Here is a 60948-nt window from a genome sequence, read left to right as displayed (position 1 = left end):
AACCAAGTAAGTTACTCAATTGTTCTGTGCCTTGGTTTCCCCATCTGTAGAGTAGGACTAAGGATGGCATCTCCCCCGCCACCCGCTTTTTGGCAGTACTGGAGTTTGAACTCACGGCTTCAGGCTTCCTAGGCTCTACTGCTTGAGCCTCGCCTCCAGCCCTGTCTGAGGGGTTCTGTGAGCACGGAATGATTTTCCGTGTGCTAGAAGAGTGAGTGCCTGGTGCACTGAAGTCTCCAGCTGTGTTTGCCGTTGTTCCTTACAAAACAGCCAAATGGAACTCTCTCCTGCCCCATCACCACAGAGCCTGCCCAAGCCACCATCTTCGCGCCCTGGAAGTGTCACGGTCTACTCACAGGCACCCCGTGTCCCTCCCCACTCTCACACTGGGGCAGGCAGGTGTTTTGAAACTGCAGATCGATTGATCGATCGTTACCTCTTTGCTTAAAACCCTCCAATGACCCCCAAATAAAGTCTGCAGTCATCACACCTGCCTTAGGATCCGACTTTCCTCCCCACCTCCTTTCTCCACCCGCTGAGTTCGCTGCCTGGCTCCCTTTGGCACTCCGGAACACTCCTGCTCTGACCCCCCCACCCCCAGCAGCTTCTCTCTGCCTGTTTCTTCCTTTGCCAGAGGTTGAACTGACTGAGTGGCTGAGCAAGTGTCACTCAGCTCTTCACAGAGGCCTTCCAGAGCCGAGCTGCCTTTGATCACTCACTTAGTTCATACGTACTTATTCTCTCTGGGTTTTCTTGGTTTTGTTTGTGTAGGATTTGTTGTTTGTTTTTGCTTTGGATTTTCCCCAAAGCAGAGACCAAGACAAAGATTTTGGAAGTAATATTTGAAAGATGTTTCCATCAGGAAAGGGGCTAAGTCAGTGGGGGGGGGGGGTCATCAGTGTCACTGCTATGCTCCTGGACCTGCATCCCAGCAGGACCTCTGAGGAACACACAGAACCTCCCCAGGATGGGAGGTCAAGGCCTCTTCCTCACTTGTCAGAACCCCCTCCCCGCAGTGGTCCAGGGCTGCCTCTGGGGCTTTGATCCCCAAAATTCCAGGCTGTGCTTGTCTAAGTTCCAGCTGCATTGCTGCACTGGAGAAGGTTCTGGAAGCCGGAGGGGACTCAGAATTCAGAGGCGTGTGACAAGTACCTGTGGGGCTGCTGCCCAATCCATTTCCTCACTAGAGTGCACGAGGTGGTTCTGTGTGGGTTCCGCTCACTGAGAGCCTAGTACAGTGCCTGACACACACTAGGGACCAATGACTACTAGTTGAGTGAGCCTGGCCCCCTCATCAATGCTCAGCTTGACTTTTCACTCCTCTGTTTTAGGTTTTTATTTTATTGGCGGTACTGGGGTTTGAACTTAGGGGTTTGCACTGTGAAGCAGGTGCTCTCCGTTTGGAGCCACACCTCCAGCTCTTTTTGCTCTGGTTATTTAGGAGAACAGGGTCTCAATTTTTAGCCAGGTTGGCCTGGACTACAACCCTCCTATTTTATACTTCTTGCTTTCCCTGAGATAACACCTGAGTGCCACCACACCCAGCTTTGGTCGAGACTGGAGTCTTGCAAACTTATTGTGCAGGCTGGCCTTGAACCACGATCCTCCCAATCTCCACCTTCCAAGTAGCTAGGATTATAGGCTTAAGCCACTGTGCCCAGTTTTTGTTTTTCCAGATGGGATCTCACTATGTAGCCCAGGCTGGCTTTGAAATTATGATCTTCCTGCCTTAGCCTTTCCAAGTGCTGGAAGTGCAGCCATGGATTTTTTTTTTAAGAGATTGCCTTGTTTACATGGTATAATAGTTTTGGTGATGTATTAGGGTGTAATATGGAGGATTAGTCGGAGTAAAAAAAACTCCAATGGTTCAAAGGCCTTGAGAGACAGAGTAAATGCTTTCAATTGGCCAGGTGTGACATGGGTGGGAGCAGGGTGCCTGCAGCATGACCCCATTTAAAGGGTACCTCTACCTGCCCACAGCTGTGCAGGCTCAGGAAACCTTTATGTAAAGGGATACATGGTAAACAGGCTTCCCAGGCCACATAATCCCTATCACACAACTGCTCACCTCTGCCAGGAGCAGGAAAGCAGCCAGTGAGACTATAAAAACAGATGAACACGGCTGTGTTCCAATAAAACTTTATTAAACAGGGGCCAGGTCAGATGTGGCTTTCGGGCTGCCTTTATGTCTGTAGCTAGATCTTCTGGTCTTTTTAGAAAAGATGGAAATCTAGACTTTAATGCAAAATTTTCCAACTCTGAAAATACAATAGGGGCTGCTACTTTGGGCTCCTTACTTTAGAGGCCTGCCATGTTGCCAGGGAGGTAAAATATGAATATCAGCAGCCATTTACCCTAGCAGGTGAAAAGTGCTGTAGTTCAAAGAGAAAACTCCCCTGAACCTGGGAGTAGGGAAGAAAGGCTTTATGGATGCTTAGCTAGGATTCAATAGCTAAGGAGGGCTTTTCCATGTGACATTGGGGTGCGGGGACATTCCCAGCAAAGGCAATGGCCCCAGAAAAACCTTTTGGGGATCCACAATCTTGGTTTTGACATCAAGCAGCAGGTGATAAGGTTGGAACAGCCGGGGCAGACACAAGGATGCCTGATGCCAGAGAGCTGTAGCCTGGCGTACAGCTTATTGGCAGACCCTGAGCACCTGCTTAGAGCTGCACTGTAGGAAGGCTGAGTCAGTGGTCCCATAAAACTGGGGCAATAGCCCAGTGCCATGGTTCTCGTCTATAGTATTAGTTACTTGGGAGGTTGAGATTGGGAGGATCACGATTCGAGGCCAGCCAAGGCGAAGAGTTCTTGAGACACTATCTCCAGAAAAACCAGAGCAAAATGGGCTAGAGGTGTGGCTCAAGTGGTAGAGTGCCTGCTTTGCAAGTGGGAAGCCCTGAGTTCAAACCCAAGAGACTGTCGTAATAGGCAACAGCTCTTTCTTGAAATAAGTGCTGAGCTCCCGGCCAACAAGTCCAGTTTAGGCTCTCTGGAGTCACAGAATGCCAGAGCTGGGAGGAAGCTCAGAGGTCAACCAACTCCTCCTCCAGACAGATAGGGGAGTGCATTCTGAGAGGTGTCTCGGACCCAAGGCTGCACAGCAAGGGAAGGCAGGCTCCTACGAGTATGCTTGCCAGTGGACTCTGGAAATGTACTGTCAGAGTGCAAAATCAGGTTTGGCTGCAGTGTCTTGGAGGTCACAGCAATCCAACATATGACACAAAGACAGCAAGAAAAACACTGTTGACTTTTTTCTTTTTAGGTGGTACTGGGGTTTGAACTCAGGGCCCTGAGCTTACTAGGAAAGCACTCTACCATGTCTGGAGACCTTGTTGCCAACTTCAGACTGAGATCCCTCTCCCTACATCTCCCCCTTTGCTGGGATTGCACCACCACACCCAGCTTGTTTGTTGAGATGGGGTCTCACTAATGTTTTTTTTTTTTTTGGCCTGGGCAGGCCTGGATCCAGAATCCTGATCTTCATCTCCTGAGTAGCTGGGATTGTAGACATATGCTACCACACCTAGCCAAGGCTTAACTTTAATTCTTAACTCTTCACCCTAGCAAAATTCTAATCCTCCCATAGAGGGATGGGTAAAGGAGTTTGTAGAAGAAATACAAATAATGGCTAGTCATGTTTTTAATGCTGTAGTCTTGTTGGAGAGCAAAGGAGTGGGAACAAAAACAGTGTACTTAACTTCATAATCAATTTGAGGAAAAGTTGAAATATATGTGTGTGTGTGTGTACATATATGTTTATTTAATGGCAACTTAGTCTTGGTGAAGGTCCAACTTTCTAACATGTTGTTGGTGGGATGTGTTTTAGTACAACTCTCCTGGAGGTCAGTTTATAATCTGTCTCAGAAGTCTTAAAACTGTTTATATCCTTTGTGTAAGTCAGGGGTCTCTAGAGACTCAGAATCAATAGGAGATTGATTAACTGATTAATTATAAGCTTACATTTATGAAGCTGACAAGCTCCAAGTTCCACAGTGAGCAAACTGGAGACCCAGGAGAACTGATGTCTGAGGCAAGAAAAAGTGATGTCCCAACTCAAAGGAAGCCAGGCAAAGAGAGAATTCTCTCCTGCCCAGACTTTTGATTCTAGTCAGACATCAACTGACTAGACGAGACCCACCCACAATAGGGAGGACATCTGCTTCCCTTGGTAAACTGTTAGCCTTCCAGAAATTCTCACAACCATACCAGATGGGTGTCTGACTCAATACATGGATACCCTGTTGCCTGATCAAGCTGACACACAAAATCACCCATCACATCCTGTGTCACAGCAATTTTATTTCTAGGAATGTATCCTCAGGATATAATTTTAGAATCATAAAACCATCATTTTTAAGATTTTCATCTTGGTGTTTACAACACAGAGAGAAAGCTCAGAAACAAAGTAAGAATTACTGATAGCTCTCAGTCATATCTTAAAATATTCAACAATAAGAGTGATTAAATAAATAAATCACATGATACATTATGCAGCCATTAAAATATTTTTGAAAGACATTTTTAAGATAACTCATGAAAACTGCTCATGAAGGGCTGCAGAGTGGCTCAAGTGGTAGAGTGCCTGCCTGGCAAGTGCAAGGCCCTGAGTTCAAACCCCAGGACCTCAACAAAAAAGAAAGAAAAATAGCCAGGCACCAGTGGCTCACACCTGTAACCCTAGCTACTTGGGAGGCTGAGATTAGGAGGATTACAATTTGAGGCCATCTGACGAGACCCCCATCTCCAAAATAACCAGAGCAAAACGGACTGGAGGTGTGGCTCAAACACAGTACCTGCTTTGCAAGAGCGAAGCAATCCCACCCCCCAAAAAAAATGAAAGAAAGAAAAAAAGTTCATGAAATAATTTTGTACTTAAAAATAGTAGGTTCGGAACTGTGTATGCAACTTAATGACTTCACAGCAATTTTGACCTATGCTTTTCCCACCCTCTCCACACCCGACATCATTAGCATTATCTGTATAGGACCCTATACAGATTATAACCTGGGGTTAACTGACTTGCCTGACATCATCGTTGGGAAAGAATCAAAGCCAAGCGTGAAGTCTGGGGCGGACTCACCAAGCCTTAGCTCTAACCTCTGAGCTGCTGGAAGGTGGGCTGCGCAGGGTGCTACAGCCCGGCCAGGGCAGTGGGCCACCCATCAGAATGTCCTGGGAGGTGGCACTAAGTTCCCAGCAGCTGGGGACCTCACCTTCAGGTGCTCAGGGCTAAACCTGTGGTCATCCCACTTCCTTCTTTCCCTGACAGCCCATATCTACCGCATCAGCAGATCCCATCAGCCTTTTGTTCACCTCGGTTCTGATGTGTCCCCTTCTTGCCTCCTCCTCCACTTTCACCTGGTCTCAGCCACCGCCTTCTCTCTACAGTAGTCTCCGGCTGTTTGCCTAGCCAAGGACGTCACAGCGATTGCCTGCTGCTGGGAAATGGAATTCAAGATCTTCATAATATTTTAATCATGCTTTAATAGTGCTATAAGGAGAGTGGTACTTGTGTAAGAGTAAACATTGTAATAGTGGCTGGGGAGTGGCTCAAGTGGTAGAGCACCTGCCTTGAAAGTGTGAGGCCCTGAGTTCAAACCTCAGTACTGCCAAAAAACATGGTACTGGATAACTGGGTATATAAAAGTGTGTGTGTGTGTGTGTGTGTGTGTGTGTGTGTGTGTGTGTGTGTGTGTGAGAGAGAGAGAGAGAGAAAGAATGAGAGACAGAGAGAGACAGAGAGAGAAAGAATGAGAGACAGAGAGAAAGAGAGAGAGAGAGAGAGAGAGAGACTATGCTAGAGATACATACAGTATGACAGATACGGAATAAAAAGATTTTTTAAATAGTAATAAATTTGCCAGAACCTTCCTCCACCCCAGCCTGTCCCCTGAGTTGGACTTCTGCTCCTTTGACTTCTGGTCTCTGCACACCTGGAAGCTTTGCAGCCACTGACAGAGGTGATTTTGAGACATCCTGGTGGCCCAAAGAAAGGAATGCCTTGCTGCCAGGAGTTAGGGTCTTCCCAGCTCGAGGGTCCCACAGGCAGGCTCATCTGGTCACTTTTCACTGTCCAGTCTCCACCTCCTTCCTGTTCATTGTCTGTCAGAGGAGGGGGGCCTGGCAGGCGCAGGGGCTTTGAAGTTAATGGCTCCTTTTATTTCCTCCTGCCACAGTCTGGGAAGTTCTTGGCGCCTTGCTCTGTCGCTCCCCACAGGACCCTGGTGGGCTGCAGGGCTCCTACTGCAACCTCTCCAGGGCTCCAGGGTGGCTGTGTGTGGCCCACACTGAGTTTAAAAGATAATCATAAATCCAGTATTTTATAATCTGGGGAGATGTCACTCAAGTGCTCTGGGGAGTTAGTGCAGAGCTTGCTTCAGTTTCTGAAGAGCAGTGTCATAGACAGTTCTAGAAAGTTTTGTTATTATGATGAAGGACTAAAAACATTAGAGAGCAGTGTGTACATCCACTCGTGTGTCTTCTTTACATCATCACCACAATTCTTTAAGGAAATAACAGTTCCTTCATTTCAATAATATGATGAAAGGGCCAAAGAGCATGAGTGGCTTGTGTAAGGTCATACAACCCTATGGGTCTCTCTACCTTCTGTGACTCCAAAAGGGCCACCCTCTACCCATTGGTTCTGTCATCCATAGGCTCATTGCTTATCATTTCAGTAGCCACCTCTTTTACTTCGGGGACTGTGCTAGAAGCCAGGGACACAAATCTGAAAAAGATCCAGCCCTTGTCTTGGAGAAGACTGACCTGTGTGAGGGTAAATAGAGGGGATGGGGAGAACCAGAGGAAAGGGGATGGATGGAAAACTCTTTGGGAACTTGAGATGTCTGCTACACATTCCACAATGGTAGATTTTCTCCTATTTATTGACAAACATACTAAAATTTGCTACAGCTATTAAATAATAAATTTTAAATAATAAGGGGGAAATTTTGCCCCAGTGATTACCCATGGTGGGGAGTGGGTAAGTTCAGATTAAGAGCAATATATACAGCACAGATTATCTTTGGAAGGAAATATAAATGGATTTCCTGTGGGATGGAGTTTGGGGGAGATGAGACAGAATGGGAACAACATTGGATACATGATTCGTGGAACACATCACAAAATAAAATAAAAATGTAGGGACCTTTGTTCAAGAGGTAGGGAAAAATGCTGTTAAATGTCCTCAAATATAAGCTTTTTTTCTTTCTCTTTCCCATCTCTCTTCACTTCTCTCTCTCTCTCTCTCTCTCTCTCTCTCTCTCTCTCTCTCTCTCCAGTGTTACTGGAGTTTAAACTCAGAGCTTCATGCTTGCCAGACAGGCCTCTACCACTTGAATCACACCTTCAGATCCCCCACCACCATCTTTTAAAAGAAACAATATGCTATTTAAATATTCTGAGTAAACGAAAATTTAAAGTCAAAACTGTTAGCATGGGTTTTTATCATTAATCTTTATATTGTGAACTGCTTTTTTTTTTTTTTTTTTTTTTGGCGAGACTAGGGTTTGAACTCAGGGCTTCGACCTCGAATCTCGATTCTCCTGATCTCAGGCTCTCAAGTAGCTAGGATTACAGGCATGAGCTGCTGGTGCCTGGCTGGAATACCCATGTTAAGTGCAGAAATAAAGACATTTAACTCTCATGCAGAATCACTGAAATTACATAGCCTCTGTTTTGTAGCTGGGATGTGCATATATGTATTTAGTTCCTACAATAACTGTGGAAACACCACACAAAACCAACTTTTTGTTTCACTTCTTGATACGTGCACATCCAATCAATACTTCTACATTAGGCTTACTGATGAGTTAAGAAGAGCTGAAAGAAAAGGAACCGTAGGTTATCCTCTTGCTCCCTTTCCTCTCTGTGATAGTACCCAGAAGGACGGCATTCGTGTTTGTTAGGATGATATAGCTCCTTCTGTTGTGGGGCAAAATTGTGTCGTTCCCCCCAGTCTCTCAGTATTCTTAGTAGCTCAGAAGGTAGCCTTATTTGGGAATAGGGTCGATGTAGGTGTCATTAGTTAAAATGAGGCCATCTGAGGGAGAGTGACCCCTTAGGATCCAATATAGACTAAGCATCCTTATAAGAAGACCAGGTGACCATGAGACCGTGAAGGTGGAGACAGTCTAGTGTCAGTAGTTAGATCCCTGGCCACCACCAGACATGAGGAAGTAGGCAAAAGAGACTCTTCCTTAGTCTTCACAGGGAGCAGGGCCCTGTCGACACCTGATTTCAGACTTGTGGCCTACAGAACAGAGAGAACACATTTCTGTGGTTTTAAGACATCGCCATCATGGTCCTTTGTTATGGCAGTTCTAGAACTGAACACTTTCTTTCCGTGTTCAAAGTAAGTTCTAACTCAAATGGAACACGTGTCCTCTTAAAATTGTCATATCCCCACCCTGCCACTCCCATACCCACTGATAGTCATAGTCTACCGCTCTCTACTCCCTTTGAGACTCAATGGACTCAATGCATAGTGGCATGTAGATCCACCAAGATTCTGCACTCATGAAGCATGGGGGATGTGACATTGTGAGTGGGTCCCCAGAGGAGCACAACCTACCACACATATGTGTACTCCTCCCCTCACACTCCATTGTGCCAATGGGCTGCATTTACAGAACCAGGTTCAAAGATAAATTCTTAAGAATTCCAAGGGGCCACTGGGGGTATGGCTCAGTGGTAGAGTGCTAGCCTAGCATGTGCAACTAGCCTAGCATGTGCAAGACCCTGGGTTCAATCCCCAGTACTGCACAAATAAGCAGGCAAATAATGAATTTCAAGATGGACGCCTTTGAGCATGGGAGACTACACAATTGCACAGGTCATATGGGCGTGTGATGCTGGCCCTGGGGGAGATTTTTTTATTTTTTCCTTTCGTACGTTTTCGATCTTATACCTTTTTCTTTTTACTTAAAAAAGGAAACATGGGCCAACTTTATAAATGTCCTAGATTTTTGAGTTCTGTTTACAAAATGCCGCTTTTTATTCTTTCTGCCCAATTCTTGGACCTAATCTGAAGAATTATATCTCAAGCATTCCTATGCAAGAATCACAGAGTGTTTGGCAAATGTTTTCTTAGCTAGGGAGAGCACAGCTTGAAAGGGTTAGCTTGATTTTGGATTAAAGATCAAGGTAGTAATAAGGCAGATATCTCCCTTCTGGCCCTGTGTAAATCAAGCCAGGAGCAATGCAAATCCATTAAGACCCAAAGGAAACATTACTGAACATACATGCTTCAACTTTCCCTACAAAGCTGTGTTGAAGGAATTTATGTCTCAGACCCACCCGCCTAGAACACTCACTGCAGTGTGACTATGGTAGCAAAAAGCTACTGGAAAGAACTGCAATGTGTGGTAAGAGAAAACTGGTTACATACATCAAGATGGATTCATCCTATGGGACAATGGGTACCACACAGCTCTGCAGATGCTGCCGTGGAATAACCGAGTGGAAGAATAAGGGGCAGAGGACGTCCGTAGCATGCTGCAATAGGTGCAAAAGGAAAGAAGGCCAGAAGGTCTGCGGTCACTTTTGAAGGAGACATAGGCAATGGTTATCACTGGAGAAGAGAGCGAGGCCTGGGACCAGAGTCAGAGCAAGGACTTCTCACTGTATATGAGAGTGGGAAAAATAGTAATAACACCATGCTGGAAATATTAGCCTGATTTATTTCTATTCAAGACTGGAATAAGCAAGAGAGTCCTCTCCCCACCCTGCACTTTATACATAGGAAATTTGAAGACAGATAGAATGCATTGATTTTTATCTGTGGTTCCCAATCCATGAGTTTCAGAGGTTGAGTGGAGGAATGGTAATTGATCCATAGGAAGCACTTAATTAAAGTTCAGTTTTTGAATGAATCTATGAATGAACACTTCTTCTTGGCTTGGTTGGGGATGGAAGCAGACGGGAGAAGTTAAGCCCAGTTTCTGGCCAGCACAGGAAGTCCTTCTCTGCTAAGGTCCCCTGTAGACAGTGACTCACCACCAAAACCATCAGTTTATTGGTGCAATGTATTTTTACTCTTCAGAGATTCTGGGAAAATGAGGGACTCCTGGTTACCAGAATGAGTATGTTTAGAACCCTCTTAAAATAGCCCTGAGAGAAAAAACTCAAAGTGTCTGTTTCCCTGTCTGTTATCAGCACACCTGATAACTGATAACTGAAGCTTAGGAAGGGGAACCAAAACTTAGTGAGTAATCAAGGCCTTTCTTCTTTCTATGTACCCAGAATAAAAAGATTATTGAAAAAGAAATAATAGTGCTAAGTAAAGCAAAGCAAAAGCAAAACACCAACACATGTTGTTGTTTGGTGGAAGGCCTCTCCATAAATATATTGTATTTGAAAATAACATTCATTCTTTTCTTTTTTCCGGTGATGAAAGTAATGTATGTTTCCTGAAGAAAATTTGGAAAATACAGATATGCTAGGTAAAAACAGTAAATTAAATTTTCTGATAATCCTATCATTGATTATAGTCAATATTTTTACGAAGGTTCTTCAGTTTCTTGTGTGTGTGTGTGTGAACATGTGTGAATTAGTAACACGGGGCTCACACTCTAGTCTCATTGATTTAATGTATTCTGAACACTTTTCAATTAATTTGCACTCTTTAGAAGATGATTGAAAGAGTGTTTTTAACCAGTTGTGCATTATAACAGTTCACTGTAACAAAAAAAGAATTTTGATGGAACTCCTTTTAAACAAATCTTATACTCATCTGCTTGTATTTCCTGACATAAAATAGACAGGTCAAATAACACACTTTAAAACTTTTTGATTTGTTTTCAAGGGGGGGAAAGTCATCTGTCTTCCTAACAACACTGTATATTTACCAACCTTTAAGATTTGGTCTAAAACAGGTTTATCTCCCTATTTTTAAATATGAATCTCGTTGCTTTTCTCACAGATGCCCTTCTTTGAATGCTAGATAACTGCACTCCTCACTTCCCAGAGCCATTAGAATTTTATTAGAGTAATTCAGGTAAAGGCGGTATTTTTACCTCCCTCTGTTTCTTCAAGTCTTATTTTGTCCCATCCTTTGTAATCTCTTCATGAAGAGCCTGCACATTTATTCAGTTTATTCCTGGGTGTTTTATATGTCTACAAGGGCTCGTAATTTTTTAATGTTAAAACTGCTTGAAGGTTCCATTGAAGTGTATCAAAGTTAAAATTCTTTTTTCCCAAGTGGGTCTTTACTTGTAGAAAACCAGGCAGAAACAAAAGCCTCTTTACAGAGGTTATTTACCTGGCGGTGCCTTTATACTGGGCACCGTGATTATGACAACGTGTCTTCAGCAGGTTGGTGCAACTTGTACTGCCATTTTACCTGATCCTAGGCTCGGAGAGTTGGATGAATTGGGGGAAAAAAAAATCACCTGAGTGGTAGGTGGATCTCATTCCAAGTGTGTGAATCTCCAAAGATGTCACCAAAATCAGAACCCAGAGCCGTGCCATCCCACGGCTGCTTCAAGAACCTGCCTTTCTAAAAACAATCGGCTGGATTAAAAGGCCGCAGCTTTCCATCCGCGTTACCTTCCGAGAAGGCTGGTTTCCCTCCGGGGTTGGGCAGGGAGTCATCCTTTGCAGGAGCACAATAAAGACGGGGTCACTTACTGCGCCCCCTTTACAACGTCCTGGATACCCAAGACTGGCTTCTCTAGCTCTTTTGCGGGAACTGTCGTTTGGAAATCTACCTCCCCACCACCCGACACGTTTAAAAGTTAAAAAGAAAGAGGGCAAAAGCAGACGGCCCCGCGCAGGTTGGCCGGAGCAGCGCACGTGGGCGGGAGAACTTTCTGGGGGCGTCCGCGCGTTCCACGCGTGGTGCGCGCAGGTGGCGCCGCGTCCCCGCGCCTGATCGCGGGGTGCCCAGCCACACACCCCCAGCAAGTTTGGGTGAAGGCGAAAGGAAGCACCCGGCGCAGGCGAGGGAGAGGAGCGAGCAGGAAGCACCGCGAGCGCTGGGGGAAAGAAAGACTCCAATTCCCAGCCCCCAGCCCCGCGGGGCGCAGGGCGCGGGCGGCGCATGCGCGAGGCCCGGCCCCCAATTCCCCCAGCGAGGGAGGGAGGCCCCCGGCGGACCGGAGCTGCAAGCCGCGGCGGGACCCGAGCGCACGCAGGGGTGCGGCGGCGGCCGGGCCAGCCGGGCAGCGGAGGCGACAGTGGGGGACACCGAGCGCCGGGGGCGGGGGGGGGCGGCTGGGGGGACCGAGGGTCCAGCCGCGTGCGAACACCACCCGGGGAAGGCCCTGCCATCCGTGGCCCCCCACGCCCGGAGAGGGATGCGTGAGTTTCGGGCCGGCTCGAGGGCAGGATGTGGGAGCAGGACAAAGGCTGGGCGGCGGGGGAGGAGTTGGGGACAGCGAGCTGGTGGCCGCCGCCGCCGCCGGAGCCTCAGCCTCGGGCGAGCTAGCAACTTTTCGCTGTAACTTTTGCAAAAGGGAAGATGATCATTCTGCAAGTTGTTGCTCAGCTCCGGGTCGCCGCGGGTCCGGCGCGCAGAGGGGAGGGCGCATCGCGGGCTTCCCAGGACGGGAGGCGACCGCCAGCTCCTCCGAGCGAACGAGGCTGGAGGGGGCGCCCGGCCCTGGACGGGGAGGGAGCGAGGATTGGGGTGCCGGGGGCGGGGGTGCCGGGGCGCTCCTGCCACTAAAGTTGCCCCGTGTCCCCGCAGGGTGCGCCCTGAGAGCCCGGTAGCCTCGGATCGCGGCGCTGCGGTGGCGAGGATGGACGAGCCGTGGTGGGAAGGGCGCGTCGCCTCGGACGTCCACTGCACCCTGCGCGAGAAGGTCAGTCCCTCCCCGCCAGTGTCACCCGCAAGGCCGGGTGTGTAAAAGCCTCTTTCGCCCTAGATTCCGTGTCCTCACGCCGCCCCGCGTGGGAACTTGGAACTCCCGGTGCCTTTCTTTGCTCCTGTCCTTTAGCGTCAAGTGTATGTGGGGGTGGGGGAGCGTCCGGGGGGAGAGGGGAGAGGTTGGAGAACTTGAACTCGGTTTCTCTAATTAGGAGCCCAGACCTCCCGCCGCCTGCTAACGGAGCTGGTCACCATATTGTACGGCCAAGGCAGTATTTCCCGTGGTACTGCCACCCGAGATTGCTTGAATCGGCCTTTAAAAAATAATTGCATTTCAGTGTGCAATTCAGACCTGTATGTGTATTCATAGCAAGTTCTGCATAAATGATGCTGGTTTCCCGTTTATCGTGATAATGACGTAACAGTTCCTTTTAAAATAAGCTTATTAGATTGGGGGTGTGGCTCAGTGGTAGAGCAGGTGCCTAGAATAAACCTGTTTATGTAAAAGTAGTAACTTGTGAAGAAAAGTTAGGTTCCTGGGAGTAGTTGAGGGTGCCGAATGCGTCCGTACATACGCACGCGTATATTTAATGGAACTGAATGATCAAAATGTAAGAAACACCAATGTAATTGACAGAGGCTGCAAACTGGAGGGCTGAGGAGAAAACAAAAACTCCCCTGCCAGTTTGCCTCCTGTGGCAGAAGGTGGGGACAGCTGAAATGGATCCCTGCTCTCCTCCCCTGGGGGAAATTGCTGATGGGCAGGTGAAGCAGGGGAAGAGCCCAGGTGACTAGGCTGTGTGTCTTTCTTCCTGTGCCTGGGCAGAGGCTGGAAAGGGTGGTTTGAGGAACCACTGTGGAATAGAGAGGGTGGGTGTCCTGGGGTGGCCATGACAATGTACCACAAGCTGGAGGGCTCCAAGCAGGGAAATATATTCCCTTGTAGCTCTGGGAGTTAAAGGTTCAAGATCGAGGTGTTGGCTGGAGCAGCTCTCTCTGAAGGCCCCAGAGTCTTTCTCTGTTTGGTTTTGTTTGCTTTTGGTTTTTATTTTATTTAATTTTGGGCCATACTGGGGTTTGAACTCAGGGCCTCATGCTTACTTGGCAGGTGCTCTACCACTTGAGCCACTCCACCTCTGAGGGAGACCTGTTAGTCCCTGTTTTAAAGATTAAAAACAGAACTCGCTCAGGTATTGATAACCAGGGCCCCCGCTGACTTGAGGTTGGTCTTATTAGGGCAAATCTCAGTTCCTTTGATTATAACATCTATCTCCTCAGATACTGCTGGTTGTTTTTCTCCTGTGTTTCCTTTCCCTTTTCAAAGAAGGAGGGATTTCCTAAGAAAATCTGGCTTAATCAGGAGTTTTCGGAGAAGTGCTGAGGAGAGGGAACCCAGGGACCCCTTAGCGTTTCCAGACAGGGTAATGTTTCATTGAACGTCTGCTCTGATGATGCATTTCTGTCACTGCAGAACCTTACAGGGCCCGGCACACGGTCACTCAGCTGCTGAGTGCTGCCAGCAAGCGCAAAGCATGGTTCCATCCATGCTGTGTAACTGGGATGCTGTTAGAACCACGTCCTCAGATGACCAATGCAGGAGGCAAAGCTGAGATTGGGGAGGCAGGGGGAGCCCCACTTTGTCAGATGTCAGTCTAGGCAGGCCCCCGAATACAGTGTGTAACATGCAAATGAATGTAAAGTATAAAGGCTGTGAAACCCTGAGGCACCGACTTAACTTTTCTAACTCTGGCTCCTGTGGTCTACACCTCCTGAAATGTCCAGCATTTAGATTGTGTCACTTCCTTGCTTAAAGACTTTCCGTGACATCCTGTTACACTTAACAGTAAATTCCTAGTCCACACCACTGCCTGGAATACCAGGCACAATCTGGCCCTTGTCCCCTCCCCACACTTCATTGCTCTTGAGCCACACCAACCTCCTTGCTGCTTAGGTTGAGCTTGTTTGTACCTCAGGGCCTTTGCACCAGCTTTTCTGTTTGGAGTCTGTGCTTCTCAGTCTGCAGCATAGTTGCCCTAAAGTCTGTTACTTACCCCTCCATATCACTCTGTCAAATCACTGTGTTTTTTTCAAATAGAATTTATCAGCAACTGAAATTATTTGCTTTTAAGTTGCTGTCTTCCCCTAACCCGCCCCCCCCCCCCCCCCCCCCCGCCACACACACACACAGTAGAATATTTGCTCTTTGAGAATAGATCTGTGTCTTTGTTGTTCAGTTCTGGGGCCTCAGTGCCTAGAGCAGAAGCTCCCCCCAAATATATGGAATGACAAGAAGAATGAATAAGCCAGGCACCAGTGGCTCACGCCTGTAATCCTAGCTACTCAGGAAGCAGAGATCAGGAGGATCATGGCTTGAAGCCAGCCTGGGAAAATAGTTAGTGAGACTCTTATCGATCTTAAAAAAAAACCATCACAAAAAAGAGCTGATGGAGTGGCTCAAGGTGAAGGCCCTGAGTTCAAACTCCAGTGCTGCAAAACAAAACAAACAGACAAAAAAAGCAGAGTGACTAAGTCAGTCTTGACTGTCTTCTGTGAACTGGGAGTGATGTCTTACAGGAACAGAAAAATGGAGAGGGAGCACCGTAAGGACTGGGAGAGTGTCGTGGTAGGTGTGTGGCAGGTGTCCTGCCTTTCCACTGTGTGAACCCCTTTACATAGTGTGCACTCAGGGTAAGGCTTGGGTTTATGACCACTCGCCATGGGACAAGGTCCACAGATGCAATGGGTGATCCTTGTAAGAAGGGCACTGTCACCTCATGGTTACCAGTGGACCGGCCATGGGTGAGCCCAGAAAGACACATGGCAGCTTGCCAGAGTGTAGTCCAAATGGCTCTAGAGCAACCTCTGCCTTCGCTTTTTCCAGGCCACACTTATCCCATGCCAGGCTCTTCAATTTCCCCTTTTCTTGTCCTTCCTGGCCCTGTGGCTGCTGTAGAAGGTCACCTAGAGCCTGCCTCCCTTTGACTCCACCCCTCGTGACCTTCTGTGGAGAGGGGGCACCGGCTGGTACAAAGGAGTCGTGTTTCTCACTTGCTACCCCACTGCCCTTGACCTTCTACCCTGAATGGGAGACAGTAGTGCACATGGACACGGAGGGACTATGACTGACGTTTTTCTGATAACCAAGTGTGTGCCACCTTGAATATCCAGGTTAAAACGCAAAGCCAACTTTTTTCCAGAAAGATGCATCCACTTAAGTTTAAAATTAATGCAGAGTTTTAAATCCACGAATCACAAGTTCAGGCAACTTTGGGGTGCTTGGGATGGAGTCCATGAAAAGGCAGCACTCAGCCTGAGGGTCACCTTCCCTGTCCTTCAAGCTTCTGTCCTCCCAGCCATGTGTCCTGGTCCTGGCAACTTTGCACTTTCTTCTTTCACAGTCTTTGCCACTTGTCTAGCAACTCGTCCTGCCCCCTAGACTGTGTTAGGCACACTGTGGCTTGTACCTTGGCATTCACAGGCCAGGGTCTGTACAGAAGGACCTCGGGATCCCAGAGTGTCACCTGATGCAGGCCTAGACACACAGCGAGCCCAGAGGGAGGACCCAGGCCCAGACTGGTCTCTCTGGGGGCATGTCTAGTGGTCGTGCAGAAATGGTTCCCGGGGACCTGACATTGGCCCTCAGTATCTTCCAGAGGTCCCTCCTGGCTGAGCCAGGGTAGTCCACGATGTTGGCTGTTGTGCCAGGCCAGGTGGAGGATGCCTACCCAGGTTCCTAGACACCTGTGTATTCGCCTCTCAGGTAATACTGGGCGGAGGCTTAGGAAAACAATTACCCCCAAGGACAAGGGCGGGTTCCCTTCATGGAACAAAGTACAGTGCAGGAACTTAGGAAAATAAAGATAGGTTGAGCCCAGGTAACAGAAACCCAAGCAATCCCACCCAGGCCCCTGTCCGGAAGTTCAACTTTCTTCCCGAATTTTGTGTACTCAAAATTCTGTCTGCTCATTTTCGTAGTCTGCACTCTCCAGCTAGGAGGAAGAATGACGTTGTGAAGCAAAGACGAGGTTAAGGCCCTCACCACTGTGATGTAAGCCTGCCTGGGTGGATGGGAGGCTTTCTGATTGTAGGGATTTGGGGAGGACTGGGAGAGGAGCAGGATACCAAGAGCTGTGTGGACGTGGACAAGCCCTGCTTGACTTGACCTGGTAGCTTTGTCTTCCTGGGCTTTGGGGAGCCTGCGGGCTAGAGTCTCCTCCTCTTCCTGGGTGCCAGGTGCTCACTGTCTTCAGGGCTGGGAGTCACGTGATGCCTTAGGGTTTGAGATCTGCAGATCAGCCAGCCATCTGATACATTCCTCCCACTTCCTGAAGCTTTTGCATGGCCCCCTGAGCAGGGTGATACCGTGTTTCTTGAACCAGGGACTGATAAAGTCTCACCAATGACTGCACTTACACAAGTATCTTCCAAAACAGCAATAAGGAAAATTTCATTAGTGATAGTAATGTTTGTGGTGGCAGTTTTTATTTCACACAGTGTGCCCGCATCGTACCATATATTACCTCATTTGTTCCCCATCCTTGCCCCAGTGCTGGAATTCAGCCCATTTTACAGGTGGGGAACTACGAGGCACAGAGTATAACTGTCTTGATATCAAACGTGATTGTATCCAAGCTTGGATATGAATTCATTTGGAAAAACATTTTAAAGACGTACAAGACAGGGAAAAGTTGAAGCTTAGTCACCCATGACTCCATAGGCTTTTGGGTTTCAGTTTGTTTTACAGTGATCTCCCAGAGGTATGCTGCCCTGGGACAGTTAGCAGCTGTGGATGCTGGCTTGGCACTGGGCACTAGAAAGGGCTGTTGCCAGACCACAACCTCCCTGTTTGGTCCTGGCGGTGCCTGGGGCCTCACCTGTGTGTGCAGGGGGTGCATCTCACCTTGAAGTGAGTTGGCCTCTGCCATTGCCTGTTCTTGGGTTGGATGTAGTGGGCTGTCCTCATTTGTCAGGGAAGGGGACACCTTGGGGCCTCCTTCTCTTCCCTTATTTTTTATTTTTGGTGGCACTGGGATTTGAACTTGGGGCTACATGACTTGAGCCATGTCCTACTTCTTCCCTGAACTCTTGACAGCTGAGTGATCGCTCCATCTTGGCCCCAAGTTAAAACTGTCATTTTCTAGTGACTACTGAAGCCCACACATTTTTTTTTTTTTCAGTACTGAGGTTTGACCTCAGGGTCTACACCAGCCCTTTTTTTGTGATGGATTTTTTTGAGGGAGGGGCTCATGAACTATTTGCCCAGTTGTCTTCAAACCTTTATCCTCCTGATCGCTGCCTCCTGAGTAGCTAGGATTACAGGCGTGAGCCACAGGAGTCTGGCATCCACACACCCTTTTATTTCTCTCGTTCCACATGGATATTTTTTCTCACCCTTTCTCTTCAGTTCCTCTCTTTTCCCAACTGCAGCCCAAGCACCTGTCTCCTTAGAAAGATATGACCCCAGTCCATGCTCAGAAATTTGCCAAGTCCCCCAGATGGTTTTTCATTGTCTTTCCCGCACCCACACTGTGAGACACCCCCAAATCTGTCAACCAGAAGACATCCCAAACACGGTTGATGGGATGCGTCTGTCAGCTTAGATCCGGTGTGTGTACTTCAGCCTTTCAAACCCAAGTGTTGGTCTTGACAACACTTCAATTAAGACCCTTCCTGGAGGTGAAGGGCAAGGCAGGAGTTCCTGCGGTCCAGACTGCTCAGGTGTCGGGAACTGCCCCAGGCAGTGTGGACAGGATTGAGGATGGACCTAGAAGTATGATGGAAAACTGCACATGGGGCTGGGGGTGGGGTGGGGAGAGCAGGGCTGGGTAAGATGGCTTGCAAAATGGTGTCCGGCTTTGGGGCTCCCTGACTGCAAAACCTCACTTGTATTTTAAATGAGGATATTGCACAACCGAACCAGTTGTCACTTGAGTCCTTCAGGTCTTAGCGTGTGCACAGTACTAGGGTGTGCACACAGAGTGGAAACCCATCTCAGGGCACCTTCTGTGTGGGAGCCAGAGACTCATCTTTGAAGGTGTCCTTCCATCTGTAGCACCTGCCTCCCCCAGGTGCCCTGGAGAAAATGAGGATGTGGACACTTTGTCACCCTCCGGGCCTCCCGAGCGTGGGATGGGGAGGGGAAGGACTTGGCTGGGGAAGCCTGTGCCCTCTAAGTGAGAGGAGGGCATTTAAGGCTGGGAGCTGGCCCCGTGCCTTTGCTCTTGACTCGTTCTTTGTCTTCCTGAATCACTCAGCCCCTTGGGTAAAGGGAGTGCAGCCCGTGATTCTCTAGTGTGTGTGAGCACCTGGCAGAAGGGGTGACAGTGTGTGTCACCTCACACACGTGTGCATACACATATGCACACCCGCACACACAACACATGGACTGCGCACACATGCACACATCACACAACACATGCACGTGTGTGCACATCACACAACACATGCACACACACATCACACACATCACACAACGCATGCACTGTACACACACACACACATCGCACAACACATGTACACGTGTGCACACATCACACAACACATACACATGTGAACACATGCACATGCATCACCTACAACACATGCACTGCGCACACACATCACACACAACACATGCACTGCGCACACACATCACACACAACACATGCACTGTGCACACATCACACAACATACACATGTGCACACATGTCACTGCACACACGTCACACACAACACACACACAGTATTTTCTCTTTAGGAAAGTGCAAAGAATAAATAGAAGCAAACAGAAGAAAGTCACTTCCCTCACCACTTGGGTGTCATCTTTATGGACCTTTGGTAAATGTTCTTAGTTCCTTTGTAAGTGTGTCATCGCAAGGCACTTTTATGTTAGAATTATTTTTAGTAAAAATAGGAACTATTCTAAAACATTTTGTTCTTTCCCATATACAGCTGTCCACATCATTGGATGCTAGCAAAAAATTAGATAATTGATTGTATTTATTTAGGATAAATAATTCATGAACATGGTAAGAAAAGGCCACGCTGTGTAAAAGGGTACCTGATGAAAAGACTTCCTTCTGTCCCTGGCCCCACGTTCCCTCCCCCACAGGCACAACTGATCGTAACTTCTGTTCTCTGCATAGGGCTGGCAAAGTGGCTCAAGTGGGAGAGCACCAGCCTAGCAAGCGTGAGGCCCTGAGTTCAAATCCCAGTACTGTTAACAACAAAAAGAAAACACCAAAAAAATCCAAGAGTTATTCTCTGCATAAATTGTGTCCTGCTCCTCCTGCAGGACAAGGCCATCTGCATGTCATATCTAATGGTGCCACCACACTTTAGCGTACAGATGGACCACAGTGTGACAGTGCCCTTCTGATGGGCACTAAACTTCCCAACTTTGCCTTAGAATGTCTGAATGTCCAATTCCTAATGGTGTAATTTGCAAACTTTATCATTTAATTATTGTAGTGTGTGCATTTTAATAAACTGGTTTTTATTGGAGGGGCTTCCCACTTTCAGAGCAGGCGCTCTCCCGCTTGAGTCACACCTCCAGTCCATTTTTTGCTCTGGTTATTTTGGAGATAGGTGCTCACTAACTATTTGCCAGGGCTGGCCTCCAACAAACCTCGATCCTCCTGATCTCAGCCTCCCAAGTAGCTAGGATTACAGGTGTGAGCCACTGGTACTCGGCTCTAAGTGTATGAAACCACAAAACCTGAGTTCCATGAGCAGAAAATATGTTTTGGTCTCTGTTCGTTGGAACAGTAATAGTAGGTAGTAAACACTCTGTAAATTTGTATCTGTGTTGAGTAAATGAATAGAATATTTTTGGTTAATTTTTATCCAAATAGCTACATTTTATTATTTTCTGTAATTAAAATTATTTCCTTTTTTCCCCCATGGAAGTCTTTTTTTATTATAAAATTTTTTATTAGGATATATTCATTATAAATTTATTTCCTTAATTGCATGTGCTATGTAGCTTTCTATGTCCTTAACTTTCTCTCTCTCTGTCTCTCTTTTACTTTGAGACAAGTTCTCAAGAAAAGTTCGAGACTGGCCTGAACTCTCAGTCCTCCTGCTTCAAGTGCTGGAATTACAGGTGTGTACCACCACACCTGGCCTGAGTCCTCAAGTGTTGTCCAACTTCATGCACAACATTTTATTTCATGGAGGCCCCATGATTGGACTAGCTCATATCCTTGTTGTATGTTTAGGTGGAACGGTTTATTCATTTTTTAAAAAAATTACAGTGTAATTTGCATGTAGTGTAATGTACAGATCAAGTGTGCATACAGTTCACAGTGTACAGTGAGTTTTGACAAATGTATAGTCATGTCACTACCACCATGATCAAGATAGATCAACCTGGAAAGCTCCCTGTCCCCTCCTCACTCACCCTGTCCTGCCTTCCCCCCGCCACTGATCTTTGGCTGTCCATTAAGCATGTCTCATCTAGTGTGTGACATACATGGAGTTATCCGTGTGTGTCCCTTTCCACAGTTCTGGAGCTTGACCTCAGGGCCTCACGTTTACTAGGCAAGTGCTCTACCGCGTGAACCACACCCAGTCCAGGTCTGTACCCCTTCGCACCTGCCTTTTTTGTTGTGTTTTGTTTTGTTTTAACGTAACATAATGCTTTTGAGACTCATCCATGCTGTTCGGTCTCGCAGCAGTCTTCGGATTCTGACTGCATGTGCCTAACACAATTTGTTCACCTATTCCCGATCGAATGCCTGATGGACGGTTTCTTTGTACCAGTTGATTTTACATAGATAGCACTGTGCTGGTGATCCTGTCTTTCTGTCTGTCTGTGGGAATAAATTCCTAACATGGAATTGCTGCTCACATAGTATTGATTTTAAGAACCTTGCGTGTCACCACTTAATAAATTCCCTGGAGGCATGGCAGAATTCCCACTGCTCTTGCGAACCTGGATGCAATCTTTTAAAAAATAGGGCGACTGAAGCTGGGCACTGGTGGCTCGTGTCTGCAATCTTAGCCACTTAGGAGACAGAGATCAGAAGGAGTGCAGTTCGAGGCCAGACTGAACAGCTTAAGGGACATGCATCTCCAAAGTAGCCAGAGGAAAATGGACTGGAGGTGTGGCTCAAGCAGTAGAACACCCCCTTTTCAAACGCAAAGCCCTGAGTTCAAACCCCAGTCCCACCAAAAAAAGAAAGAAAAAAAATGGAGCCATTTGGATTGGCTAAAAGCCCTGCCTCATTGACTGTGATTTAAAAGACCAGAAACACAGAGGGGGGATGGAAAGGCAAGGGAAGGGGTGCTCTCCAAGCTTTCTCCATAGTGGACCCCTGTCTGAGACCCTTGCCGGACTGAATGAATCCTGCCGAGGGGACCTGCTTAGAAACCTCCTCTTAACCTCAGCTTGGTAGTCACTTGGTGACTGAATCCACTGGAGGCACAATCTGAATTGTCCTTCTGTAGAGGGTTCCTTGCAGGTGGTTCCAGAGCGTGGACATTGTGTGATAGGGACATCTTAACTACACTGCCAGCTACTTAGTCTGGAAGTGGTCATCGGATGACTTGGATGGCCGGGCTAGGGGCAGTCAAGGAGGGAAGGGCGTCCTACAGAACAGAAGGATCGGAATTGGACATTCAGACATTCCAAGGCAAAGTTGGGAAGAAGTTTAGTGCCCATCAGAAGGGCATCGTCACACTGTGGTCCATCTGTACACTGAAGTGTGGTGGCACCGTTAGATATGACATGCAGATGGCCTTGTCCTGCAGGATGGCACTAAAAACTCCCAACAGTTCAGAGCACCTCTGACTCTTTGGGGATAACGAGTGACTTTCTCTTAACTTTTTTACATAGTGTAGAGGTTAAGCAGAGACAGGGAATGGTGGCATGATCCCCTCTTTGCCCACCACTCGCCTTTAGTGTCTGTCTGTCTGCTCTGCAGACAGAGTGTCATTCTACCCAGAAATGTCTGCTAACGGATAAAGGCTCTTTAGAAAGCGTAACTGTGCCACTGTATCACACCTAACAGAATTACCAGTAATTCACTAATATCTTCTGTTGCCCATTCTAGGCGCCAGTAGCTCAAACCTGTAACCCCAGCTACTCAGGAGGCAGAGATCAGGAGGATCGAGGTTTGAAGCCAGGTCAGGAAAATAGTTCTTGAGACCCTACCTCAAAAAAAAACCCATCACAAAAACAGGGCTGACTGAGTGGCTCAAGTGATAGAGCACCTGCCTAGCAAGTGTGAGGCCCTGAGTTCAAACCCCAGTGCCCCCCCAAAATACATACATAAAGTTCTTTTTTTTTTTTTTTAATGGTAATAGGCCTCACACCTGCTAGGCAGGTGTTCTTACCACTTGAGTCACAGCGTCAGCCCTATTTTGTGTTGGATATTGTGAAATAGGGGGCTCGAGAACTATTTACCCGTGGCTGGCTTCAAAACCGCAGTCCTCCTGATCTTTGCATCTGGAGTAGCTAGGATTACAGGCGTGAGCCACCAGCGCCCAGCCCCTTAAAATCTTCTTTCTTGCCATTGTATTTCAGAGAAGCCGGTACATTTCTCCTGATAAGTGTCCTGTGTTCTCTCTTGCCCTGTTCCTTCCTCCTTGGGCTCATTAACGTGGGTTTTCTGTAATCAGTTTGGTTTATACATCTACTCCCAAGAGACTGTAATGTGCTTTACTGACTTGTTCTCTGGCTTTAGACACAAAGTCACTTCCTCAGCAAGCTGTCCCTGGTCCTTGGCCCTCCAAGGTCAAGGGTGAGCCCTCAGTCTGCCCTCCCGTTCCTTCAGCCCGTGGCACATCTGTCCTAACACACCTACTTCTTTCTACCGTTTCCCATGTGGCTTTGGCTCCCTCTCTAGCTATTGAGCCTGGGAAGGCAGGTGCTTCATCCTCCCCTGTTCTGAACAGAGTCAAGTTTGCACAAGGCCCCCCATCACAACAGTGCAGTGCAATCTGTGCATCGCAGCCCACACATCCCCTTCCTGGACTTCCCTGTTGCAGACCTGCTCGGACAGGTAGCACAGCTAGCCATAACTGCCTCATGCTGGGAGAGAAACAGCCTGCAAGGGCTTAAGTATATAGCCCTGCTGCCTATGGCGTGGAAAATCGGAGCCTCCAGACCTTGCCATCTGCTGTCCCCAGAGTCTTGCCTTAGTCAACACACACGAAGCCGAGGGATTGCAGTGCCACCTGGAAGTGGTGGTGTAACCTGGACTCCCCCAGCCAGCTGGCACGGGGCAGCCACCGAGTGACGCGAGGGGGTGGGGTTAGCGGTGCAAAGCTGCCAGCTCGGAGTTGCAATCAGCCTCTCCATTCCTGCTGACTTTCGGTGTTGACACCATTTCAGACTTAGAGAAGAGTTGCAAGCCTAGTGCGTAATTTCATGAACATTTACATCATTTGCTTTATTACCATGCTCCCCCTTTTTTTTTTTGTATTTACACATTTTTTTTCCTGAACCAAGTTGTAGAAATAACACCACATTATCCCTTAAGACTTCAGAGTTTATTTCTCATGAGGTTTTTGTTGTTTGTGTTTTGTTGAAGGGACAGGATCCCTCTTTCTTAGGTTGACCTTGAATTTGCAGTCCTCCTGTCTCAGCCCCCGCCAAGTGCACCACCATGCCAGGCTCTCATGGTGACTTTTAAGATTGGCTGTGAAGGCTGTGTGCTGGTGGCTCACGCCTGTAATCCCAGCTGCTCAGGAGGCAGAGATCAGGAGGATCGCGGTTCTGAGTCAGCCCAGGCAAATAGTTCTTGAGTCCCTGTCTCAAAAAAACCCATCACAAAAAAGGGGGCTGGTGGAGTGGCTCAAGGTGAAGGCCCTGAGTTCAAACCCCGATACTGAAAAACAAAAAACAAAAAAAAAGATTGGCTGTGAAGTCAGGCGTATTGGAGCCATTCTTCCCAGGTGTCAGGGGCCTCCCTGGAGGCTTGCTTCTGGAAGGGGAGGGAGAGTCAGCATTCTGGTCAAGAGGAAGGAGGTCAAGCAGCCCTAGTAAGCTCTGCTGCTAGCTTTGAGTCAGGAAAGCAGAGTTCTAGGTGATTCCCTTGGTCCATCTGGGCTTGGCTGGCTCTTACCACCCGCCACAGAACTTCATCTGCAGTTGTTTGATGCAGCCCCAGGAGAAACCATGACCCAAACCTGGCCCTGGGACTGTCACGTACAACCATTACAACCATTTATTAATAGTCACAATAGCCAGTGATGGCGGTCTGCCTTGGCATGCATCTTTGCCATGTGCTAAGAGCCGGCGTTCCCGTCCGTGAGCTAAATCCTCAGGCATCTCCTTCTCGAGGGTCCATTCATTATCCCCATTTTACAGATGGGGCATGCCAAAATAAGAGAGTTGAAAGACCTACCCAAGACCACACAGCTAGTAGGCAGCCTGACCCCACAGCTGAAACCAATAGTCACTACCGAACTGCTGAGATCTGTTACCTGGGAATTCTGAAGCTTTAAGGAGGACACAAGTTTGAGGGATGTGTGGAGGCTGATAAGGGAGGAGAGGAAGTTTGCCTACCAAGGCCAAGTGCAGCCTGGGACAGCCAGGTGACAGTATGTGAGCACTGCCAGGGCTAGCCTGGAGAGTCCAGGGGCGGGGCAGGGAGATGGACTGGACTGTTGGCATTGGGGACACTGAGCTCCTGGAAGTTTTTAGCTTATCCAGAGAGTGTGTGCAGAGCTGCAGGACGTGGAGAAGGGGCCCGCTCCAAATGGACCCTGGTTAGCAGGGCAGTGGGGTCTCAACCAGCCCAGGAAGGAAGGGTGGGGACTTGAAGTAACTTTGTAGCTAGGATATCAGCATTTTTCACAAGGAGCATCATTCTTGGAGAACCCAGAAGGAAACTGTTAGTACCTAGCACTGTGGAAGGACACACTGCCCACTAACTGACAGGAGTTGTGTTGATTGGAGGTGCCGGAAACTTCTGAATGCCTTGTGCACATTATCTCATTTGATTTGAAAGCTGCTTTGCAAAGAAAAAGGACCAATGACAAGTACTGACGAGGCCTCACAGCCGCAGAATATCAGTGCCGTTCATTCTGTCACATGGGGCTTTTGTCTTAGCAGCCATCTGTACGCCAAGCATTGTGGGAACCATCACGGGTTGTTTGTTTTGTTTTTTGCGGTACTGGGGTTTGAACTCAGGACTTTGCACTTGCTAGGCAGGTGCTCTACCACTTGAGCCACTCCACCAGCCCTTTTCTTAGGATCTCACTTTTTTTTGCACAGGGCCAGCCTTGGACTGGGATCCTCCTACCTACACCTTTCTTGTAGCTGGGATGAAAGGTGTGTATCACTACTCTCAGCTTGTTGGTTGAGGTTGGGTCTTAGTGATTTTTTGTCTGGGCTGGCCTCAATCTGAGATCCTCCCAGTCTTGGCCTCCCAAGTAGCTGGACAGGTGTGAACCACTACACCCAGTCATCATGGTTTTTTGGTTTTGTTTTTGCTTGTTTGTTTGTTTGTGGTACTGGAGTTTGAACTCAGGGCCTATACCTTGAGCCACTCCACCAGCCCTTTTTTGTCATGGGTGTTTTCAAGATAGGGTCTCATGAACTGTTTGCCTGGACTGGCTTCAAACTGCGATCCTCCTGATCTCTGCCTCCTGAGTGGCAAGGATTACAGGTGTGTGCTACTGGTACTAGCTGTTTTGAACAAAGTAGTCCTTTACTTTTGTAGAGCTGGTCACTGGGCATCAGACTCATACTTTCAAAGCCTAGGAAGAGCACAGCTTCTTCCCAGGAAGTCTCATTGAGTGAATCAGGAACTGGGGGTACACGAGAGTCCTAGGGCTGCTGTAACAAAACACTGCCAACTAGGGGGCTTGAAACAGCAGGAATGTGTTCCCTTGTGGTTCTAGAGGCTAAAAGATGAAGGCATCAGCAGGCCGTGCTCCCTCACCTCCCCTAGCTTCAGGGGGCTGCCCATGGTCCATGGGCTCCCTGGCATCACTGCCATCCCTCCCTGCAGGTTCACAAGGCCTTCTCCTCCAGCTCTCTCTGGACCTTGTTTTCCCTCTGCATCTGTGTCCCTCTATTCTCTTCTTTTTAGGGACACCTGTCATTGTCTTGGGGCCTATCATAGCCATTGTGACTTTATTATTACTTGATTGTGTCTGTAAAGACCCTCTTTCCAAATAGGCTACATTCTGAAGTTCCGGGTAGACATGGATTTTGAGGGGACGTTATTTCACCTGTAAAGGGAGAAGCCTCTATTTTTAAAGCAGTCTCCAAGAGATTCTGATGCATGGGATCAACTGGTCACCATTTGGGAAACCGTGGACTGTAGATGGGAGGGGGAGCTGAGCCTCAGCTGGGAGGAGGGACAGAGGTTACCCCACTGACCCATTTGGGGCTTCATGTTAGGGTCAAGGTACCTAGGAGAAGCCACAAGAGGGTCTCTGGAGATGGGACAGGAGCTGGAAGTGGACAGTGAGTGCTTGGGAGGCCACAGTTTAAGAGTGGTACACTGGGCTGGGGTGGTAGAGCCTTGCTGTGCACATGCAAGACCTTGGATTCAGTCACTAGCTCCATGACAGAAGGGGGAGAGAGAGAGAAGGAAGGAAGGAGGGAGAGAGGGAAGAAGAAAGAAACAGCCAAGAATGGTAACCCAGGGAGAAAAGAGACAAAAACCAGCAGGGAAGTAGGAGCACAGCACGACCTGCCCCCTGGATAACAAGGGCATGGGAGAATGAGGGGTGTCCCCTGTCCAGGAGGTATGAGAGGGATCAGGAAAACAGCTGAAGTGGAGAAATGGGGTGGGGAGGACATAAAATTCTGAGTGTTGTCCGTGGGGTATTTGGAGGCTCGGAGGCATGGGTGGGGACCAGCGAGGGGTGAGGGGTCATTGTTGGATGCCATGGCTGTACCTGAGCCTGGTGCAGCTCTGCTCTGGCTCCCAGGCATGAGGAGGTGTGTGGAGCTGACCCGTGTTTGCTGAGGCCTCTGACGGGCCAGTGACAGATGTGCCCTCTCACTCTGCTGCGAGGAAGCTTAGGCCCAACTTCAGCAGCAGGGGATCTTGCTGGCCTGGTTAGCTTTGAAATGTTGAAACAGTGTCTGGCAAAGGAGCTCAGCTTTACCGAAAATGCCTCCTCAAGCTTTATGAAGCAATCAGTGGAGCAGGGTGTGTGTGGGGGAGGGGGCGGGGGCTGGGCCTCCTAGGCCACCACTGTCCAGTCCTGAGGCCTCTGAAGAGCCCCTCCCCCTCCCCTTTCTTGTTCTCTTGAGATTGCAAGTCTCTACTTCCTGTCGGTCACCTTGGTTGCCATGGTGTCTCTTCACATCTTGCTATGGTAAATGCATAAGCCTTCACATGATATATTTTTAAGTCTCGATCTGGATGGATGTGGACATATCTGTATGTCTCTGAAGGCTGTATAAAATTATCTGTCATCATAAGTAATCCCAAATGCATATGAAGCCCTGGAGGAAGTACAGAGAAGGAGAAGGCTTGGTGCTTCCTTTTTTAGGGTGGCACATGCCTCAGTTTACCGGGCAGCCACAGAGAGTTTCTGCTAGGGAAGCTGGTCTGTGCTTACAGAGGGCTAGGAGATGCAAAAAGGTCTTTTTGTTGTTGGTTTTTTGAAATACTGGAGTTTGAACTCAGGGCCTTGTGCCTGTTAGGCAGGTGCTCTACCACTTGAGCCACACCGGCCAGCCCCCTGCCAAAAGTTTAGTGCATACAGTACATATGTTACATGTGAGATGGGGACCAGTCCCTGCCCTGTCCACGGCTCTAGGCCAGGCACCCAGCCCTCAGCTATCCCGGCTCCCCCGCTGGCTTCTGTAGCCTCTGTGGGCTTCTCCTAGGTTCCTTATGTCCTGGCAGGGGAAATTATTACCAGGGGAGTTTGGCAGGTGGAAGCTTCGGTTTTTAATCTCAGTGATCTTTTCTGGAAGTCTCTGGGCTTAGAATCATCAAATTACTAGGCCCCAAGCCAAGGATTTTTACCAGTCTCGCCTCACAGCTGCCCTGGAGTTCCCCCACCCACCCCACCCCAGCGTGCAGTGCCTGGCAGCCAGGACCCCAAAGCACTGTTCTCCAGAACAAGCTTTCTGGGATGTTACTCTGCCCCCCCAAAAGGAGGCGGGGTGACCCTGTGAGTAAATAAATTTAACCCATTATTTCCCAAATCTGTGTAAGGTTTTTGCTGAACAAATGTCCCAGGGCCTCTACTGGGCTAAAATATAATTCCTTATTGGAAGGAGAGATGGGGTATGCAGTGTTTTCCAAACTATGGCCCGTAGAACCCCTTTCTTCAAGAAGCATGTCTCAGGAGGGGTGTGCCTTGGAACATGCATTGGGAAACCTTGCCTTTGCCATGGCTGCTTGGTGTACCAGTGTGTGATTCTTGCTGAGGCTCCCAGTCCTGTAAACACTGACCTCTTGCTCCCTGGCATCTGTTGCTATTGGGTGGTAGACTGAGGCACCTTTCCTTTCCACTCTTGAGCAAGGAAGTGCTTTCTCTTTCCCTGGGCTGTACCTCCCCAGTTTCTTGTACCTCCCCCCTGGTATTCATTGCTGGCTGAAGAATAGCTGTGAACAACCTGAGGTCAAGAACAAATCACCTTTTCATGTCCTCTAGCGTTTTGTTTGTTTTTGTCTTTTTAGTGGGACTGGGGTTTGAATCAGGGCTTCTCCCTTGCTAGCTAGGCAGGCGCTCTCCTTGAGCCAATCTCCAGTCTGTTTTGCTGTGGTTATTTTCAAGATGGGGTCTCAGACTCTGCCTGGCTGGCCTCAAACCATGATCCTCCTGGTCTCAGCCTCCCAAGTAGCTAGGATTACAGACGTGAGCCACTGGAGTACAACCTTTTAGTAATATTTGCCATTGTCAGAATGTGGGGATTTGGGTGATTATTGAGCAGCTCTCTTACACCAGATATGGGATCCCATGGCTGAATAAGAGGAGCCAAGTCCTTGCCTTTGTGATGTCGCCTGTCTGGTAGGGAGGAAGGGCTGGAAGAGTAAGTGAATGACATGATAAGTCCCTGGTGTAGGGAGGATCGGGTTGGAACAGCAGAGAGCACTTTTTAGACTTCACTAGGATGGAAGGTCATGATAACAACAAGGAGCGGACTGCAAGGCAGTTAGAAGAAAATGTGCAGCTGAGGGACCCAAGTGGTTAAAATTGGGACTTCCCTTCCTCCCCTAGTGGGAGAAACCGGGGTGACTGGCTGAACTTGAGCAGTGACCTTGACCTTCAGACACCCACGAGGTTTGCCTCAGCCTGCGTGCTGTCGAAAGTGAGCTGCATCTTCCCCCCCACTGGCCCAAAGCGGTGGCAGGTAGGTCCATTGGCAGTCTGCCATCATTTCATGTGTCACCACGTGGGGCTTCCCACACTCTGCACATCTGGGCCCAGCAGGTACCCAAGTGTTTGCTACTTGGCAAAGGTCAGAGCCTCTGTGGGGGAGGGGCTGCAGAGGGGACCAGACACCTACCTGGAATTGTTGCACACCTGTCCACACAGCCCTGCTGCCTGTGCATGTAGCTTGGTTTGGGACTTTTTGTAGCTTGTGACTCATGCATCCTTGGCCCCTCACCCTCAGGTCCAGCTAGGCAGCCAGGACCGTGGTTTCCCAAGGAAGTCAGGCCTGTCTTGACACCACTGCCACCCCTCTCCTGTGTGTGGCTCCTCCAGTCTCAGAGATGCTGGCTCACATGTCGCAGTAGGGCTCCCACTCACAGGGCTACCCCCCATTGGGTAACCAAGGAAGAATGCAGGCATAGAAGACCACAGCCCAACTGAGGGAGGCACCCCCCCCATGCTCCCCTCACGTACTCACACCTATGTTCACTCATTCAGCCCTTGCTGTGTGGCGGCACAGAGGGTCCCATTGTGTGGGTTGGGAGGGAGGACAGTTAAAACAAGTAAACACTTTCATAAGCACTTACTGCTGATGGGGAAAAGCCCCTGAAAAAACAGGGGAGGGAGGACAGAGACCTGAAGGAAGAGGAACAACCCCCGTATCCAGAATCAGGGTTTGTGAGGGCTTGCGGCATGGCTCAAGTGGTAGGGTACCTCTGCCTACAAAACACAAGGCCCTGAGTTCAAACCCTAGTACCACCAAAAAAAAAAAAGGATATGACAAAATCAGGGTTTCTGAACCCAGGGCACAAACTTGCAGTGACATACTATACAGCCATGGAAAATATTCCCAAGGCTCCCTGAAGAGGAGGGTGGAAAGGAAGCAGTTGTTGGTCCTGTGGTCTCAATCGCTGAGTAAGGGATTCTAAATGATCATTTCTTTTTTGGCAGTACTGGGGTTTGAACCCAGGGCCTCATGCTTGCTAGGTAAGTGCTCTACTGTTTTGAGCCACTCCACCAGCAAGAGGGGTTTTTTTTTTTTTTAAAGGGATGATTTGACGTTGCCACAAAGTCTTTGGGAAAAAAATTTTGAGCCCAACCTTACTACAGGGATATATGGTCCTTCCTCCATTTTTTTCAAACTAGAAATCTAATCACTTTCAATAACAGTGTAATTAAAAAAAAATTCAGACAATGTCCAAAAGCATGAAAACAAACACCATGCAAAATTTCAGCGCACCCCTCCCCCACCTCACGCAGATAACCACTGTGAACGTTTTGGTGTGTGTTTTTTCTGTTGGTTTTTTTTCCCCCCAGCCCATAGGAAAGTGAATATTTTTTTATTCAAAAAGTAAACTGCTATACTGAAAGCAAGCAAGGTGGATTGGTTTTGTTCCTGGCCTCAGCTGTGGCCGTGTGTCCCATGTCTCCATCTGCTTGTCTCTGGATGTACCTGTAGCAGATGGGCTCTCCTCTGTGGCTCAGGTGATAAAAGGCAGCAGCTGGGGAGGGAGGACTGGCCATCCCTCCTTCCATCCCTCCTTCCATCCTTCCATCCCTCCTTCCAGCCCTCCATCCCTCTGTCGCTTTTCCTTTCCCCTCCCATGGCCTTGCTGCTGGCCACATGGACACTGCCCTGGCCCTGCCAAGCCTGCTGCTACGGGGAAGGTCACCCTGCCTGGCCCTGTTCCTGCCACCCACCCATCAGAGCTGCTTGCTGACTTCCTGCCTAATCTGCAGAGTGCTTTACAGGCTGCCTGGCCGACTGCTCTTTTGTTTCTGGAATCCAGGCCACTCACAGAGGGGCTGCTTCCTGCACTGGAGCCACTGTGGCCTTGAGCGGCCTGAGGTCAGGAGAGCTGGGGAGGAATGCAGAGACTCAGTGCAGGCGTTATCATGGAGGCCTTCCCTAATTGGGATAGTGGAATAACCAGCTGGGCTCCCAGGACAGGCGTGTTGGAGCCCCACACTGGTGCTCATGTGCCCAAGAGCTCCCTTCTCCAGGGGACAGGAAGAAGCCAGTGCCACTAATTCCAGTCGTTTGGGGGCCCTGCAGAGTGACGCTGACTGACAGCTGCCCTTCCCTTTCCTGGCAGAGGCCCCAGCTGTCCACAATGCTTCATTTGGCTCTACTCCAGCAGCTTCTTTTGAGAGCACCAGAGCCTTGGAGTCTCCAGGGTTGCTGAGCTGCTGAAGTAGGTGCAGCCCCGGCCCCTTCTCAGCTGCAAGCCAGAATTCACGTGGCCAAGGTTAAAAAGCAGTGGAGCTAAGAGTCGAACCCAGAACTGCCCAAGTTCCCAGCCTGGCTCGAGTTGCTTCACCACATTCAGGGCTAGGGACACTGATTGTTCCAAGGAGTGACCACCTTGTGTTAATTCATTTTTTATTCAACACATATTTGTAGACATCTACCTGTGTGGCACTCATCACACTGGGCATTGGGCGAATAGTGTGTGCGCAACACCTGGCCCGTTTTGCTGGAGTCTGCAACTTAGCAGGAAGAGACACACAAATAAGGCAGACTTGGGCCATGAACAATAGGCTTGAGAAAGAATTAAGAGGCACATGATTCAGACAGCTGAACACCGATGGCTTATGCCTGTAATCCTAGCTACTTGGGAGGCTGAGATCCGAAGGATCACTGTGTGAGGCCAGTCCAGATAAATAGTTCAAGAGACCCCATTTCCAACCAAAGCAAAATGGACTGGAGGTGTGGCTCAAGCAGTAGAGCACCTGCTTTGAGAACGCAAAGCCCTAAGTTCAAACCCCAGGTCCACCAAAAAGAAAAAAGAGAACCTGATTTGGAATGACGGGGAGGTGAGGGAAAGGCCTTGCTTACAAAGTGACACTTAAGCTAGTGTTTGAGTAACTAACAGAAGCAGGGAGGAGAAACATCTGGTTAGCTTTGATAACCCAGCCTTTTCTAGAAGGCCTCACCTGCTCACGCCCTCTGCACTTGTGTGGCTGCCTCACCTGGTGGCCTTACTCTTTTTCTTTTATGTTCCTTTGAGCATCTGCTCAAGGCAGCGGACACCCATACGATGTGTATGGTGTGCTTTGAACTCTCGTCTCCTCCGAGGCACAAGGAAGGAACCAGAAGGTGCTGCTTGGCTGAGTTGAGTGGGAAAGTCAGGATGGTGCAGATCTGACTTGTGTTTTGGGGCAGTGAACAGCCCTGATGAGGGTAGCCTGGCTCGGCCGAAGGTCACTTGGCAAAGGCTAGCTTCCGGCAGCTGCGGCCTGCCAGACGCCAAGGACCTGTAATTGTGATTGCTTCTCCTCCATAAAGGCCTGAGCTTGGAGGGAGCGTCCAAGCGGCCTGCAGGCTCATCAGGGCTGTTGGAGGGTGGGGACGCTGTTGTGTGTGTGTGGGTGGCGGGGGAGCCGTGGTCCCCACAGCAGCTGCTTCTACTGGCCTTAGTCCGGGGTGGCAGGGGGGTCTCCCAAGAGATCTCCATGGAAGAATTCTCAGACCAGGTGGAGGCCCTGCTCTAAGCCTTTCCATGGCTCCCCATTGCCCTCAGGACAGGGCAGATATCCTAGCAGGCATCCAGGAAAGCTGTGGCCCTGCCCGGCTGTTCCAGCCGCTGGAGGTGACCCAGGTGGGACACCTATGGCTTTGCAGATGTTGCTCGTCCTGCACAGAACCCTTCCTATAGCTTCACGGGTGAATTCCTAGACACCCTGTCAAGCCTTGCATGCTGGTGCACACCTGTACTCCTAGCACTTCGGAGGTGGAGGCGGGAGAGTGGTGAGTTCCAGGCCAGGCTGTGGCAAGACTGTCTAAACACAAAGGAAGGGAAGGAGGGGAGAGAGAGGAATGAAAAACTTGACTCTATAGCCCCTAGTACCACGAAAGAAAGAAACAGGGGAAGGGAGTAGGAGAGGAGGGGGGGAACTTGACTTTATTTCTCCTTTTCCATGTCCCACACCTGCAGTTCACTCCTTTCTTCAGCAGTTAGTTATTGGAGACCCAACTCTCACAATCACACTTGGGTGCTGATGAAGCAGAGATGGGCAAAAGTGGAACAAAATCTATCCAACAGCGAGGACGAGCAACATTCAAGACGGCAGGTCTTTCCCTTAAGATTAAGCCAGAGGTGAAAGATCTCCATAATTTCAAAAATAAAATGTTGAGTGGGGTGTGGTGGTGCGTGCCTGTAATCCCAGCACTCAAGAAGTAGAGGCAGGAAGATGGAGGTCTGCGGTCAGTCCTGGGCTACATAGCAAGACTAGAAAAGGAAACATGAAGGTCTTCTGGTCTCAGATCCAGTTCAATAAAGCCTTGGGGTGAGAGGAATCTTGCAAACTTAGTTTCTTCAGTTAGAGGTGTCAGGAGGGGAAGCCCTAGGGCTGCAAAGGTAGCTGAGCCCTGGCCTCTGGCCTCTGGGCCTTGGGCCTCTGGGCCGGGCCAGGGGAGGAGGAGTCACAGTGTGAAATGTCAGCCCAGAGCCAAGTTTCACTTCCGGCCCTCAGGAAAGAGGGGTTCTCATGCACCTCTGGACTTCCTTTGTAGCACTCATCAGAGCTTGGAATTCTATCACTGCCTTACTTTTATTTCTTTGGTGATACTGGGGTTTTTCACTCGGGGCCTTGCATTTGCTAGGCAGGTGCTCTACCACTTGAACCTCACCCCAGTCTTTTTTTTGCTTTAGTTATTTTTCTGATAGGGTCTTGCAATTTTGCCCAGGGTCAGCCTTGGACTGTGATCCTTCTGCCTCCACCTCCTGCATGGCTGAGATCACAGGCGTGCACCACTACGTCTGATTGAGGGAACTCACTAACTTCTTGTCCCAACTGGCTTCAAAACAAGGCTCTGCCTCCTGAGTAGCTGGGATTACAGGCGTGAGCCACTGGCCTGATGCCTTATTGTGGATTGCTGGCTGTTTCTCTTTCAGACCATAGGCTCCATAAGTGTGGGGAATGTCTACCTTACTTCTTTTTTAAACAGTTTTATTGAGATGTGATCCTTCTTATACATACAATTCATGTTTCAGGGTGTGCAGTTCAGTGCTGTTCCTCTATTCACAGAGTTGTACATCTGTCACCATTATCTTTTACTCTCAGAACCACTCTGAAGAAACCCCGTTCCCATTAGCAGTTACTCCCATCAGCTCCTACCTCATCCCCCCAAAACCACTAATCTGCGTTCTGCTTGTATAGATCGCCTGTCCCAGACATTTCACTAAGTTACCCGTCGTGTGGCTTTTTACAAGTGGTTGTTTTTGTTTGGTTGGTTTTTAGTGGGACTGGGGTTTGAAGCCAGGACTTCACACTTGCAAAGCAGGTGCTCTACTGCTTGAGCCACACCTCTGGTGCATTTCACTCTGGTTATTTTGGAGCTAGGGCTCAGAAACTACTTGCCTGGCTGGCCTCCAACTATGACCCTCCCAATCTCAGCCTCCCAAGTAGCTAGGATTACAGGCGCCCAGCACAAATGGGTTTTTTTTAACCAGCTTGTTTTTGAGGTGAGGCGCTGGTTACATGGGCTACGTTTCAATATGGGGATATATGACACTGTGTCCTTTCGTCGTTTGGGGAGCCTCAGAGGGGGTTAATCTAAATAATGCTTCCGTGATGTGGACTCGGCTTTGTGCTGTCGTGTTTGCATTTCTCCCAGGACTGGAATTGCAGGTCACGTGGCGACTGTGTGCTTAATGTATCTGAGGACCTGCCAAGCTTGTCCCCAGGTAGCTTCCCCCTTATGAGGGTTCCAGCTCCCCCATCCTCACCCACACTTGTTTATCTTGAGTTTGTGTATATATATTGTATGTGTGTACACACGCACACACGTATGAGAGAGAGAGAGAGAGAGATCCCAGTTAGTGTATGTTAGTGTCTTACTAGCTTTGGTTTGGGTTTTCGTTTTTTCAAGACAGTTTTACTCTATAGGCTGGCCTCAAACTCGCAATCCTCCTGTCTCAGCCTTCTAAATGTTGGGATTACAGGTGTACACCACCACATCTGGTCTTAACTGTGGTTTTGATTTGTGTTACCCTAATAATTAGTAATGTTGAGCATGTTTTTGTGTGCTTACTGTCCTCTTTTATTTTTTCGGGTTTACGGGGCAGGCCCTCTCCTACTTGAGCCATGCCTCTGGCCTCTTACTGGCCATTTTTAACCTTGTTTGAAGAAATGTCTATTTAATCCTTTGCTTATTTGAAAGTCGGCTTGTCTGGGCTCCATCCCCAGCACCACAGAGGAAAGGGAAGAGGAGGAGCATGGCGCAGAAGGACACCATGTTCCCACTGTTTTAATTTCATCTTCCTGTGAACTTGCCATCCAGAGGCGCTCCTAGCTCCTTCTCGGCCGGCTTCTCTTTCGGTTCCCTGGTTGGCAAAACGTCACTCACCAGTAGTGACTGATCTACTCTGATCGAAAGGTAAATAAGACTGATAGACAAGAAAACGCTTTTTCTGTTGTAAAAGGCCTTATTGGCTTGGTATTTTGTTGGATGGTTTTTCTTGTGTTAGATGTGTAAATTCAGATAAACACAGCAGTGAACAAATTACAAAGAAGAAGGAGAATCATGAGTTCTGGAAGCTTTAGAAAAAAGTGTGCGTGTATGCGTGTGTGAGCGCGTGTGTAAAGAGAAGGCAGAATGTTGATGACTAGTGAATTGGCGTGAAGGGTGCTTGTGAGTTCCTTGTACTAGTATTTCAACATTTTTAGCTTAATTTTGTTCCTTATTTACTTACTGGTGGTACTAGAGTTTGAATTCAGGGCCTCGTGCTTGCTAGGCAGGTGCTCTACCGCTTGAGCCACTCTGCCAGCCCTTTTTGTTCTGGTTATTTTGGAGAATAGGGTCTCTCTTTGTGATCCTCCTATTTGTGCTTCCCCATGTAGCTGGGATGACAGGCATGTGTCACCATACCGAGCCACTGGTTGAGATGTGGTCTCATGTGCTTGTTGCTCCAGCTGGCTTCAAACAGAATCCTCCCAATCTCCACCTCCAGAGTAGCAAGGATTATAGGCTTGAGCCACCACGCCTGGACAAAAACTGCCATTTATAATCTTACTCACCAGGGGAATCAGCTATGGATCCCAAGAAGTTACTGTGTGCTCGACATTTTGCATACATTTAGCATTTAATCCTCCGCTTTTGAAGAGGAAACAAGGGAAGGTGGGCAACCAGGGTCTCAGGACTTCACTGCAGTGGGGACAGAACTTGGATCCTTGCCCGTCCCTGGCCTCATGCCATCATTCTTTCATGACCTGTGTATCCTTTGAAGGCACCCTTCCCCTATCATCACGTAAGTCCTGGATACATAAAGAGTCTTTGCTTAGGCAGGGCAAATGGGAGACAGTCAGCAGTTTTTGGAATGGGGCACTGCCACCCTGGGACTTGAAGCAGAAGGAGCCAGGGTATGGAAGGAGTCATCTGCCCAGCCAGTCCCCTTCAGGCCCTATGGTCCTAGTGTCTGCAGCCTCCAGGTTCTCGGTGGCAGCCCTGACCTGTCTCTGCCCACCTGTCCTGTAGGAGCTGAAGCTGCCCACCTTCCGTGCCCACTCCCCACTCCTGAAGAGCCGTCGCTTCTTTGTGGATATCCTGACCCTGCTGAGCAGTCACTGCCAGCTGTGCCCTGCAGCCCGGCATCTGGCTGTCTACCTGCTGGACCACTTCATGGACCGCTACAATATCACCACCTCCAAGCAGCTGTACACTGTGGCCGTGTCCTGCCTCCTGCTGGCCAGTAAGTGGAACCGCCTCTCCCGTCTCTGCGCCCCTCAGTCGGCCAGCCGTGCTGCTGCCAGGCCATGGCACATTCCGGTGGCCTCTGCCTCTGGGTGTGAACAGTGCTAATGGTCATCAACAGTTTTTAGCATCTAAGTGACAAGAAGGTTTCACAGCTTGGCCTTACTGAATCCATACAGTGACCCTTGAAGGCAGACACTCTTGGTACCCCATGTTCCCAAGGCCCAAAGAAGGTAAGAAACTTGCTTTGGGTTGCCCACCTAGTAAATGGCAGACAAGATTTGAGACCAGACCTCATGAGGCCAGGCCTGCACCCTTACCTGGTGTCTCCTGCTTCTTGCTCTGGGCTCTGAACGTGTGAGGAAGGGGCTGCTTGATTTGGACCTGAGCAGGACTTACTCTGTCACCAGGCTTCTTGGGGTTTGCACCTTCCAAAGAGGCCTTGCTGAAAACACAGGCTGGCTTTGGCCATCTGTCTGTCTTGCTGGGGACCTGCATTAATACGCTGCTGCTTGGATGGGGTCCTTGCACAGGGCTCTGCCATACCACCCTGCCACTTAACACTGCCCCATGGTTGGCCAAGAGTCAAGAGAAAGCCCAGCCCGCACACTCTGGCCTCTCGGACCCCGTGTCTTCGTTCTCATCAGTCCATGGGTTCTAGCCACAGTGGCCAAATCCTGTCTCATACAGAGTTTGTACCTGCTGTTCCCTCTGCCTGGATTGCTCCCCATTCCCTTTGAGCCATCCCTCAGGCCCTATACCCCTGTGGAAGCGTCCCCTCCCCTTTATCCCCTCTACCCTCCGATGTATGCACCCATGTCCTCGTGTGCTCCAGATTGACGCCCGCCGCCCCCACTAGCCAGTGTATTTCAGCAACAGAAAGGAGCTCAGCCCATGGTGAAGTCTCAGAAACCATCTGGGAACAGTGAAATGACAGAGCTAAGGTTCCTTTACAACCAGGCCTCTCCACGTCTCTAAGTTACCCTAATGCAGGGGGGTGCAGAGCCCCAAAGGCCTCCAGTGCAGTGTGTGTCATTTAATATTCTATCCCTGAAATCCAATCTGATTTTGCATTCTCGTCCTCGCTGTCACTGTCCTGTTTTATTACAAGTATCCCAGCTGATGCTGTAGGAAGGTGGTCGCTGTGGATCTGTGTGCTCCTGGCATACTGCCATAAGTCCCCATGGGCACGATCACCCCGTGTGAGAAGCACAGCTCTAGGGATTTCCAAATGCCATCTGATTTTCCACTCTGGGACCTTCTGTCCACTGTGGTTGTAATCCCTTTGGCTGTGTAGGTTTCCCGCCCCACAATTGGTAATTCCTCTTTATCCCCCATGCACCCCGGCTGGTGGCTGGATTGCCCATGCTATATATGCAAGCCCATCTCGCTGGGGATTCAGATTGTTTGCTGCTTGAAAGACCCACATCAACACACAGCATCCTTGGTCCCTCGAAGAGAGGCAGGGCCCTTGGGACATCACCAACACAAGACAGAAGGGGTATTGTCTTTCAGTCTCTGTGGCCTTTGACCTGCTGCATCTGTGATCTGCAGGCTGCATTAGGGCCTGCCGGGAACAGGGGACTTTTCCATGGGGACCACGAGCCTTACCCCTGGCGTCTGTCTCGGGAGCCAGACTCGAGGCACACACTGGAGACTCCTTTGTGCTGCTGTTGCTGAGGTGGAGGGAGGGGGCCTTTCAGAGAGGCAGACTCCCCCACCTACGTCTGCAGGCAGCAGCCAGCCTTGGGCGGCAGGAAGGGATTTTTCAGGACACCTGCCATACACTTAGGAGGACTGAAGAATGAAAAGTTTCCATGACAGCCTAAAATCCTAGTCATTCCTCCTTCCCCTCTCCCCAGTCTCCAGGGGGTCACCTTGCCTCAGGAAGTTTGGAGTTCTGCTGCTTTGGTCCTAACTTATTCTGAGATCAGAAGAGCAGGGATTCTCACCCCTACCTGTCAGTCCTCAGGTTTTTAAAGCCATTCCAGATAAGGGCCTTAGAATAGGTGGAACTCCTCACCTGTCTCCAGCCCCTTCTCCTGTGAAAAGGCCACAGAAAAGGACCCAAGTCTGCAGCCTGCCGAAGGAGGCAGAAAAGTAAGTCAGGTCAGGCCACAGTGGTCACGTGGCTAAGCGGCTACCCCTGTCTCATACTTTTTGTTGATGGTTTTGCTGATTAAAGTGGCCCCCAAGCATAGTGCAGAGGTGCTGGGTACTGTCCCTCGGCTCAGAAGGGCCTTGATCATCAAGGGTACTGGTGGCCCATGCCTGTAATCCCGGCTACTAGGGAGTCTGAGATGGGGAGAATAAAAATTCAAGGCCAGCACAGGCAACCAGTTTGCAAGACCCCCATCTCCAAAATATTCAGCAAAATGGACTGGAGGTGCGGCTCAAACAGTAAAGTGCCTGCTTTGCAAGCGTGAAGCCCCGAGGTCAAAGCCCAGTCCCACCAAAAAAGAAAAAAAAAGAGCCTGCCTTGTGGGGGAGATGTGTGTGTGTGTTAGGTAAGCTTTGGTCAGCCATGCTTGTAGTACTTTTTGCCTAGAGTCAGTGTTGATGAATCAACAATTAGTGTATTAAACAGAAATGCGTGAAGCAAAGTTGCGTACTGTGCAACTGATGCACGTTGGCTAGCAGATCTCACCTGCTACCTTCCCCTAAGAGCCGTGGCTCAGTGCTCACTGACTCATGGCTCAAAGTGATTTTATAGCATGTGACCAAGTGGGGTCAGCCCTAAAGCTGCTTCCTGGTGCTCATCAGGAAGCATCGTTAGCTCCTGTGGATTCATTTAGCTGTCTTGATCATCTGCAGTATCCTCATTGCATAAATGCCATCATCTATGTGATGATTCCTCTAAGGATGGACCTTCAGGTTGTCATCCATTCTTTCTCTGCTACACAGCAGGTGGCTGTCTCCCTGTATCTTTGGGGTGAACTCCCAGAGGTGAGCTGTTTTGACTAAAGAGGGTGTGCCTTCAAGATTTTGGTAGGTGCTACTTAAGTCCCTTGCAGAAGCTTTATGTGTCTTATTATTTTTTTTTTTGTCTTAAGACAGTCTCACCGTGTCACCCAGGCTGGCCTCAAACTTGTGATCCTCCTGCTTTAGCCTCCCAAGTGCTGGGATTACAGATGTGCACCACCATGCTCTTTCAATTGACTTTCTTTTTTATTAGCCTGTGTTAATTATGCAAAATAATGGTTTCATTATGGCATTTTCCAACATGTGCATAATGTATTTTGATCTTATTTCCTTCATCATTACCTCCATTTATCCTTTTTTTTTCCTTATATTATTGTACTGGGGGTACATGGTGACATTTACAAAAGTTCTTACAATATATCATAGTTGAATTCATCCCCTCTCTTCCATTTATTCTTACATTGAACTTAACTTGGGAGGAGCCTTTAGAACTACTCTTGTTGACCTAAGCAATAAGTTATCAAAAAAATGAGCAATGTGTCACCTGGCACCTGTGGCTCACACCTGTAGCCTATAATCCTAGCTACTCAGAAGGCAGAGATCAGGAGGATCATGGTTGGAAGCTAACCCTGAGGAAATAGTTTGTGAAACCCTACCTTGAAAAAAACCCAGTACAAAAAAGGGCAGGTGGGGTGATTCAAGATATGGGCCCTGAGTTCAAATCCCAGTCCTACAAAAAAAAAAAATGAGCCATGTCTCTTCCGGGGACACCCCCCCCCCGCCCCCTACCCTCACCAGGGTCCCCGAGTGGCTGGCCCTCTGTGTTTCCTGAGGTGAGTGTATTTGCATCCTACCCCTGTGTTCTTGCCCTGTCCACAATGCAGACAAGGAATAGTTCCCAGAGCAGTTTGCTTTTGGGGCTCCTTAAGCCAGAGATCAGTAGGCTAGCCTCATCTCTTAGGGAAATCCCAAGTGCAAGCCAGGCACTTGCATCCAGGCCTCTGGAGATGATAGGAGAGGCCTGTCTTTCTCCCAGGAAACCAGCCTCCCTCCCTGCTCACCCGTCCCACCTCCACCACTCACGCCTGCCTCCTGCACTGCACCCCTGCCTTGGTTATTCAGCAACCATTGCTTCTACTGAGCTGCTGCTTTCACAGCAAAACAGGGGAAGGGATCACCTCGTAGAGATTCTGCTGAAGATGTCAGAACGTGGAGAGCAGTCTTAATTTCTCTTGCTTCCTGCCTGGGGATATTGAGCACAGGAGCCCCACCCCCACCCCTCAAAACCTGGAATACCTGAGATGCCTCCGGGGCTGTAATTGTGGGCATTAGAGGCAAAGAGGGATTTTTTTCCAGGTGATCTTTTTCAGGGGTGTAGTTTGGACAAAGCATGAGATTTCTTGCCAGAATTAAGCCCAAATCTGCAAGGACACACAGCAGCCCCTGTGCTGGGGATAATTTTAAAACACTTTGCATCCTCTTAGAGAGTGTGGAAGGAATGCCACCATTCTTCCCTTGTGAATGGTTTAGCACTTCAGGAATCCTGAATGCCCCCAGCATGCACGGTGCATCTTCCAGGCAGTGGTGTTTGGGTTGTGGCCAGGCAGCCCAGGGCAGACCATGGCTGGGTGGTCTGTGTGATGAAGGCAGTGTGTGACAGCTCTGAGGGCAGGAAACATAAGGATTTTCCATTTCTTCTTCCCATCTCTGCAGACAGGCAGGCTTGGCGCTCTTGCACAAGAGGGATTTTGTGCAAACTGCCCGTCAGGCAGCTGGATGGCCCCAAAACTCTTAACTTATACCATTTCTTAGCATGTCTAGCGCCTGGACCTGTTTGTGCAGGACCTAGGGTGTGGAGCTCTGAGTGTTTGTGGGTGTTGTTGTTTTCAGAGGGGTCAGATTTCAAGCTGCCATGAGTTCTTTGAACATGCAGCGTTTGGAAGTCTCTGACCCTAAACAGGTGAGTCATTTAAAACAAAACAAAACAAAAAACGCTTCTTTGGGGCTGGGGGGCATGACTCAAGTGGTAGAGTGCTTGCCTAGTCACCGTGAGGGCCTGAGTTCAAACCCCAGTACCACCAAAAACAACAAAAGCCATTTATTTGGCCTCCACTCTATCTGGGACACGGTGGGCCTGGGGAGGCAGTGGCAAATGGACGGAATGTCCACCAGTCCCTGGGGACAAAGATGATTCATTGCACACACATGAGTGCTGTGCGCTGGACCTGTGCTAGGTCTCGGGGTGACAGTGGGGCACGAATCAGACCAAAGCCCTGTCTTTAAGTTGCTTACAATCTGAAAGCCACTCCTAAAGATGCAGCTTCAAGCCTGTATTACCACAGGCCCCTGGGCGTGTGGCTAGAAGAAGCCCAAAGTCCCCTTGCGGTCAGGAGAAGAGCAGGAAGATAGATCACAGGACACTGTTGAGGACCCCCTGTGCTCTCTGCACTGTCTGAGGTCTGGCTGCTGGGAGCAGTGGGGTTCGTGTTCCCTTACTCCTCACTCCGCACGCTATGCACTTGTTACAGAAAGGGTTGCGTTGGCCTTTTCTCCTGTCGTTTGTTTTGTTAGTTCATTCTTTAATGCTTGGGGTGGAGCCTAGGCCTTCCACAGGGCTCATAAGCACACACTGTGCCACTGACCACAACCCAGCACTCCGTCCTCCTGTTAATGCTGGGGGAAGAGCCCTGGGGTCCTTACTCATTAAACGCCAGCTTCCCAAGAAGATCACCTGCAGAGTTTTCCGGAGAGCTCTGACTTGCCTTGCCTGGGATGCACGATCAGGTTCACACGGTGGGCGCTTCACTAGCACTGGGGTGACACCTGGTTACAGTGGCCCACCCTTCACCTCGTGGTCAGTCTGGTTGGTTGTTTTGGCTGGTTTTGAAACCAGTTGCAACTGGGAGTAAATATGCCAGCCTGTGACATCCCTGGTGGTGAAGTAGAGATGGCTTTTGTGTTTGGTGTGTCCTCTAGATTTTTAAGATTGTCCTTAAGGAGCACGTGTTACCCCTCCTGTTTGCTACGTCTTAATTTTAATTACACACATTTCCTGTCTAGACTGGGAAAGTCTCTTCTTTGTCACCGACATGGTGGGGCCCCTCCTCTAGGAAACTGATGCCCCTTGACTTGTGGACACTTGTAAAAGCACGCCCCTGCCAAACCATGGACCAGAGTAGCCCCACATTCTGGAACCTTCTTCTGACAGTTACTCTGCCGGCACTGTTGTCTAGGTTCCAATCAACAGTGTTTTGCCTCTGAGGAGTTTCAAATGGTTTTCCTTTTTGGTAGAGTGATCTGATTTTCCCTGTAGAAATAGAGAAATAGGAAAAAAAAAAATAAAGAGTAAATAAAAGTCTCTTGTGTTCACACTATGTTTTTCCCTAGAGTCAGGATTTGGGGTGATGGGTAAATACTAGCTTCTATGATGAAATGGCATAGCTAATACTTATGAAGTGTGAATATGCAGGCAGTGTTTTGATTTTTTTACATAGAGTTACTTCTTTGATTCTCAAAACCAGTCCCCTGAGGTAGGTGGTGTTATTTTCCCCAGTTCACAGAGGAGGAAACTGAGGCACAGGAAATAGATGACTTGTCTAAAAGCATACAGCATGACAGGGTGAGGGTAGGGTGGGAGCCCAGGTAGTCGAGTTGGTGACTCTCAGCCACCATATAGCGGTGGCCTTTGTCCTTCATCCTTTGCCCTACTTCCTTGGCCATAGCAGGAAGACCCAGCTCAGCAAATGGAGAGGCTGCTGGAAGACCCCTGAGTCCTTTGCTTTCTGGACCACAGCGCCAGCCACACTGTAATCAGTGAGCACATTGGCCGCCAGGACTGATGTCCTGGAAGTGATTCCCCTCCTGACCTGGAGAGCAGTGGCCAAGGTCACCTCTCCTGCCTGCTCCCTGCTCCCAGTGGAGGTTGAAACAAAGGATTCAGGGCCTCTAATGTCCATGCCTTTGACCTTGCAGCCAGAAGTGTGCACTGTGCCCTTCCTACAGACCTGGTTCACAGGCAGCCCTGGGGTGGGGAAGGTCCACAAGAAGTGACCCAAGACCTTCATTTGGGACAGAATCCCTTCCTCGACATAGAGCACTTGCCCCTCCCTGGCCCCAGTGCCAGCTGTGCACGTGACACATGTCTCCTGTCCCACAGGCCCTGACTTCAGACAGTCAGTGGAATTATTTGGGTCACTTACAAAGTGGAGCACAGAGGAAGCAGGGATCGGCTGAGGCCGCTGTGTGACCATCACTCCCGTTTCCGCACCCTGAGACAGGGACATCCTCTCGGGGAGAAGGGAAGCCTGTGTGTGACCCAGCTGGCTGAAAGCCACCTCATTCCCCAGTGAGGTATTTCCACAATTTCCTCCTGTAGAAAACAACTACCCACAACCTCACCTCTGGTCTCCATGTCCAGAATGGATTCAACCTGTCAGAAATGTGCTGGCCTTCGTTGTGCTACCCCTCCCCCTCCCCGTCTGTCCGTCAGTCCATCCATTCATGCATTGTTTATCTGGCCCTGCTGTGTGCCAGTGACTATGCAGCCACCAACAGAGCTGCTTTGCTCTTACAAGAGGAAGGCAGCCCAGCCAGGCAGGGTTCCCAAGTCCAGCTTCACGCCAGGTGTGAGCAGCAGGCCCCTGAAGCCCGGCGTGGCAGGTATTAGTCTCTGCGTGGCACTTCCTGACCTTCTAGCCTCCAAGGGCTCAGGGTGTTAGATGGGGATGCTGCCTGCTCCCCAATCCCTGTGGTGGTCACAGCTGCCTCCCTTCCCTGCAGACCGTGGAAGCCCTGTCACAAAGGGAGGTTTCCTTGCTTTGTCCCTGACTTGCTCTGTCCTCCTCCACTTCCATCCAGAAACCTGACTCACTATGGTGACTGTGATTGTGGGCTTGCCTGGAGTGAAACACAGGGCTAGACAGGGCTCTGTTCTGAGCACACCGAGCCGTCATGCCACCCTCACCACAGTTGTGTCTGTTTTCTTATCCCTGAGTCACAGACGAGGAAGCACGGCCTGAGAAGGAGAGGCTTGCCCCAGAGAGCACGGAGGCCAGCCTCCAGTGCCCGAGCCTCCCTAGCAGTCATAGTAGGCCAAGCAGAGTGCACTGGGCCCCCAGGGTTGCAGCACACGTTAAAAAACAGTCTCTTCCTAGGATACTGACCCCAAGTTGGTTTCTTGACCATTGTCTGGTTGACTTCTCCACCCAGTCTGTCCCCTCTGGTTCCTGGGAAGCCACCTGTCTGCTGTAAGTAGGATCAGTACCTCCTTTGGGGAGGAGAAGAAAGCATCTGCCTCTGTAACTACCAAAAAGCCAGGGTTGGATTGTTTTAAGGGAGAGAGAGGAACTTTATTACCAAAAGTATCCTATTAGAAAGTCACTCCTTTGACTTAAATTCTATCATAGTGGAACAAAAAACTAAGTCCTGTTGATCATCCAGGTCTTTCATAAGGAATTCAGTTAAATCCGAATTAGCATCAGCAAAGGGGAGGTTGAAGACCAGGATGGGGAAAGGCTGCAGCTGGCCTGACACCCACACCCATGGAAGTTCTGCACACATAGGGGTGTACTCGTGGGGACTGGGTGTGAGGGTTCATGCTTGGGGTCTAGAAAGTTCTAGGCTTTGGCACCTTTTATTCATTTACTAAAGTAAAGGCTATCTGCTGAGTAGTCAGCTCATGCCAGACCATAGTGGCTTTCATGGCAGGTGTGGGCCAACCCCCATGGAAGAGGCCACCAGAAGTGTCATTTTGCTTTGTCTCTGCCAGCTGGGTGACTGGGACAGTTGTGAGCTTTGTTTCTACATGGGAAACAGCCATGTAGAACCCAACACCAGCCCCGAGGGAAAAGTGAGGCGTGACACAGGGGCTGCCAGAGGGGTTTTTTGGTTTTGTTTTAGAGGTTTTTAATTGTTGTTACTGTTCGTTTCCTTGAGACGGGGTCTTGCTATGTAGCCCAGGTCAGCCTTGAACTCACAATCCTCAATCCTCAGCCTCCCTCACGTTGCACCACATCCAGCCTCCTGTTGAGTTTTGGTGCCTACCGCACAATAGGCTGGATCCACAGAACCAAGTGAGCTTATGTCCTGGTGGGCAGATTACCTGCCCCTTGATAACCAGAGGGGGTGACCTGGAAAGTCCCCAGCCCCAGGGAGGTGGGGTCATCTGGAATGGCCTCCCTCTGCCTCCCTCCCTGCCTTTGAACCTTAGGACCAGAAGCAAGAGGGTGGGAGTTCAAGGTCACAGACTTGGGAAGGGAGACTGGAACCACGGTATTTTCCACGATGGGCATCCAGCTCAACCTGTTCAGTGGAATACGGTTGAGGGTGGGGAGCCTTTCTGTTGGGCTTATTTCCAGTCCTTTTTCAGAACCTGTAAAAAAATGGCGTCAGCCACCATACTAGCTTCTGTATCCAATTAACAGGACCCTAGATGATGCCAGGCTTGGGATGCAAAGCATAAAAATTACATTCAATAAATGATACAACAGCAACTGCGACGGGGAGGAGTCTGTGTGACATGTTCCTTGAGCCCTCCCTACTACCTGGTGAGGCGTGAGTTTCCACGTGACTGACTGCCCAAGATCACTGCTAGTCACCTTTTCATCGCTATGGCAAAAAGACCTGCAGTAAACAATTTTAAAGAGGAACGATTTGTCTTGGCTCGTGGTTTGTAAGGTTTCAGTCCATGGTTGGCTGGCTGCATTACTGCGGACCCAAGGTAAAGCAGGCAGAATTTGATGGTGGGGAGCATGCCCCAAAGCAAAGCTCAGGAAACAGAGAGAGAGAGAGAGAAGATGCACACCAGAGACATGCCCCCATCACCACTCCAAGTGACTTACTTTATCAATGGATTAATCCACTGATGAAGCTAGTGCCCTCCTGCTCCAATTACTTCTCAACAAGGCCATCACCACCTTGGGACCCAGCCTTCACCATGTGAGCCTTTTAGGAGGAAACGCTTCGTATCCAAACCATAACAGTCACGCAAATGGCCACATGGAGGAGGACCCAAGCGTGGACATGCCCTTGGTGAGGCCTCCACAAGCCTGGCTCTCTCTGGCCACTGACTCCATCGCCAACAAATGAAGCTGGCCAGGTTCTGGTCCTCGTAGTGACCCCATCTTTCTCCTCTGAGAAAAAAGAATTAGCACCAGAAAGATCTTTCCTAAGCCTGGCCCTGCCTGGTTTCTTCTCCTGAGTCCCTGGCCTCACTCTCCCCAGCAAGGGCTGTGACACTGGGAAAGCCCCTTCTTTTCTTCCAGAGTATTCTCTGTCCACTTGTCTTCTCCCCGCCACCTCTGCTGGGAAGGTGCCATGTCCTGCCTGGGAACATGGCAAGGTCAGGAGCCCATTGAATAACTTTTTGTCCCTCCGACCTGCCTCCCCGATCATGACTGCAGGGCCAAGTGGGGATAGCTGCAGGGTAGCTGAGAGGTCCCAACTCCTGATCAAATTGTGGGAAGAGGCATTTAAAAAGGAGAATGGCTTTTTAGGGGAAGAGTGACTTTGCCTGTTTACTTTCTTTCTTGTTTTGTTTTGGCAGTCTCGGGAATTGAATTCAAGGCCTCACACATACTAGGCAAGCACTTACCACTTGAATGACACCCCTTGCTAACTTTGCCCTGACTGGCCTTAAACTGAAGAACTTCCTGCCTCTGCTTCCCAAGTAGCTGGGATTACAGGTGTACACCACCACACGAGGCTGGCTTTGCCTGTTTTTGAAAACAGTACATTTCTTTAGGGAAGAAAGTAGCCAGCTGCTGCCTTAAAATGTGGTTCTCTGTAGCCAGGAAACTTCCCTCTGAGCTTAGGTGTAGGGTCTGAATGGTCAGCAGATAACTCAGACCAGCATTCTACCAGACGTGAAGAATGCATGAAACAGCCTGTCCAGTCCAGAGAGGGCCTGGACCTCAGGAGTTGGAAATCCCTGGAGTTTTATAGACTCTCATTCTGTGCTGTTTACCTTTGGAATAACTTTTTAAGGCAGTGTAAATGTGGGTGATTGTTGCATTGTGGATGATGTATTCTCATAGGGGTTCATTACAGCATTTTCTCTTCCTCTTTTTTTTTTTTTAACTTTTTGTTGGTATATTTTTAAATTTCCAAAATAAAGAAGTTGGATTTTTGAAAAGCCGTTAATAATGTTGATTCTCTTGGCCCCGATTCAGAGAAGTCTGGAATCCTCTTCTGTCTGCCTTGTGGCTTGATTGCCAGGACAAGAGGTGAAAGAAGACCAGCCAGTCAGAGACAGAAAGGAGGATGGTGGTTGCCCGGGGCTGGGGCCGGCGGGGCGGGGGATGGGGAGACAGTGTTTAATGGGGACAGACTTTCAGGTTTGCAAGATGGAGAGCTCTGAGCCAGACGCTGGTGGCTCACGCCTGTAATCCTAAGTATTCAGGAGTAGAAATCAGGAGGATCTCAGTTCGAAGTCAGTCCAGACAAATAGTGAGACCCTATCTTGAAATACCCATCACAAAAAAGGGCTGGTGGAGTGGCTCAAAATGTTGGTTGTGAGTTCAAATCCCAGTACCACAAGAAAAAAAAAAATGAAGGGCTCTGGAAACATGTGGTGGCGAGGGCTATACGTCAGTGTCAGTATACTTAGTGCTGCTGAACTGAATATTTTTAAATGGCAAATTTTATGTTATGTGGTTTTCACCACAATTTTTTTAGTGCTATAAAAAGAAGAAAAAAATAAAAAGCTGGTTCCAGAGCTTCCCTGCGGAAGCTGGACTGATAGCATCTTGCTACCACGTCCTCTTCTGTGGCCAAGAGTTTAGGACACTTGGCTGGACTTAGTCACAGTCTACTAGCTGTGGCCCACCATAAATTGCCCAGCTCTCTGTGCACCAACCTCAGGAAATGGAGTTTCCAGTCAGCCAGACAGGTGTGCATGTGGGCCCATACGAGGCCATGTCGCACACCTCACCTCCACCAGCACCAGGGGCACATGTATGAGGGCCAGGCCTCTGAGAGCCACTGTGAGTTCTTCCATGGGCCTAGGAGTGCTTTTAATGTTACAAGTATGTCAACAAGCTATTGCTGCCAGGCGCTGGTGGCTCACACCTGTAATCCTAGCTCGCTGGGGAAGCTGAGATCGAGAGGGCAGAGGTTTGAGGCCAGTCAGGGCAAACAGTTTGCAAGACCTCATCTCCAAAAATAACTAGAGCAAAATAGCCTGGAGGTGTGGCTCAAGCAGTGGAAGGCCTGCTTTGCAAGCGCAAAGCCCTGAGTTCAGATCCCAGTCCCATCAAAAAAAGCTATCGATACTCAAGTTAGGACAGTGTGGACATTGAAAAGAAAAATGTCAATAGAACGATGTCATTTTTCAACTGCCCGTGTAATAGTGCATTCAGGAAAAGGTTATCCTGGGGTGCCAAGTCAGTGAGACAAAGGTTGCAGAGTCTTAAGATGTCACTCCACGGTTACTGATTAATTTCACAGGAAGATGGGACTGTTAGAACGGAGAGACAGGTGTCACTGCCTCAGTCAAGCAATCAAACCTGGCTTTGCTATTACTTTGTAAGTTCTGATGTGATGAAGGATTACAGAGGACAAACATCACCTCCACGCCTTTCTTACCCAGACTGTCCAACCGTTATCTAATCACAAGGAAGCAATCTGGCCACTTCAGAATGGGGGACATTTTACAAGATAATGGGCCTCGATTTTTCTAGCATCAGTGTCCCAAAACAAAATGGTCTGTGGAAGTTAACAGTGCTGGGGATGTAGCTCAGTGATGCAGTGTTTGCCTACCATTGAAACACAAGAAAACAACAACACAAAACAAAGACTCCATGTGTGAACCTAGTTTGAACCCTGGATTCAAAAGAAACGGTTATAAAAAATTTTTTCGGACCTCTGGAGAAAGTCAGTATGGACTGAATGTTAGCATTTGTCAATGCGCTAACGTTGATGTTTTGGAATTCTGAGATCATGATTTGTAGGAAAACTTCCTCGGGAATGGAGGCTGAAGTGCTCAGGGGTAACCTGTCACATCTGTAATGTAACAAGACATGGTCCAGTATTTATATATAGCACACACACAGGAACAGAACAAGGGTGGCTTAGTGTCAGTGTCCACAGTTGGGGAGTCTGGATGACGGGTTGTGTGTGTTCATTGTTCTATTCCTCCATCATTTCTGTGGATTTGAAGATTTTCAAAATAGAGTGTGTTGAAAGAGACGAGGAAAGCCTGTGGCCATTGTCTGACTTGCAGAGACTCATGCTTCCCTTCTGTCTCTCCCTGGAGACCCACCCAAAGACTTCCAGGCATCTGTTGTCTGTGCAGTTTGTCGATAAGGAGGAAGTAGCTAAGTAATGGTGCTTGGTGGTGACAGCACTAGGGACAAAGGGCTGGCCCCCATCATGGTCTGGGAGGAGGGGAGGAAATGTCTGCTGAGCACGTGCAACACTAGGAAAGTCATAAAACCTTTCCTGGCTGTGAAATGAGTCACGCTGGGCAACAGTAAGCTGAGGTCGCCCTGGCCAGCAAGGAAGAGCAGAGGTGGAGGCTCCCACTGCTTTCTCTCTGAGTCCCTGGGGGAGCCTAGGGTTCATTGTGAGGAACAACCATGGTGCAATGCAGTTTGTCTCTGTGTGCTGGGCACTCGTGAAGCACTTTCCATTCTGCATGACCGTTTTGTTTCCACCTGGAGTGTATTCCCAGATCACGCACAGATAAACAGCCTGTAGAGTTTAGTCCTGCGAGGTCCGGGCAAAGTCACCAAGGAGTCAGGGCCAGCTCTGCCTGGCTGAGGCTGCCCTGTGGAGGGTCCCCAGGAGGCCCCTGCAGCAGGGGGAGTGAGCAGAGCCCGGGGAGCCATGACCCCTCCACTGGAGGGTAAGCCTCTGGGGCCTGGCACAGAGCTCTGAAAGGTTGAAGGTGGGGGAGCTAATCTGATTGAGCACATCTGCTGGTGGGTTGTAGTAGGCTGCTGACCACCAGCAGTGCTGTGCGGGGGTCTCTTGCCACCCCCAGCACAGTGCCTGGGCCGCGTGCCTTTCTGTGCCATTTTCTGCTCCAGGAAGAAAAGAGCGCTTGTGAGACTGGGGTGTGCTCCATCCCCAGCACCAAAAAAGACAAAAGACAAAAACAGAACAACAACAGCACAAAAAAAAAAACCCCAGTACTGGAGTTTGAACTCAGGGTCTCATGTTTGCTGGGCAGGTGCTACCACTTGAACCACTCCACCAGCCCTATTTTGTGTTGGGCATTTGCAAGCTAGGATCTCGAAAACTATTTGCCCAGGCTGGCCTCAAGCTTAAATCCTCCTGATCTCCGCCCCCCCACCACCACCCAGTAGCTAAGATTATAGGCGTGAGTCACGGGCAGCCAGCTGAGAATTCATAGCTATTGAGTTGGCGCAACCATGGTTGTTCAGCACAAGGTTCAGAGACACCTAGTCAATTTTGAAAAAGAAAAAAAAATTCTCCCTTTTTAAATTGTATGACGAGTGTATGATCATTGGAGAAAAATAGAGATACAAGCCTCTCAGAAAATTCAAGTGGCCCAGAATTCCACTATCCAGAGAGGACCAATCACTCATTCATTCATTCATTCATTCAGCCAACACTTATTTAATACCTAATGTATGCCAGACCCTGCTAGGGACTGGGAACAGAGCAGCAAATGGGTCAGACCTGATTCTAACACCCATAAGGACAGGAACTAGCTATACTTATTGATACTGATAGCAGTACTCTGAGTGTGACAAGTGCTAAGATGACCCTTGGTGTCCTCTGAATTGAGCTCAGGAGGACACAGATGAGGTGAGAGGAAGGGAGGGAGTGCGGGGGTGAGGTTGCAGTAGCTAGGAGGGCCTGGATTCCAGCTGTACAAGAGGCTTTGCCCCCTAGGTGGCTTTGACCTTGAATTTACTGCCTCTCTTGCCCTTGAGTGCAAGAGCGGAGAATGGTAGCACTTTGGAGGCAGTGCCATTGCAGCTGACCTGGGCTCTGGGAGGGGTCGCAGCCTGTTGGAGTGGTCTCCACTCTTCCCTGTGCTGTACATCCACACTCTGGGGCTCCGATGAAACTGTGTCTGGCCATCCTTCCCCACTGTGGGGCTTGTGCCCTCTTGCTGGGAAGACAGACCCAGGGCTGCACAGAGTCACTTCACTTAGCAGTGACATCTTTGGGTTCGGGATGGGCTGAGTTCAGGATGGTGGAGACTTCTTACCTCCTGAAGAGCGGGAGAGGCTGTTGAGAACTGGGGCAGAGGCGCTGCAGCTGTGAGCACGTGTGTGAACGCTTTGTTCCCGCCTTCCTGACATCCACTCAGCAGCTACTCTGCACTCGAGAGGCTGGGCTTGGAGGCCACAGGTGACCGCCAGAGGTCAGACCCTGAGGGACTCAGATTTTAATGTGGGAGTGAAGGCTTGGAGCATGGAAGTGAGCATGACACGTCAAGGGTAGCTGAGTTAAGAGGAAGGAAGTTTCCTTTAGACAAAGCCAGGAGGACACAGTGCTTTCGAAGAACTGCCAGTGGCGGGGTCCACAGCCAGCTGTGCAGTGGTGACCCCAGAATGAGCGCCTCACACAGTGTAGCTGTCATGTCTCCCAGCCCTCAGTTCAGGAGGTGCTCCTGCTGTTCCCTGACCATTGGGTGGTCAGGGTTTTAGCCCATCCCTCAGGTCAAGTGTCCACCGAGGTGACTTGCTAATGTGTCCTTTGGGACTTTCTCCCTTCCCTGTTTTCTCCCCTGACCTTCCAGTCTCTCCTGGACTCACTTTCCAAGCAAATGATTTCCTAGGCAACCCAAACTGAGACCCCAATGAGAATTTACACTCCATCCTGAGGACAGTGGGAGGTATAGAAGGGTTTTTCCACATCCAGAGGGACCAGGGTCAGATTTCAAGGTCATTCTAACTCCGGCCTGGAAGTTGCGTTGGTGAAGGTCAGAGACATGGAGGAGGTCCTTGTCCCCCAGAGTCAGACTATGGTTGCTGGCTGCTCTCTCCAGCATCTTTGGTGTTACAGGTGCCCATCTGAGCGTGTCATACACGTTGACTTATTGTCTCTAACAAAAGCCTTAGGAAGTACAGGTTCTGTATACAGATAAGGAAGCTGAGCCCTGGACAGGTTGAGACACCTGGTGGTGATCACACTGCTGGAATGATGGCTTGGGGATTCAAAGCCACGAGTGACAAATCAGAGTGTGCACCCATCCCTCAGCAGTCCACCCTGTCTGCTCCTTTCTCTTCTCTGCCAGCACCATCCTGGTACTAGAAGGTGGGCCTTTAGCACCCTAGGTGCAATTACTTTTCCAGTAACCTCCACTTCTGCCCTTAACAGGTAAGTTTGAGGACAGGGAAGACCGTGTGCCCAAGCTGGAGCAGATAAACAGTACGAGAATCCTAAGCAGCCAGAACTTCGCCCTCACCAAGAAGGAACTGCTGAGCACGGAGCTGCTGCTCCTGGAGGCCTTCAGCTGGAACCTGTGCCTGCCCACACCCGCTCACTTCCTGGACTACTACCTCTTGGCCTCCGTCAGCCAGAAGGACCACCACTGCCACACCTGGCCCACCACCTGTCCCCGCAAGACCAAAGAGTGCCTTAAGGAGTATGCCCATTACTTCCTGGAGGTCACCCTGCAAGGTGAGGGCAAGAGAGACAGCAGGGGCCACAAGGCCCCCATCCAGAGAGGGCCTTCCTGAAGGACTAAGGCCCTCATCACTCCTACTTTAGCAAGAAAAGTTACCCCATTTGGGTTGGAGATGTGGCTTGGTGGTAGAGCATTTGCCTAGCATGTTCGAGATCCTGGTTTGGCCAGCCACTGGCGGCTTGTGATCTGAGCTACTTAGGAGGCAGAGATCAGGAGGTTCAAGGCCAGTCCCGGGCAAATAGTTACACGAGACCCTGTCTCGAAAAACCTCTTCACATAAAAGGGCTGGTAGAGTGGCTCAAGATGTAGGCCCTGAGTTCAAGCCCCAGTACCACCAAAAGAAAAAGACCCTGAGTTCAGTCCCCAGCACTGCAAATAAATAAATAAACCTACTCTTTGCAGTGTCTTAAAATCTAGGTAGTAGGCCGGGGTGCCAGTGACTCACACCTGTAATCCTAGCTACTTGAGAGGCTGAAATCTGGAGGATCAAGATTCAAGGCAAGCCTGGGCAAATAGTTCGAAAGACCCCTTCCATAAAAATAATCAGAGCAAAATGGACTGGGGGTGTGGCTCAAGTGGGAGAGTGCATGCCTAGCAAGCATGAGGCCCTGAGTTCAAACTCCAATACTGCCAAAAAAATAAAAAGGCTAAAGTTGAAGTAACTGAAAATCAGAAGTATTTGAAGACAGCACAGCGATAGCGATGCACTAAAAACCAAGGACCATTTGTGGAAGCTGCAGGAATTCCAACTGCTTGCCTTTCACGGAAATAGTACCCATCTTACCATGACGCCAGCTGTCTTACTAGGACATTATGGTCCCCGCTTGGTGGCTCACGCCTGTTATCCCATCTACTCATGAGGTACAGATGGGAAGACTCAAAGCTCGAGGCCAGTCCAGGAGAATAAGAAGTGAGACCCCCATCTCAACCAATAAGTTAGATGTGGTAGCTCCAGCCTGTAGTCCCAGCTACACAGGAGGCCACAGGTAGGAAGATCCCAATCTGAGGCTGGTCCCAGGCAAAAACCACAAAACCCCTACCTAAAAAAGAGCTGGCACAAGGGATAGAGCATCTGCCTAGCCAGCTTGTGGCCCTGAGTTCAAACCCAAGTACCACCAAAAAAAAAGCATAAACCTAGGTAAAGTGCCCATTGTGGCATTTATAAAGTTCTTAAAATATATCAAATATATCATACTTGAAAGGATATGAGACACTTGTAAGCCACTCATTCATTCATTCAACAAATTTTCACTGAATGTCTGCAGTGGGCCAAACTTTGTTGCTCTCAGTAAGTAGACTTTAGGCATATCCTAACAGAATCCTTTGAAATGGCACGTCACTTGCCAGCAACAAACAAAAAATGACAAGTGTTTTGCGGTTCTGTTTTCAGCCTGTCCATCAGCAGGCCCCTAGGAGCCACAGACATTTTGAAAACCCCCCTCCACCCCCCACCTAAGGCTGATACCACAAATCCCAGACTCAGCCACAGTGTTTTCCAGTTTTCTCACTTTCCATCCCTGTTCTCGGAGCAGCCAAGAACAGCCTTGGAGTCCATCCACTCGCCCACCAGTCCTCAGGACAGGCATGAGACCCCACGCAGAGGCTCTGCTGCTGACGCCCTTGAATTCTGTTTCAGATCATATATTCTACAAATTCCAGCCTTCTGTGGTGGCGGCAGCCTGTGTGGGGGCCTCCAGGATCTGCCTGCAGCTTTCTCCCTACTGGACCAGAGACCTGCAAAGGATCTCAAACTACTCTGTGGAACACCTCAGCACGTGTGTCGAAATCCTGCTGGTGTGAGTTCCTCTCGGGGTCTTCTCTGTTCCTCTTGATCTTGAAGCCAAATTTGGGAATTTCCTGAGTTTGAGGCAGGTGGTTTCCCCAGCGTAAGTGTCTCATGTGAAAGCTGGCATAGTGACTCCTGATAGAAGAAGTAAGGTGTTTCTCTTTGGGGTAGTTTTGGGTTTGTTTTTAAAGATCCAGGAGCAAGGATGAAGAGGGCTGGGTATACTTCATTCTAGATGTCTGGGCTCTGATCTTGGGCCCATTGTGATCTTACGAATCTGTCATAGTTCCTTGTCTCAGACATGGCTGCAAAGCTGACCTTTTAGTCAGCTAAGCTCGGTGTGGCTTCACCTAAGAAGCCCTGGCCTCTTTGCAAGGGTCCCTGGGAATCTTGGGGAAGAATTATTCAATGTATCAGAGAAGATGTTTAAAAGTAACACTGTGAACCGGATATTGGAGACTAGTGAGGTTTATAGTTGCCTCCAGAAGAGGGCAGATAGGACAGACAGCTCTTAGATAGCTACGCCTAGCCTGCTCCCTCTCTTGTCTTGTACATTAGCGGGTGGCACCTGCTGAATGCTGACCTGACTGATCAGTGGGCCTTGTGGTGACAGCAAAAGCCCTTTGGCCCCTGGAGAGTCACCTCTCAGCTCCCAGAGTGGGAAGCTTTGCAGGCGGTTGCTTCTGTGTCACGCTCTGAAATGCCAGTCCTGCTTCCTAGGACTTAAATGAATCTTAAAATTCATGCTTTTTCAAGGTCCCCAAAGTTAGAGAACACGGCCTGGCCTCAGTGCCGATGGGTGCTCCTGGTATTTATCTCTGATGGCCCTGAGCTATCCCTTCTTTGGACAACCCAATGCCCATTTGCTCTTGTCTTACAGAGCTTCTGTTTGGTTTTGCTTTTCCAAGAAATTTTATGGGAAGTCTTGAGAAGGGGAAAAAAAAAAAACAACCAAAAAAACATGGTGTCCCTTTTTTCAGATGGGGACACTTCGAGCCCCGTGGGCAATTTGCTTGGTTTCTACTAGCTGAGGAGTAGCCCAACTGGGGACACAGCTGGCCCAGAGAGGCCTGGAAGGTGGAGACTCACACACTCAGAGCACCGGCTGTGCTAGGCGCGGGGAATATAGTAGTGAGTAAAAGCAGAGAGGACCCAAGTTTTCCGCAGGGGTGTTCACTGCTAAGAATGGGGTGCAGGGGCTGTGGGGGTTTTCTGTTGGAAGCAGCTCCACACTGAGACCTGAAGCTTGAGTGTGATTGGTGAACAGCTGAGGCCATGCTGAGGCCAGCCAGCACTGACCAGCAAGGGCCAACCAGGTGTGCATCTGTTCGGGTTCCACTTAGCTAGGAAGGTAGAGGTACGTGTTTGGTAACCTTTGACCTCCAGGTCTCACCTGAGTCTTCCTTTCAGAGCATGTGACAGTGTCCTCAAGGACCCCATCGCAGTCAAGAGCCAGGCGTTGGCAATGGTGCCCGGCACGCCCCCAGCTCCCACCCAAGTGCTGTTCCAACCGCCTGCCTACCCTGCCCTCAGCCAGCCGACGACAACGACGGCACTGGCCCAGTTCCAGGGCCCTGTGCAGGACCTATGCTTGGCCTATCGGGACTCACTGCAGGCCCACCGTCCTGGGAGCCTGCTCCCAGGGGGCACGGGCTCGTCCCTGCACACACCGTACCCCACCCTCCAGCCCCTGGATGTGTGTCCCGTGTCTGTCCCCACATCTCTTACCGTGCAGATGGCTCTTGCAGCCGAGCCCAGGCACTGCCTTGCTGCCACCTACGGAAGCAGCTACTTCAGTGGGAGCCACATGTTCCCTGCAGGCGTTTTCGACAGATAGGCCACCTTTGGGCCACTTGAGGAAGCCCTGAAGACCCAGGTAGAGGACGCAAACACTGAAGAGGAGAACCTAGCCAGGTGAGGCAACTGGGCAGCCACCCTCTAGAACCTGGTGCCCTTGGATGTAGAGGGTTCCTGCTCTTTTTAAATAAAACTGGCCCAGAGCAAAACATCCAGTGACACACCTCACCCGAGAGGAGTCCTCTGGAAAACCTCTTCCACGTGTGCCTGGGATACAAAGAGATGGCACAGTGGCTCTTCCCACAAGCAAGGGTCCAGTGAAAAGAAAGACTTGGTAAGAGGCCAGGAGACAGGGAACTGCCTGAAGACCACCAGCCCACTCGCACATCCAGTTTGAGCCTCAAAAGGGTTCTTTACTGATAGAGCTACGCCACTGAAGAAGAAGGTTCATCCTGGCACGTCCTCAGGGTCACGGAAAGAGGCTGTCACAGGTGTTTACTCTCTCTGGCTCCACACAGAGGGGCCGTGTGTGTTTTGACCTGAGTGCCTGCCTGTCGAGGCACGGTGGCGGCTGTCTTGCCTTTACCGTCCAATCTAAAAATCTTTTTTTGGCTTTTTAGATGTGTCACGTGCTGCTGCTTCCTGTATGGATCTAGCTTTGTGTTCTGCAAGATGTCTTGTTTACGTACTGTATCAGGGATTTTGTGATACTTGAAAAATTCTGTAGGAGAAAGAAAACGAAATTGCCACACTGCCTGTCCCACGTGAACCTACCTTAGGACAGGTAACAACAGAGCTCCCTTTTCAGAAGCATAAAGCTGGGGGAAACCACTCCCTAGGCTCTGGGTTCTAGAAGATTCCCTGTCTTGGATGACCACCTAGGGAGGAAAAGGTTGTCGAAAGAAAGATGAAAGGCTTGAAACAAAGCATCCTCATCTCCCTCCACCTGCACGCACAGCGCGTGAGGCTAAGCCATCCTACACTTTGAGTTTGGCCAGTAGCAAGGAATGACACTGTGGAGGACTCGCTTAGGGCCGCCTGGTTCTGAGAGTGGGGAGGTACACGGGTATCTGTCACCAGCATTGATGGCAAGGCTCGGTTGCATGGAAAGCCAGTATTGGGGGATCCGCGGTGAGGGGCTCTCAGGAAGACTGATGCGTGTGCAATATATTTTATTCTGACTCACATCTTACTCTCAGCGTGTTCCTTTGGTTGGTTGGCTTTGGGGGTCGTTCACCCATCAGAACTGGGAGGTGCAAAGGCCACAGAAGCAAATTTGGTTTTTGTTTTTTTAAGAAGAAACCATCTTGGTTTTCTTGGCTCATTTGCTAGTCCAGGAGGCCACGGTGGTGGGGACCGCTGGGGAGTCAGCTGCACGCTGCCCAGTGGGACCTGAAGGTCATAGAGCTTGCAGAGCAGATGGAAGGCTCGGTGTAGAAACACCAAGGAAAGAAAGAAGGCGCTGGCCGTGGACAAGGCATTGCCTCTCTGTCACAGCTGCATACTTGCTCCATGTGTTTCTTTTTCCTTTGCCAACCTCCTTGTATTTATGTGTGACTGTTTGGATTCCAAGTTATTGTATCTGTCTGTTCTGGGACAAGGGTGAAGCTCTCCCCCAGTAGGGTCTCACAAGCCAGCGGGGCTCCCAGAAATAGGATTCTGCAATAAACATGTCACCTGTTCTCAGTCTCAGTTCTCTGTCTGGCCTTCCCCTCAGGCCAGCTCCTCCTCCCCGCTCTCCAGTTAGCCCAATGAGGGTCTTCTGAGGGCAAGAGGTGAAGTGTCAAGGGGTGGGGGGACTGGCAGCAGCAGGAATGGCAGAAGAGTGTGGGAGGTGTGACATCCCAGCTGCACTCCACATCAGCCAGCACTGTCTAGGGACACAGAGTAGTAGGGCATAGAGAGATTTACTTCAAAGAGTGGGCTCACGCCTGTAATCCTAGTTCTTGGGAGGCTGAGATTGGGAGACTCACAGTTCCAGGCCAGCTAGGGCAAATAGTTCTCCAGACCCCATCTCCAAAATAACCAGGGCAAAATGGACTGGAGGTGTGGCTCATGCACTGCAGTGCCTGCTTTGCAAGCGTGAAGTGCTGCGTTCAAACCCCAGTCCTCAAAAAAAAAGTGTAGGGTGGCATGCCAGCAGGCTGAGGATGCAGGGAGGAGTTTTTATTGGTGTTAAGTCTAAAACTTGTAGCACAGGCCAGCAAGCTAGGAACTCAGGTGTGACTTCTGTGTTATAATCTTGAGGCAAAATTCCTTCTCTGGGAAACTTTCGTCTGTGCTCCTAAGGCCTTTCAGTGATTGAATGAGGCCCACCTGTATCATGGAAGGTAACCTCCTTTTCTTAAAGCCATACATCTAAAAGAGTGTCATATCTAAAAAAAAATATTCACAGCAACATCTAGACTAGCCTTTCCTCAAATAACTGGGCACCCTGGGTTCACCAAGTTGACGTAAAATTAGCTAGCACAGCCATTTACTAGCTATTTGGAGGCAGACGACCAAGCCCTCTAAATCTCAATCTTGTCGCCTGCTAAAATGGGGGTGATGACACCACTTGCTTCATAGGGGTCTCAGGATTAAACAGAACAATGCACATCATGGCCAGTACCTCCAAAAAGTAATTATTATAGCTCTTCAAACAGGATTTACTCTAAGATGCGCCATTATTTACCGATGAGTTTCTGGTTCGTTGGTTTGAGACAGTATCTAACAAGGTTGCCCAGGCCAGCGTTGAATACCTAGGCTCCAGTGACCTCCTGTCTCAGCCTAACACGTCAGATGTCACAGGTGCTCATCAGTGGGGGTGAGGCTCGAACACGTGCCAAAGATGCATGAGAACCTGGGTTCCATCCCTCACAGCAGGAAAAAAAAACAAGCAAAACAAAACACCTGATGAGCTAGGCGTCAGTGCTTCACACCTGTACTCCTAGCTACTCAGGAAGCAGAGATCAGGAGGATCGAGGTTCAAAGCCAGTCTAGGCAAATAGTTTGGAAGATCCTATCTCGAAAAAATCCTTCACAAAAAATGGGCTGGTGGAGTGGCT

At 49.4% G+C, this 60948-nt stretch overlaps 1 protein-coding gene across 3 annotated transcripts; it reads left to right on the top strand.

Annotated features, from left to right (window-relative positions):
- The first annotated feature begins 12128 nt into the window (after positions 1–12128).
- On the top strand, positions 12129–59086 carry Ccnjl (cyclin J like). 3 transcript variants are annotated; one of them, XR_012442620.1, is made up of 7 exons: positions 12129–12303; positions 12692–12806; positions 37575–37788; positions 54009–54311; positions 55955–56114; positions 57515–58018; positions 58522–59086. XR_012442620.1 is itself a non-coding variant. In XM_074057676.1 (6 exons), exons 2-6 carry the CDS (start codon positions 12744–12746, stop codon positions 57939–57941), a joined length of 1167 nt encoding a protein of 388 aa, XP_073913777.1. In that variant the 5' UTR covers positions 12129–12303; positions 12692–12743; the 3' UTR covers positions 57942–59086. The 3 variants fall into 3 exon arrangements, 2 of the variants coding, with proteins under 2 accessions (XP_073913777.1, XP_073913778.1); XM_074057676.1 differs by having other exon boundaries at positions 57515–59086; XM_074057677.1 differs by lacking the exons at positions 12129–12303; positions 12692–12806 and adding an exon at positions 35861–36476 and having other exon boundaries at positions 57515–59086.
- The last annotated feature ends 1862 nt before the right edge of the window (positions 59087–60948 follow it).

This window comes from Castor canadensis, chromosome 16, assembly GCF_047511655.1.
Source record: "Castor canadensis chromosome 16, mCasCan1.hap1v2, whole genome shotgun sequence".
Lineage (NCBI taxonomy): Eukaryota > Metazoa > Chordata > Mammalia > Rodentia > Castoridae > Castor > Castor canadensis.
This window is presented reverse-complemented; position numbering and strand designations above follow the sequence as displayed.

Coding starts and splice junctions, on each gene's coding strand:
- Ccnjl (XM_074057676.1), top strand. CDS start 12,744: ATGGACGAGCCGTGGTGGGAAGGGCGCGTCGCCTCGGACGTCCACTGC. Junction 54,312..55,954: donor CCTGGAGGTCACCCTGCAAG/GTGAGGGCAAGA, acceptor ATTCTGTTTCAG/ATCATATATTCTACAAATTC. Junction 56,115..57,514: donor TGTGTCGAAATCCTGCTGGT/GTGAGTTCCTCT, acceptor TCTTCCTTTCAG/AGCATGTGACAGTGTCCTCA.